The 68425-nt window shown below is 56.4% G+C and overlaps 3 protein-coding genes and 1 pseudogene across 7 annotated transcripts; 3 read left to right on the forward strand and 1 right to left on the reverse strand.

Annotated features, from left to right (window-relative positions):
- The first annotated feature begins 2984 nt into the window (after positions 1 to 2984).
- Positions 2985 to 4294, forward strand: LOC119564856 (homeobox protein unc-42-like). The gene is made up of 3 exons (XM_037888225.1): positions 2985 to 3185; positions 3423 to 3512; positions 4151 to 4294. The coding sequence occupies exons 1-3, from the start codon at positions 2985 to 2987 to the stop codon at positions 4292 to 4294; spliced, it is 435 nt and encodes a 144-aa protein (XP_037744153.1).
- Positions 4295 to 8175: 3881 nt separating this feature from the next.
- On the forward strand, positions 8176 to 14896 carry LOC102938660 (RNA-binding protein 3). 4 transcript variants are annotated; one of them, XR_006287107.1, is made up of 8 exons: positions 8480 to 8633; positions 9937 to 10055; positions 10438 to 10544; positions 10639 to 10744; positions 10833 to 10914; positions 11433 to 11497; positions 14410 to 14487; positions 14715 to 14896. XR_006287107.1 is itself a non-coding variant. In XM_037888425.2 (7 exons), the coding sequence occupies exons 2-6, from the start codon at positions 9953 to 9955 to the stop codon at positions 11494 to 11496; spliced, it is 465 nt and encodes a 154-aa protein (XP_037744353.1). In that variant the 5' UTR covers positions 8176 to 8633; positions 9937 to 9952; the 3' UTR covers position 11497; positions 11901 to 12583. The 4 variants fall into 4 exon arrangements, 2 of the variants coding, with proteins under 2 accessions (XP_037744353.1, XP_037744355.1); XR_006287106.1 differs by having other exon boundaries at positions 8481 to 8633; positions 11430 to 11497; XM_037888425.2 differs by lacking the exons at positions 14410 to 14487; positions 14715 to 14896 and adding an exon at positions 11901 to 12583 and having other exon boundaries at positions 8176 to 8633; positions 11430 to 11497.
- Positions 14897 to 18336: 3440 nt separating this feature from the next.
- Positions 18337 to 25573, forward strand: LOC102941075 (cold-inducible RNA-binding protein). Of its 2 annotated transcripts, none has more exons than XM_037888483.2 (7): positions 18337 to 18510; positions 20451 to 20565; positions 22477 to 22583; positions 23603 to 23693; positions 23780 to 23864; positions 24364 to 24428; positions 24909 to 25573. In XM_037888483.2, exons 2-6 carry the CDS (start codon positions 20463 to 20465, stop codon positions 24425 to 24427), a joined length of 450 nt encoding a protein of 149 aa, XP_037744411.1. In that variant the 5' UTR covers positions 18337 to 18510; positions 20451 to 20462; the 3' UTR covers position 24428; positions 24909 to 25573. The 2 variants fall into 2 exon arrangements, with proteins under 2 accessions (XP_037744411.1, XP_043390230.1); XM_043534295.1 differs by having other exon boundaries at positions 18357 to 18510; positions 24563 to 25573.
- Positions 25574 to 51811: 26238 nt separating this feature from the next.
- Positions 51812 to 52788, reverse strand: LOC119564857 (annotated as a pseudogene).
- Positions 52789 to 68425: the final 15637 nt, after the last annotated feature.

Consider the following 68425-nt stretch of genomic DNA (forward strand, 5'->3'; position numbering starts at 1 on the left):
GAGGGTTGGAGCCAGGACTCCTGGGTTCTCTCCCGGGCTCTGGGAGGGGAGTGGGGTCCAGTGGGTTAGAACAGGGGCGGGCTGGGAGCCAGGACTCCTGGGTTCCATGGGCAGGGCTTGTTCCAGAGATAACAGGAAACCCGTTTGCCTGGCGGCTGCTCGATGCCTCACCATGCTGAGGGCAGCCGGAAAGGGGGCAGGCTGCTCAACCTCTAACCCGCCATTATAGGCCAGCAGGGAAAGGCCGTCAAAAAAAATCCAGCAGCTGTTCACAACCTGGGCCCCCTAGGGCCAGGCGCTGGCCAGGGCTGGGCTGGCAGGGGGCTGCGGGGCGGGAGTGAGGGGCACCGGCAGGGCTGGGGGGGAGCCCTGGGCTGGGCTGGCAGGGGGCTGCGGGGCGGGAGTGAGGGGCACCGGTAGGGCTGTGGGGGAGCTCTGGGCTGGGCTGGCAGGGGGCTGCGGGTTGGGAGTGAGGGGCACCGGTAGGGCTGTGGGGGAGCTCTGGGCCGGGCTGGCAGGGGGCTGCGGGTTGGGAGTGAGGGGCACCGGTAGGGCTGTGGGGGAGCTCTGGGCCGGGCTGGCAGGGGGCTGCGGGTTGGGAGTGAGGGGCACCGGCAGGGCTGTGGGGGAGCTCTGGGCTGGGCTGGCAGGGGGCTGCGGGTTAGGAGTGAGGGGCACCGGTAGGGCTGGGGGGGAGCCCTGGGCTGGGCTGGCAGGGGGCTGCGGGGCGGGAGTGAGGGGCACCGGCAGGGCTGGGGGGGAGCCCTGGGCTGGGCTGGCAGGGGGCTGTGGGTTGGGAGTGAGAGGCACCAGCAGGGCTGGGGTGCGGGGCAGGGCTGGGGCAGAAGGGGGCTGGTTTTGTCTCCACGGCTGTTCCCAATCTCGGTGGATTTACACTCACAATGGGCAGCCCTGATTACTGGAACCTTATCCCAGGGGACGGGGGCGGGAGCTGCCACACACAGAGCCCCCCCTCCCCCTAGCCTCCCAAACTCCACGCCCCCACCATGGACCTCCCCACAATGACCCCCGATTGGGCCTCCCCAGCCTCTCTCCCACTAACTGACCTCCCCCACAGTGCAGACCACTCCAACACACAGAGCAGGGCCCACCCCCTCCAGTAGGGGGCACACACACATACACTGCTAACTACCCCCCGACAGCTACCCCCTAGCTATCTAGGGGTTGCAGCACCTGGGGCCCACACTGATCCTGCCCTGACCCGCCCCTGCCAGGACCTGCCTTGAGGGAGGATGGTCCCCACTGAGGGGGAACCGATTGGTCAATGCAGACACCCCCCAAGAGGGGAGGGGCGGACTCAGAGACGACTTAAAAGTTTGGGGTGGGGGCACGTGGGGCACAGGGCGAGAAGGAGGGAGCGCAGGAAGGGTGCGGGGTTAGGTGACGGGTACCCCAAACTGTCAGCGCCAAGGCCGGTAAGTGGGGACCTCCAGCCTTCAGGGACGAGTCCCTTCTAGGGAGGGGGCAGAGAAAGGGGAGGAAAGGGGGGGTCGGAGTTCAGGGAGAAAGAAGGGGGAACTGCTCTACAGCCAGAGGGGCTGGGAGCCAGGACTCCTGGGTTCTTTCCCTGGCTCTGGGAGGGGAGTGGGGTCTAGTGATGAGAGTGGGGGGAGGGGCTGGGAGCCAGGACTCCTGGGATCTCTCCCCAGGGAGGGGAGGGGAATCTAGTGGCTAGAGCGGGGGAGCGCGGCTGGGAGCCAGGACTCCTGGGTCCTACCTTATCCCCCAACGCTGTTAGTCCGCTCTTGCTTCCGACACCGTCCTGTCCCCCGGTGCTGAGCCCGGCCACCCAGCACTGACCCCACATCCTCTGCAGTCATGGCAGGGCTGGCGGCTTGAACCGTGAGTGGGGTCCCAGGGAGGGGGCCTGTCACTACTCCTCCCCCATGCAGAACCAGGGTGGGGGCTGGAAGCCAGGACCCTTGGGTTCTCTCCCTGGCTCGGGAGGGTGGGAGTGGGGTCTAGTGGTTACAGCAGGGAGGGAGGGCTAGGAGCTAGGACTCCTGGGTTCTCTCCCTGGCTCCGGGGTGGGGGTGGGGGGGCTAGTGGTTACAGCAGGAAGGGGAGGCTGAGAGCCAGGACTCCTGAGTTCTCTCCCTGGCTGGCGGAGGGAGGAGGCGGGGGGGTCTAGTGGTTATTACAGTGGTGGGGCTGGAAGCCAGGTCCATGGCCCCAGGTCATGTACACGTTAATGAGAAAGCTGCTTGGCACAGAGTCTCCGGGGCTCAAATTCCTTCCCTGTCCCTGTCCCCCCCACCCGTCCCAGACTAATTAGCCTCCCGGGTGCATTGTGTCCCCCGGGGCGCTGCGTTCTCACGCTCTCAGGTTCGGTGGGCCGGGTGGGGAGCGGTGATCAGGTTCCCCCCACTTAATCCCGGGGATCACAGCTGGGAATTACATGTCCCCAGCGGGACTTGGGGAGGAGGACTCTCAGAGGCTGCCACTGACCTGCCGAGAAGGGACCTTGCTGGGGTGTAGAGACGTTCCCCCATAGCCTGCAACACGCTCCCACAGTGGCGCAGACCTCCGTGCACTGAGCTGCAGGGGGAGCGCTCCCTGCGGCGGAGGTATTAGGGCTTTTACCCATGCTGGGCCACCAGGGGGCACAGCACACCGCCACGGGGGCACCGCACATTGCAGGAGAATGCGCTGACAGAGGTTAGAAATATCCCCCCGTTTAAATTATAGGGGGTGGGGGCAGGGAGCCCGGGGCTGGGCTAGCAGGGGCTGCGGGTCGGGAGTGAGGGGCACCGGCAGGGCTGTGGGGAGCCCAAGGCTAGGCTAGCAGGGGCCTGTGGGTCAGGAGTGAGGGGCACCGGCAGAGCTGGGAGGGGGCAGGGCTGGGCTAGGAGGGGACTGCTGGTCGGAAGTGAGGAGCACCAGCTGAGGTCCTGACAGCCCCCTTACCCCACACCGTCTCCCTCTCAGACATTATCAGCCCCCCCTTCAGGAAGGCCCCAGAGATGCCCGGCCTGGCGGGGGGACCCCCGGCTGCTCCCCCTTCTCTGCACTTTGCCACCCCCACACGCCGGCGCCATCGCACCAGCTTCACCCAAGAGCAGCTGGAGCAGCTGGAGGCCGCCTTCATCAAGAACCATTATCCTGACATCTACGTCCGCGAGGAGCTGGCCCGGACCACGCGGCTCAATGAGGCCAGGATCCAGGTACCGGGTGGAAGGCTGCAGGGCGGGAGGCTGGGCAGAGGGGCGCACTCCCCTGGCAGTCAGTGCTGGGCACTGGAGGGCGTTCTGTGTGGCTGTTTCCCAGCCGCCCCGCCCCAGAGGTGGCCGCACTCTGTGCCGGGTGAGGCATCACTGAAGTCCCAGCCAGGGGCACTCCTGTGTGAGGGGCTCCGTGGGGTAATGCGGCTGGGTCTGGACGGTGTCTTTCTCTCTTTCCAGGTGTGGTTCCAGAACCGCCGGGCCAAGCAGCGGAAACAGGAACGGGCCCTGCTGAAGCCCAGCCCTCCGCGGGTCCTCTCGGTCGGGCCAGTACCCGTTCCCCCACCCCGGCAGTACCAATACACCCCGACCCTGGCCCCCCACCACCACCACCTCCCCCGCTTCCCTGCCTCCTACCCCGCAGGGCTCCCGCCTCCCCCTGGCCAGTTCCCGTGCACCCACCCCCCGCCACCCCCCCGTGCCCCCGAGGACTGGTACAGCTCCCTGCGCGCTATGACCTCCCCTCCTGCCCCCCCGCCCTCCGTCATCTCCCTCAGCCTGGACCCAGCCACCCACTGGAACTGAGACCCATGGGGCGCTGGATGCAGCATGGAACAGTCATAAAGGTGTTGAAAGGCCTCTGGCTCCGTCTCCTTCATTCCAACACACGAGGATGGCTCTCCCAGCACTGAGATGCAGCCACCTCTGGGGCGGGGCAGCTGGGAAACAGCCGCACATAACGCCTCCTGGGGATGGTTCGCCTGATACTGAAATGCAGCCACTTCTAGAGCAGTGCAGCTGGGGAACAGCTGCACATACCACTGCATGGCGATGGCTCACCCGGCGCTGAGCTGCGCCACCTCCCATTATTATTATTATTCAATCATTCAATATGGGCAAACAGGATGTTCCAACCTATAACATATTTTTTTCCTCTGTGCTTTGAATGGGCTTTTTTCCTAACGCAGAGAAAAATTACGAGTGAAATAGACTGGAAGGAAAAAATTAGATTGCAAAATATGAATGCACCTGGGGAGTTTTCAAAGAAAAGTTCCTCAGATGACCAAAAAGCCACAGTTCCAGAAATCAAGAAAGTGGGTACATTTGGCTAAAAGCCCATGCTCTTCAGTGGGGGAAATGAAGGTATCAGTTAGAAATTTACAAAGCTACATATAAAAAATGGGGAAAATATGAGATAAACAGTAATCAATATAAATTAGAAGTGTAGAAAATTGATAAGGGACACTAAAGGCAAGAGAGGAACATCCATAGCTGGCTAAGGACAATAAGGAGGGTTTTTTTAAAGCATATCAGGAACAAAATACACTCTAGCATAGACAGAGATGGAAAAATTGCTAATGATGGTACAGAAAAGGCAGACAGTCATTCAACATCTGTGTCTCATATTTGGTTAGAAGAAGGATGAGGTACGCATATCAAATGAGGGCGATGGAGCATTTTCCAGGACATTAGGCCTGGACCCCCAAAGGGACTTAGGCCTTGTGATGCTGCCCTTCTAGGTCCCTTGAAAAATCGCTGTGACCTACAGAGCCCAAGTTAGGGGCCTGGACTCTCTCTACAGCGAGCAGAAAGAGATGGGCGCCCCAGCACGTGACCCACAAAAATCCTGCCCCTCTTGTGTCTTGCATCACCTAAGTCCAGCCTCCAAGCAGGCACCTAACTCTACCTAGCTGGGAATGTCTGCCCCCCACCATGTCACTCCCTTGGAGCAGCCTCCCCAAGGGGTCCTGCTTGTTCACAAGGGGAGGCCCTGGGACAGCCCCACCTCTGAGGGTTGGCCTGCTTCCCACAGACGCTCAGTCTCCCACATGTCTTGAAATGCCTTTTCCAGCTTGCCCAGCTTGGCGGGCGCATCTCACCGCTCTCCGTTGTCCTGGGCAGCTCCCAACATGGCCGGCTCCTGGATCAGATGGGAGGTTTGTTATGGGAGGGTCTCTCAGGGCGGGTTGTTACAGGAGGGTCGCTCGGCCACATGGGGGGGGTGTTATGGGAGGGTCTCTCGGCTGCATGGGGGGGGTTACGGGAGGGTCTCTCAGAGGGGGTTGTTACTGGGGGGGGGTCTCTCGGCCACATGGGGGCGTGTTATGGGAGGGTCTCTCAGGGCGGGGTGTTACGGGAGGGTCTCTCAGCCGCATGGGGGGTGTTACGGGAGGGTCTCTCGGCCACATGGGGGGGTTGTTAGGGGAGGGTCTCTCGGCTGCATGGGGGGGTGTTAGGGAAGGGTCTCTCAGGGCTGGTTTGTTACGGGAGGGTCTCTCGGTGGCATGGGGGGGTGTTATGGGAGGGTCTCTCGGGGCTGGTTGTTATGGGAAGGTCTCTCAGGGCGGGTTTGTTATTGTAGGGTCTCTCGGCCGCATGGGGGGGGTGTTGGGGAGGGTCTCTCGGCTGCATGGGGGGGTGTTACGGGAGGGTCTCTCAGGACGGGTTTGTTATTGTAGGGTCTCTCAGACGCATGGGGGGTGTTATGGGAAGGGTCTCTCAGGGCGGGTTGTTAGGGGAGGGTCTCTCGGCCGCATGGGGGGGGTGTTATTGTAGGGTCTCTCAGGGCGGGTTGTTATGGGAGAGGTCTCTCAGGGCGGGTTGTTACTGGGGGGTCTCTTGGCCGCACGGGGGGTGTTATGGGAGGGTCTCTCAGGGCAGGTTGTTATGGGAGAGGTCTCTCAGGGCGGGGTGTTATGGGAGGGTCTCTCGGCCGCATGGGGGGTGTTATGGGAGGGGTCTCTCAGAGCGGGTTTGTTATTGTAGGGTCTCTCAGACGCATGGGGGTGTTATGGGAAGGCTCTCTCAGGGCGGGTTGTTACTGGGGGGTCTCTCGGCCGCACGGGAGGGTGTTAGAGGAGGGGTCTCTCAGGGCGGGGTGTTAGGGGAGGGTCTCTCGGCCGCATGGGGTGGGTGTTATGGGAGGGTCTCTCAGGGTGGGTTGTTATGGGAGGGTCTCTCGGCCGCATGGGGGGGTGTTATGGGAGGGTCTCTCAGGGCGGGTTTGTTATTGTAGGGTCTCTCAGACGCATGGGGGGTGTTAGGGGAGGGGTCTCTCAGGGCGGGGTGTTATGGGAGGGTCTCTCAGGGCGGGTTTGTTATTGTAGGGTCTCTCAGACGCATGGGGGGTGTTATGGGAGGGTCTCTCAGGGCGGGTTGTTATGGGAGGGTCTCTCGGCCGCATGGGGGGGTGTTATGGGAGGGTCTCTCAGGGCGGGTTGTTATGGGAGGGTCTCTCGGCCGCATGGGGGGGTGTTATGGGAGGGTCTCTCAGGGCGGGTTTGTTATTGTAGGGTCTCTCAGACGCATGGGGGGTGTTAGGGGAGGGGTCTCTCAGGGCGGGGTGTTATGGGAGGGGTCTCTCAGGGCGGGTTTGTTATTGTAGGGTCTCTCAGACGCATGCGGGGTGTTATGGGAGGGTCTCTCAGGGCGGGGTGTTTCAGGAGGGTCTCGGGGGCTGGTTTGTTACGGGAGGGTCTCTCGGCCGCATGGGGGGGGTGTTATGGGAGGGTCTCTCAGGGCGGGTTTGTTATTGTAGGGTCTCTCAGACGCATGGGGGGTGTTAGGGGAGGGGTCTCTCAGGGCAGGTTGTTATGGGAGGGGTCTCTCAGGGCGGGTTTGTTACGGGAGGGTCTCTCAGACGCATGCGGGGTGTTATGGTAGGGTCTCTCAGGGCAGGTTGTTATGGGAGGGGTCTCTCAGGGCGGGTTTGTTACGGGAGGGTCTCTCAGACGCATGCGGGGTGTTATGGTAGGGTCTCTCAGGGCAGGTTGTTATGGGAGGGGTCTCTCAGGGCGGGTTTGTTATTGTAGGGTCTCTCAGACGCATGCGGGGTGTTATGGGAAGGGTCTCTCAGGGCAGGTTGTTATGGGAGGGGTCTCTCAAGGCGGGTTGTTACTGGGGGGTCTCTCGGCCGCACAGGAGGGTGTTAGAAGAGGGGTCTCTCAGGGCGGGTTGTTATGGGAGGGGTCTCTCAGGGCGGGTTTGTTATTGTAGGGTCTCTCAGACGCATGCGGGGTGTTATGGGAAGGGTCTCTCAGGGCAGGTTGTTATGGGAGGGGTCTCTCAAGGCGGGTTGTTACTGGGGGGTCTCTCGGCCGCACGGGAGGGTGTTAGAAGAGGGGTCTCTCAGGGCGGGTTGTTATGGGAGGGGTCTCTCAGGGCGGGTTTGTTACTGTAGGGTCTCTCAGACGCATGCGGGGTGTTATGGGAAGGGTCTCTCAGGGCAGGTTGTTATGGGAGGGGTCTCTCAGATGCATGGGGGTGTTATGGGAAGGGTCTCTCAGGGCGGGTTGTTACTGGGGGGTCTCTCGGCCGCACAGGAGGGTGTTAGGGGAGGGGTCTCTCAGGGCGGGTTGTTATGGGAGGGGTCTCTCAGGGCGGGTTTGTTATTGTAGGGTCTCTCAGACGCATGCGGGGTGTTATGGGAAGGGTCTCTCAGGGCAGGTTGTTATGGGAGGGGTCTCTCAGATGCATGGGGGTGTTATGGGAAGGGTCTCTCAGGGCGGGTTGTTACTGGGGGGTCTCTCGGCCGCACAGGAGGGTGTTAGGGGAGGGGTCTCTCAGGGCGGGGTGTTAGGGGAGGGTCTCTCGGCCGCATGGGGGGTGTTATGGGAGGGTCTCTCAGGGCAGGTTGTTATGGGAGGGGTCTCTCAGGGCGGGTTTGTTATTGTAGGGTCTCTCAGACGCATGCGGGGTGTTAGGGGAGGGTCTCTCGGCCGCATGGGGCGGGTGTTATGGGAGGGTCTCTCAGGGCGGGGTGTTTCGGGAGGGTCTCGGGGGCTGGGCGGAACCAGGCCGGGACCGGGCGAGGACGGTCTCAGCGCAGACCAGGCCGCGTTGTTATGGTAACCCTGGCGCGCGGGGAGGGTAGGACCCGGATGTTCGCGGGGTCACGCGCAGGGCTGGGGGAGCGCGTTCTTGCAAGGACCCGGATGTCGCCCGGGGGGGCGGGGCTCAGGGGGGTCTCCAGCAGGGGGCGGGCTCAGGCATCGAAGGCACCCGGATGTCCCCGCGAGGGTGGGGCTAGGCTATTTTAGGAGCTGGACGCGGCTGAGCAGGCAGGGCTCAGCTCGGAGTTATCGAGCAGGGGGCGGGGCTCAGGGGTGGGAAGGACCCGGATGTGCGCCAGTGGTGGGGGCAGGGCTGAGCCATGCACAGGTCCTGGGTTTTCCCCCGAGCTCGGCTTGGCGGGAAGAGGTGGGGCGCGAGGGCGGTTGGGCAGGACCCGGATGTAGGCCGCCGGCCAAGGTCCCGGATGGGCGCCGTTCGGCTGGCTCCTCCCTTCCTGCGCCCTTCCCTCGCGCGCGCGCGCTTCGGCGCCGGTCCAATGGAAGCGCCGGCTGCGCGTCACGTGGCCTGAGGCTGGTAGGCGGGGCCGCTATATAAAGCTCGGCCGGGCGGCACCTCGGCCACCTTCTCAGCAGCTCCAGCCCGGGACAGATCTGCTTGGTGAGTGGGGGCAGGCCGCGTGCTGCTCAGGGGGCGGCGCGAGCGGGGCCTTTCCCCGCTCGGCGCTGGAAGTGGCGGCGGCTTGTTGCCTTCCTGTCGGGGAGTTGTTGAGGTCGCAGCGGCGGCCCTAAAATGCGCATGCGGGGCTCGAGTGAAACGTTGGTGGCCTGGGGGCTCTCTTCGGTTTTTGTGAGGGGGGGGCGAAAGGCCTTAGTTGCGCGCATGCGCGGGGGGAGTCTCAACCGGCCTGGGGGGTTCCATGGGGGGGGTGGGACACGGCGGGCGCGCATGCGCGGGAGGCCCTTGCGTCGTCGTCGTCTTCTCTGGGGCCGTTCCCGCGCCGGGGGGCGGAGCGGAGGAGTTTCGGAACGCTGGAGTGGTCGCGTTCCGTCTGGCGCTGGCCTCGCGCTTGCGGCCACGTGACCGCCGCCGCCATCTCTTCTGCGCGGGGCACAAGATGGCGGCCCGTGGGGGGCGGGGCGCGTTTGCCTCCATGGGGGAGGGGAAGCTAGGGCCGTGCGGCCTTCATCGGGGTGTGGGCGAAGGGCATGTGCGGGGGATGTGGACCCCCTGTGGGATGGGGGTGGAGTTCTGCAAGATACTCCGTTGGGGTGGGCGGGGGTGGGTCCCTGGGGTTGCTTGGATGAGGGCTGGATCTGGAGGAGAGGGCCTGAGAACAACCCTTGTCGAGGACTGACCGCTTAAGTAGTGGGTCATCTGAGATGCATACCCTGCCCGAAGCCTGGGGTGGGAGGCTGTGGGGTCACCCTGTGAGTATAGCTCTCACTAGATTACCAGCTGGACTGTGGAGGTTGGGCGGGTGGTTACATTCCCTCCACCAGAGAGCTAGAAGCAATGGGGAGCTTTAAGGGTGTGTTGTTGGGCTCTATCTGTTGGTGGTGCTCTCTATAATGGCCCACTCAATCCTAGAATCCCTTCTTCCTCTAGGGTGGGAGCAGATAGTGATAGGGCTTTGAGGAACATGCTGAGGATTTCAGGCTCCATAAGGCCCCCAGGGAGAAGGGACTCTTCCTAGAGCAATGGTGTTCAGTTGCTCTCAAGGAGTATTAGTTACTTCCTGACCCTGGGAGGAAATGGGGTGGGGGGGGGAGAGAGAGCTCTAGGGCACCTCACCAAGGCAGGAAGGGCTGAGTTTGATACTGGAGAGAGTGCCTCTCCTGCTGCAGTGTCTACTTTTCTCCTCTCCCCCTTCTATGTGGGGACTGTCCCCAGGCTGGGTAGGGAGAAGCCCTGGTGCAGCTGTCCTCTGTTCCGTCTAACCACCTTGCATCTCCTTCCCCAGACTCCTCCTCCTCACCATGTCTTCTGAAGAAGGAAAACTCTTTGTTGGGGGCCTGAATTTTGAGACCGATGAACAAGGCCTGGAGCAGCATTTCGGCTCTTTTGGACCCATCTCTGAAGGTCAGGATCCGGTTATGCCTGTGCACCTGGTTCCTACAGCTGTGAGGAGAATTGGTTTTGCTGGAGCACTGGGGGGGGGTCATGTACCTAGGACCTCATTGCAGTGGGTGCTTAGGCCCCTGCTCCAAAAAAGCTGTTTTGTTCTAAGCCTTAATACCAGCTGCCTAGTTAAGAGTTGTGCAGGTCTTGGTGTAAGAGGCCATCTGGTGATTCCACATGGCAGGTTCAGATACCCCAGCACCTGACCACACTGCTGTATCTAGATGACCAGCATGGTTACCTGACATCCTTACTAAGTAAGGATGATCTGTAGACCCAGGCCAATTCCAATTGCATAGGCTCAAATTTTTTGGTCCTCACCCCTTATTTCTTCTCCTTCCAGTGGTTGTAATTAAAGACAAAGACACGCAGAGGTCCAGAGGCTTTGGCTTCATCACGTTTGCCAACCCGGAACATGCATCAGATGCCATGAGGGCTATGAATGGAGAGGTGAGTCTTTCCACACTGATGGGGGCTGGTGCCTAACCCGCTCCCCCTGTGCGCCTAGCTCCCCATTTCTTAAATGTGTCTTGTTCCTCTACAGTCCGTGGATGGGCGTCAGATCAGAGTTGATCATGCTGGGAAATCTTCCCGTGGATCCAGAGGTGGCTCATTTGGAGGCAGAGGACGCGGCCGCGGCTACTCCAGAGGTGAGTCTAGCAGCCATGTTGGTCTGAGCTGAAAGCCAGCTGGCCCTTGGAAGGAAGAGTGCTCACATCTTCGTCCTTTGTGCTGCAGGAGGCGGAGACAGAAGCTATGGTGGTGGCCGCTATGACAACCGAAGTGGAGGCTATGGTGGGTCCCGGGACTACGGCGGCAGGTAACTCATGCAGAGAGGTGGCTGGTACCCTGCGGGTGACCAGCTGGAGAGGGGAGGACCCAGGCAGAGCCACCAGAATGATTAGAAACTCGCATAGTAAGACTCTAGGAGCTCTGTGTAGCTGAAAAGAGAATGTTAAGGGGTGACTTGATTGAAGTCTGTAAGTACCTACATAGGGACCAACACTTCGATATTAGACGCGCTGTGCTCAATTGAAGAGGTCTAACATGATCCAAGCACTGGAAGCTGAAGCTAGACAAATTTTTAGAAATAAGGTACATGGTTTGTAAGTGAGAGGGATGTTATCTACTGGGACTGAGTGAGGGCTGTGGGGCATTCTCCATCACTGCTACATTTGAACTCAAAATTGGCTTTTTTTTAAATAAACTTAGGTTCCTGCTTAAACTAATCTTGGCTGGCCTGTTTTATATGGGTCAGATTAGATCAGTGTTCCCATTGCCCTTAGAATCGAGGGTGTCTGGAGTCAGTGTAAAACAGATGTGCTTTGCTTTCAGAAGTCAGGGAGGATATAACGACCGCTACTCCTCTGGAGGCTCTTACAGAGACAACTATGACAACTAAGGTAGGTGAAGCTCGGAGAATGAAATACAGCACTTCTCTTGCTTAGCAGGTATACTTAAAACCTTTGCAACGCACCATCTTGTGCTGAGCAGTGGCCATACTTGAGGCGTATTATCTGGGACGACTCTTTATCCGCCTTTAACAAGCCTGTCCGAGACTTACTGCCAGGCCTTGGTTCCGTGACCCTGGTCGATAGCTAACATTAAATGCATGTGGAGGCTTAGAATTCCATTTAATGCCAATGACCGCCATCGAGCGTCCAAGTGACTAGCTAACTGGGGGAGGGGGAGTCCTGGAGATTCCTAGCCTCGCTGAGCCCAAAAAAGTCTAGGAGTTGGTGAAATGCTACAAACATGTCCGTATGCTACAGTGCCTTTACGATTGTACCTACTTCTTGTCCTCAGCTCGCAACGAGTAAAAACCCTTCCTGACTCAAGATCGTCCTTCCAATGGCCGTATTTATAAAGAGTTTTGGAGCTTCGCTGAATCTTATTGTTTAGTTATCTACCTGTATCTTCCCTTTTGTAGTCTTGTCACACGCAGCCTGACAGCTTCTGCTACGAGATGGCCCATTGAGACTTTCCTCAAGAAAGCTCTGTTTATTTTTGAGTGTTTTTTAAAGCATTTTTGAAATCTGGTTTATTTTTCTCCTTTTTGATTTGTCAACAACCCAAGGTTTCTTTTAAATTGCCAAGACGGGGCCCTGAACTCACTTTAACACATTGTTCCCGCAAGCTGGATTTTCTAAGACAAGTGCAATGATACCTTGGAGTTCTGTTCCTTTAGTGTATAGCAAGGGAGGGGTGAAATGCGCGGCAGCCTTTGGTATATCTAAAGGGACACAAGTGACTCGTAAGTTCGATCTTCAGAAAAAAGGTATTTTCACTGTACAATGTAACAGCCCCCAGAACTAAGACTTGCAAAAACTTTCCATGAGAGGTTCTTGAAAATGTTTGTTTATATTGTCCTTTTTTTACTGGAAGAAATGCGCATAATTCCATTGGTATTGTATTTGAAGTGGTGAAGGAATTCCTGTATTCAGTTCTCTGGCTTTACGAAGCCTATTAAAAGACCGTTCTGAAACGAACTCTTTGCTCTCGACATTTTGACATTTCGTTGCATTGCACAAGACAGACAGAGATGGGAGTGAGGTTAGGGTAGAGGAGACTTTCTGATCCATGTACACTGACCTAAATGTCACTGTACGTGGCACCAGAAGGCAGCTTGGCCCTGATCTCCTGTCAGTGTAGCACAAACATTAAAGCCCGTTATCCCCTCTGTCTGCCTTGTTGAGCAGCTTAAAATACCAAAAGGGGTTTGCAGTCTAATTCTCCTTCTGAAGCTTTGCGGCCGCATCAAGGACAAATTCCCAACTAAACCGGCAAGCATTCTCCAATCTGGCTCCAAACTTAGCCTTAATACCAGCACCGGTTTCCATGACTCCTTGGGCGCTCCCTGCAGCGTCTTGCAATCCAAACGTTGCCGTCTGTGCTGCCGCATGAGCCACAAAGCGAAAGTGCTTGAGCCTAAGCTGGAAGCGCTAGCAATTGGATTTGGTGGTCGAGGTGATTTTTTAGGAAAGAGTCTTTGGTTTCCTTAGAAACCAAAACGATGCAGCTGGCTGTCCAGTGATGCCGGAGGATCTTGGATTGTCTAGGCTGCTCAGTTCCTAAACAGCACGAATCCCTAACTGAAGTCACTTCAGCTTCAGCCGGCACATCACATCTTCCATTAGTGCCCTCCATTCTTGGTAGCAGTGGCAGCAGAAGCTGGAAAAGAAACCGTAACTTGAACCACTGAATCTCCTGGAGCTGGCGCATATGCCAGGGGGTGTGGATGCCCCTCGCTCTGTGTTGTTGTGACACTGGCTGGGAGGGTGTATTTGCTCGCCCTTCCCATGGTGCAAGGGAAGCTAACCTGGAGTGCGTGGCCGAGATTAAATCCAGCAGCCTTGTCCATAGTTGATGAACCTGGGAGGTGTCTTCCCAGCCCACAGCAGCAGGATGGTGTGACAAATCATCCTGTTAGCATGCTGCCTCCCTCCCCACCCCCCCTCGGGGGGTGTCTTGTCCCTCCGTTCTCCTTTTAACACTTCCATCTGTTGGCCGAGCAGTCAGAGGCACTGCACTTTGGACCTGGCAGCCCGGTTAGCCCAGAGCTAGGGTCAGAGACAGCCAGCTGGTGTCAGAGGGGTAGGTGGGCCTGTTGTAGCTAGCCTTGTCCTGATCTTACCCGCTGTGAGCATTCTCTGCTAGCGTATGGAAACCAGTGTCCTTCGAGACCCCGAAGTGTGTTGTGACTCTCCTTCAGTGCGATCCGTGTGAGACGAAAGCTGCTCTCTTGCCTAGTTCATTTGTGGATATAGTCCTGTAATTCGAGGTAACTCTTTTGCTCGTGTCCGCATCTTCTCTCCTCCACAGCTCGTTCCCTAGGGCTAACGCTGGTTTTGTTTTTTTTTTGACTTGACTCTTTTTGGGGGCCTGTCTGAGCTGTGCCTAACCCCTACTGCTGTGGGAGTGGGGGGAGGCAGTCTGGACTGTACCGAACACCCAGCCTCCCCCTCGCAATCACTGCCGTTTGGTCCAAGACTTTAATCCATGCCTTGTGCAGCCCTTGGACTCGTCTGCTGGGAGGGGCTGTTCCCAGTGCAGCGGGCGGGTGGAGGGGACGCTGGTGCCTCTGGACCTGCCAGGTTAAATTGCTATGCGCTGGTGACAAATAGACACCTTTTGGGTAGGGTTCTCAAAACGTGGGGACGGTGGGAGCCTCCATAGTGACTGACTTTCCAGGGCTGGCCAATGGGTGGCATCGGCCAGCCCTGGAGTAGCCTGCTCAGACCGCCGGGTTCAATGAATGGCTTGTAATGCGCTGGGTGAGTTGAGTTGGGCTAGTAACACTGCTTTGCTTTGGCAGGTGCAAGAGGACAGGGCGCCAGCTGCACTACCCTGAAAGGAAGGGAATCGGAAATTCAAACAGACAGTTTGACCCCAGGTACGGATCCTGGCCCCATCATGGCAAATGGCATAACTCTACCATGGCTATGAAGCAAGGATGGTCCCATATACCATTGGGCTGGGATGGGAGCGGATGGAGGAGGGTGTCCAGTGACTAGCTGGAAGTGGGGTGGACAAAGTTAGCAGCTTAGCCCTGATCCTGGAAAGAAAATCACCTGCCTGGACCCTTCTGAAGCATAAACCTGTGTCCATTTCTCCTTCCAGGTGGTCAGCACACACAGGAGTTTGCCACAAAGGCACCAGCATGCCTGAGCTGGACGGGCCCGGTGGCAGCTGTGGGGAGAGTCAGGCCCTGCTGAGCCTGTTAGCCGGCAAGGGCACAAATGAGCAAATCCTTCATTGGCCAGAGTCCTTTTTAGTGTAACAATAAAGGCTGCTGGACCCATTGTCTGTGGTGAGCCTTCTTTGGGGCTGAGGAACCTTTGTGCGGGGGGGGGACGGGGGGACTCGCTTGGCTATCCCTGTGTTGGGGGGCCAGTCTGGTGCCAGCCCGGAAGAGATGCTGATGCAGGGAGTTAGCTGTGTCAGATTGCTCTTGTCCACGCTGCTCAGTGGAGTAAGGCCTAGGGAGGGGGTGACGGCCGCAGCCTGAAAAGGGAAGGCAGCTGGCAGCCCAGGGCTGCATGTTCCTGCTTTTCTCTCAGTAGCTCCAGGCTGCTGGACAGTGTGGGCTGAGCAGATGCCCAGGAATGTACCGTATTTAGCCTGCTCGGAGCTTGGCAGCTTCCTTCCTCTTAAAGCAGCCACTTTCCCCAGGGGAGGAAGCAGGCCCCTGTCAGAGGCTCAGAAGCTAAACTCCTCTAGGGGATGACAGCCAGTGCGGGCTTCCAACCTCTTCTGGCTGGCCAGCCTCAGCTGGGCTCTCTCTCCAGAGCCAGCAGGCACCTAGTCTGCCTCTGCTCTCTTCCTTCTGGGCACAACACTGCTGGGCATAGACAGGTGCAGCCCCTGCATGGGAGGGGCTCACATGACTGCTGCTTCGGTGACAAGGTTGGGGGAGCTGTGGCTGGAAGGAGGCAAGCAGCCCAAGGCCTGTGGGCACTGACGGGGAAGTGCCTAACCACCTGGCTCTTACTGCCCAGGACTTGAGGGAGCAGTGTCTCTCCACTCCCTGCCCCAGTATCTGAGTTCCTGGGTGGCTGCTGAGGGTTTTCCCAGCCAGCCTGCCCTCAGCAGCAGCCTTTGGCTGAGATTTCCAGGCTGGAAGGCACCAGCGTCCTGCCCATCAAACAGTCTCTGGCTGCTCCTCCGGAGTCCCCATGTGTGTCAATGTGGTGGGTTTATTGTTGCCAGAAGGTGTGGGGCTGGCTGGGGGGAGGAGTTAGCTTCCTGGCAGGCTTCCTCTTAAGCCTACTTCCTCATTTGTGTGTTTGTGACATTGCACCAGTTGTTCGGACTAGCCTGGCGTGTGATGCTCTCCCCCACCATGGGGTGAGACCTGGCCCTAGCAAAGCAGCCTGCTGAGCTGCCCTCTGCTTCCAAACCCCCTCTACAGGGTGAGGGCTGGGGAGAGACCCTACAATAACACAGTGGCTGGCTCTCCTGTAATGACACTGCTGCATGTTGGAAGGTATGGGCCAAACTGGGCCTGGTTTGTAAATCAAGGGGCAGCTGGGGTCTGCGGGTGATGAGTGGGTGCTCCCTGGCAAGGGAGCAGGCTCAGCCACGCACTAGAGCAAAGGGTCTGAGGGTCAGGCTTGGGGTCTTCCTTCCAACCCCTGTTGGGAAAAGCCCTTTCATCCCCCATGTCACTGGGCCTGCACTGCTATCGGTGTGTGTGTACACACCCTCCAGGGGCCCCATCTCCAGCTCTTGGCCTAGGGGCCCTGAGAGCAAGAGCTGTATGCTACACCCCTCTTCCCCCCCCCCCCCCCCCCCCCCCGTGATCATAAACCAAGCCAGCTTTGCCCCCAACTCATCAGCCTCTCCTCAGTCAGCATGGGGGGTGCCCCAAACCTCTTGGCATGGACAGGAGAGAGGCAGAGACTACTCCACCTTCGAGCTGGGTCTATCCTCGGGGCGGGCTGGCTGGCTTACTTGGGGTGGAGCTCGCACCAAAGAGAGCCCGGAGGCTGGGCTGCCAGCTGGGGGCCTGGCACAGCTCCCTGGGCTGGCTGCTACACCCTGGCTGTTAAACAGGCCCTTGGAGGAACTTGGTCAGTGAGGCAGTCCCCCAAGGGGTTGCGCTCTTCCTGCTGGGCAGGCCATGTGCCCTCCACCCCTCTGAGACGGAGCCTCTCAGCTTCCCCCCCACCCCGGTGTGGTCAGAGCCAGCCAGTGGGTAGAGGTGGTACCTGCTGCTGGGGGCTAGGAGAAGCAGGGCCATGTGCCAGCCTATCCAAATCCTGCTAGTGGTGTTAACGAGCCCCTTAAGCCAGCCACAGCCCCCCAGGTGGGGATGTAACACCCCCTCCTTGGCACCCGTCCTCCCCAGCGGATCTTGCCTTTTGCCTATAGGACAAAGTCCAGAGGGAAGCTTAGGCAGGCCAGGCATCCTACCCAACTCTGAGCACAGTTCCAGTGCGGGGGCCTGAGACTGTTGGGGGGCTGCTTCTCACCCCTAATTTCTTTTCCTCCCCCCAGCTCTCACTGCATAGAGTCTATACCCATGGGGGGGGCTGGTTCACACACCCAGCTCTCAGGGCCTGAGGCCCATGGTTGCAGAGGGGGCTGCTTCTCACCCCCTAACCCCCACCACCCAGACTCTCAGTACCTATAGCCATGGGGGGGCTTGTTCACACACAGCTCTCAGGGTCTAGGGCCTATGGGTATGAGGGGGCTGGTTCTCCCCTCTGTGCCCCCCCAGCTCTCAGAGCCTGGGGCCCACAGTTATGGGGGGGTTGGATCTCACCCCCCTCTGCCCTCAGGGCCTGGGGCCCATGGTTAGAGGGGGGCTCAGTCTCACCCCTAACCCATCCCCCAGCTCTCAGGGCCTGGGGCCCATGGTTATGGGGGGCTGGATTGCACCCCCACCCCCCCAGCTCTCAGGGCCTGGGGCCCACAGTTATGGGGGGGCTGGATTGCACCCCTAACTCCCCCCCAGCTCTCAGGGCCTGGGGCTCATGGTTATGGGGGGCTGGACTGTACACCCTCTGCCCTCAGGGCCTGGGGCCCATGGTTATGGGGGGGCTCAATCTCACCCCAACCCCTCCCCCAGCTCTCAGGGCCTGGGGCCCACAGTTATGGGGGGCTGGATTGCACCCCTAACTCCCCCCCAGCTCTCACCCCTATCCCCCTCCCCCCAAGCTCTCAGGGCCTGGGGCCCATGGTTATGGGGGGCTGGATTGCACCCCTACCCCCCCAGCTCTCAGGGCCTGGGGGCCATGCCATGGGCAGGGAGATTTGAAGTGGGCGTGGCTTTAGCCCCGCCCCCTCCGCCCAGTCCGGAGTCCTGTCTTGTGTTCTGGCCCCGGCCTCGTTCACCGTCGACCAATCAGGATTCTAGATGGGGGAGGGGCGAGGCCTTGGTGCCGTCTGTCAATTTGTGCCAGCCAATCAGCGTTACTGTCACGTAAGGGGCGTGGTCTTAGCCTGTTCCCGGCGCTGGCCATCTCAGCCAATCAGCGCTCCCGGCAGTAAGGCGGCTTCTCCATAAGCCAGTCAGGGCTTCAGGCGCTGAGAGGTCGTGGCCCTGCCGCTGTCTGTCTCTGTACCAGCCAATTAGGCGGTCAGGAGGCGTGGACTTATTGTTTCCCTGGCTGTTTCTTACTCAGCCAATCAACGGTCCCTGCGTTGTGCGGGGGCGACCCCGCTAGCCAATCAAGGCCCCAGCCCGGGACGGGGCGTGGCCCCTGTTTCGCTGACCAATGGGCGGCGCGCTCATAGGACGTGACCGTTGAGGGGGGCGGGCACTTCGCCCCCCTCCGCTTCCGGCCGCCAATCAGCGCTCGGTGGCGGGAAGGGGTGTGGCCTGCGTAGCCTCGCTCTCATTCTCGCTTCTCCCGCCGACGTCGAGGCAGCAGCAGCTCCGCCGCGCTCCGCTCCGCTCCGACCCATCCCGGTGAGCGCCGCCGCCCCCCGCCTGGTCGCGGGGCCGGGAGCGGGGAGAGGCCGAGGAGGAGGAGGGGGGCGGCGTGGCTGAGGAAAGCGGAGCGGGAACGGGGGGTCAAAATGGCGCCGCTCGCCGCCGCCTCGGCTGGACCTTGGCGGCGGCGGGGGGAGGGGGAAGAAGCGCTGCGCAGCGCGCGCCGAGGTCGCGCCGCGCATGCGCGGTCCTGCGGGGCCCCCTCGCCTCGAGGCGCGGTGGGTGGGCGGTGGAAGGCCCGCCGTCGCCGCGCATGCGCCTGGGTGGGCGCGCGCGCGCGCGGCCCTGAGGAAGCTTACGGTGGTCGCCACGTGCGGCGACCGGGCCCCACGTGCTCGCTGCCATCTTAATAGGGGGAGGGGGGAATCGCTCCCCCCCCCCCGCTCGGGATTGTGGGGCAACGCCGCCCCCCCAGCGTGGTGGGAGCCCCTCCTTCTCCACCATAACGGAGGGGGCGCTGCCCTCCCCCCCCAGCCTGGGGGGAGCTTCCCCCCCCGCATTGCGGAGTCTTGATCCCTCAGGGAGGGGTCCTGGGGGCTACAGGTGACCCCCTCAGCATCGCTTCCAGCTCCCCCTTTGGGAGCCCTGGGGGCTGTTGCCCGGCTGCCGCTGTCTGAGCTGAGGGTGATCTCCCATCTCGCTGCATCCGGCCCCCCGCGGGAGGAGCAGCCGGCCGAACCCCTGGGCTTGGAAGAACTCAGTTGGTTTTGGCGGGTATCTGTGTGTCCTAAAGCGTTTGTTTCTTTCTTTCTTTCTTTCTTCCTTCCTTTCAAGTTTTCACAGTTGTGGGGCATCAGAGCTAACCTGTTCGAACCTTAATCGTCACCCCACATGTGCAAAGATACAGCCAATGGTCTTTAAATCTAACTCCAATCCTTTCTCAAGCAGCACCCATTTTGTCTGTAAATTTCTGTTGGTAGTGGTATTTTTTCCACTGGTTTGTGTGTGTGGCTCTGTACAAATGTAGAACAAAAAGATAATCCTTGCCTCAAGGATCTCACCATCTAAGTATTAGAGGAGCGACAACAGATGGAGACAGGCAGATGGGGGAGTACAAGGAAACAATGAGGCAGTATTGATTGGCAGTGGTTTCAGCACACCAGCGGCCAGACTTTTGGGGGGTTGGGGGTCGGTTTTTTTGTAGGTATCGTGGCAAAGGAGGGATTTGACAATAGATAATGGGGTAGTTCTGCAGATGTTTACAGGGAGGACTCCCAAGTGTGAGGGGAGGCATGAGAGACAGCATGACAGGGCTTTTTTGAAAATGTAACAGTAGGAGATGCAGGCTAGCGCCGTGGGCCAAGCGGAAATGTGCGTCGATACCAAATGAGGGCAGATGGGCCATGAAAGGGCCTCAAAAATGAACACAAGTTGCTCATGTATGATGCATAGAGAAAGGAGACGGTGGAATGGGACACAGAATAACTTGGTGTGTAGTGGCTCTGAAGTCTCATACACGCAAAAAAATTCCCCCTTGTCTCATTTATGATGTCACTTGCACTGAGTTTCTGGCTCTCTGAAGAGCTTGAATAGTGCCTGCCACTGGAGATGATATGCCAGGCAAACCAGGACCACCAGTCTGATCTACCACTGGGTGTTCCGGCAGGGCAACTGGCCAGGGTGGGACAACTGGTCTAATGTGGGGCAGCAAGGATGGGGTGTGGGAAGAGTACTTGCCTGGGTGGGACAGCTGGTGGGGGGTACCGGGCAGGAATACTGGGCTAAATATACCATTTTGTTGATCTGACACAGGCACCACATGTGCCGCCAGGGCTATTAAACTGCAATTTTTCTGCTTAAGCCACGAGTTAATTTCAGAGCCTCTTTGCTAAAGAACCGTTGCTGCAGCCCCAGGCCTTTCCCCGGCCGCCTGCCAGGCCCTGTCCTGATTGACCACATGTTTGCTTTGCCTGCAGGTGACTTCAGTCATGGCATCTGACGAAGGCAAGCTCTTCATCGGAGGGCTCAGCTTCGACACCAATGAGCAGAACCTGGAGCAGCTTTTCTCCCCGTATGGTGACATCGCAGAAGGTAAGTACCTGTCTGCCAGTCCCACCGCAGGAAACCTCCCTCCCCTCGCTAGGAGCCTGGTGATATCTATGTCTCGGCCTTGCCACGGACATGGTAAACCATGCAGCCTGCTTGTTAGCATGGGAGCTGCTTCGGCATAAATGGAGGCAGGTGTGTGAGTGAAGTGCTGGGAGAGGAGAAGTTAGCATGGCTTAAATATTTCTGGGGTTCTGTTTTAACAATGGGTCCAGACGGGAAACTGGATCTCTTCATGGAAAGTGCCTTTTTCCTGCAGGGAAGGCATCAATATTTTGGCTGAAAAGTATAGGAAGTTTTCAGGTTTGGGCCAAAAACAGGGCTTGCTTGGGCTCATTCAACCAGCCCTAGGTAACAAGAATAGAGACTTGTGGGAATCCGCTTTGCATCTTCCGACCATAACCTGGGCTCGGACCAGCCAGGTAATCCTGTGGCAGGCGAAGATTGTGTCTGAAAGTAGCTCAAGCGAGAGCCATTTAATTATTACAAAGACTACACCACGATTTAACCCCAGCTCACTTTCAAGCAGTAGCATCCTGGTGCTGGCAGTGTAGTGTTAGTCACGGTGGTCCCAGGATGGGAGAGAGACAAGGTGGCCGAGGTAATATCTTTTAACGGATAGTCTTTTGTCGGGCACAGCTGTCCGGTGTAGCTGGAAAGCTTCTCTCTCTCTGCCAGATATTACTTCCCACCTACCTTGTCACTCTCATATCTTGGGACCAACCTGGTTACAGCTACACTGCAAACATTTTTAAGCTGTTAGTTACTATTGAGTCTAAGGGCCAACCAAGAACAGGTCCCCGCTGTGTCTGTCCAGCGCAGGAGAGCAGAAAGTCCTAGCCCAGAGGAGCAGGGTGAGAGAAAGGGTTGAACCCGCCAGGAGAGAGATCAATCAGTGGGATGACAGCAAACAATATGGTTTTCTTTGGAGGGGATCAGTGAAATGTAAATTAAAGGGAAGTGAAAGGGGACATTGAATTGAAGGGGCAGGGCAGAGGGGAATGAAGCAGCAGAGGTGAGAGATAGGAGAGGAAGGGTTGCAGCAAACAGCAGAGAGCTCTTGTTCCTCTCTGTAGTCCATCCCCTGCCCACACAGGCTGCAGCTGGGGTTCTCCTGCACTGGTCTAAGTTTGGGACAATGCAGGGTGGGAGTGGTGGCCCCAGCTGGGTCCCATTTTACCCCCGTGCCCTCCAGCACTGTTTCTGCCCTTGCCGGCTGGAGTCTGGTGTCTCCAGCGTGTCGCAGTGACTCGTAAAGCACTGTGCAGAGCAGGAGTCTCATCCCCCTCTTAAAGTGAGTGCCCCCCCCAGGCAAGCGTAGAACCCAGGAGTCCTGGCTGCCAGTCACTGGACTCCTTCCCCAGGTTGTCTCCCTCTGCATCTTGGATCACTGGCGCTACAGAATGAGTGAGATGGCTCCAGGATGCCCTTGCGGGTGGGTTTGAACAGACGCTGTTAGGAGGATTATCTCACTGGGGGGGGAGGAGTGCAGGCACCCCACTATGACCCTGGCCCCCATCTGTGTGCACAGAAACCAGTGGCTTATAAGGGCTCGGAATTAATTCAGACCAAGGCAGGGTGTGAATGTGAAACCCAGCCACTGTTCCTGACTCTTTCTGTGTGGATGGGCCCTAAAGCCCGCCCTTCTGATGGGCGTGGCCAGGGGGTGCTGTCAGCATGGTCTCTAGGGCATGTCTTCGCTGCAGCTAGCCTGGGGGCAGCACCCATGCTGCAAAGCTGGGTCCATATGCTGGGATCTCTGGCGGGGTGTCCTGTGGCTCCAAGCAAGGCGGTGCCTGGCTGGGTGAGGAGGCTCCATGGCCTGATGGGAGGTGGGCATGGAGTTTGTCCTGGGGCCCTCTGGGGGTGCTGACGCTCTGCCCCTCGCTCTTCCAGTGGTGGTAGTGAAGGACCGGGACACCCAGAGATCCAGAGGTTTCGGCTTCATCACCTATCGCCGTCCAGAGGATGCCAAGGATGCCATGAGAGCTATGAATGGGGAGGTGAGTGGGAGCCAGTCCTTTGGGGAGATGATCGCACTTCCTGTCATCCATTCCCCCCCCCCCCACCCCCCAATCACAGTCATCGGTGCCAGAGCACCCGTGGTCTGCCATCTGTCGCTGTGTGACTGGGGGCTGCCTCTGCCCCGTCTCCCCAAAGCTAGCTGCTCTCGTACCAAACAAACTCCTGGCAGCCCTGTAAGTGGGGGACCCCATGGGCAGCAGCTCAAATGCAGTAAAGGGGGCTGGGAACTAGGCAAGCCAGCCAACCCTGTGTCTGGGTTAAAAGCTTTTCCAAGCCCACTCTGTGCCCCCCAGACACCCTCACTGGACCATGGCTCTGGAGGTAGCCAGTCATGGACAGCAGAGCGGCTGCGGGTCAGTAGCCCACCAGGCAGCAGACATGGTTGCCTGCAGCTTAGAAGATCTAGGCTGATCTCCTGTATAGCCCCAGCCATTAGGTTGCTCCCAGCTGCCTGAGACTTTAGTTAGACCAAAGCACTTCAGCCCGCGGGAGGCAGAGAAACCAAGGTGCCACCAAGGGAAGGGATTTGGCAAGATGAGATTCTCTGACTGTCCCAGCAGGTGACCTGTGCTGCAGAGGAAGGTGAAAACCCTCAGGGTCCCTGCTGGTCCACCCTAGGTGGGAAATTCCTTTCTGACCCCAAATCTGAGCATGACACGGTTGCCAAGCCCCTGAGAGGGGGATTGCCCCCTCAGTGTACCGGCCCCAGCTGTGATTGGACCCCCTCATGCTTCAGAGAAAAGCAGGTGGTGGGCAGGCCACATCAAATCCATCTGGCCTGACTCAGCAGCCAGCCTGCTGCAGCCCTGAAGTGTGAGGACATCTTACAGTCATTGTCTCGACGCAGAGTTGCCAGCGCGTGGCCAAAAGGACGTGCCTCGGGGGTTAGGCACTCTTTGCTGTGGGCTCTCCCCTCCCCCCGCCGGCGCTGTCACAGCCCCCCCTTCCCTGCCAGGTGTGTAAAGCTGCCTCTAACCACATCCTTTCTTCTCCCCAGTCTGTGGACGGGCGCCAGATCCGAGTTGACCAGGCTGGGAAATCATCCCGTGGCTCTTCAGGGGGCAGAGGCCGTGGTGGCTTCTCAAGAGGTGAGTGTCCCCCCCTGACCGCGCCTATCGGTGCCAATGGCCAGGTGCAGCCAGTGCCAAATGCCCCCCTCCTTTCTCCTCTGCAGGAGGCGGGGACAGAGGCTATGGCGGCGGCCGTTATGACAGCCGAAGTGGAGGCTACGGCGGGTCCAGGGATTACTACGGCAGCAGGTGAGCGGGCATGGGGGGCTGCGGTGGGGGGGGGGGGGGGTTGCTGTGATCGGTTTTTGATAGTAGCTAGAGGGTGATCTGGGGTGGGGGGGGTTATTCCAGGTGGTCTGTTTGTAACTAGTGACCAGCTGAGATTGGAGCCCTGTTTGCTCTTCTGCCATGTGGCGTGGGCTGCCGCGTGCCCTTCAGCCAGCTCGTGGTGTGGCATGTTGGGGAGAGAATCCGGCTGACCCCCTCCCCAGCTTCCTGTGGCCTTCGCAGGCCACCTCCGGCAGTGGGGCTGTGACCCTGGCACTGCCCGCGTGTCTGAAATTGGCACAGAAGCAATGCTGGAACAGCAAGATGCGGGCGAAGAGCAGGGGTGACTCTATTGCCTGGCTTCCCGGAACCAGAAACCCAGCCCTCCGCCATCTGATCTAACTAGATCCCTTGCAACCTCCCCGCTGCAACTGAGATCCCCTGGCTGGGGTCCCGGTTTCACGTCTTGCTCTCCCCACAGGAATCAGGGAGGCTATGGGGACCGCTACTCTGGAGGCTCCTATAGAGACAGCTATGACAACTAGGGTAAGTCTGTGCCGAAGGAACTGGCCTGGCTGGGCTGCCCAGTCTCTGTCCGTCCCGCCCGCCGTCTAGCCTAAATGCATGTGGAGACTCTAACCCACCAGGGACTTTTAATCCATCCAACTTCTCTCTTAAAGGGGTGCTGTTGGGCCGTCTTATAAAACCCCAGAGCTGCCTTTTAACGCGACTGGGGGAAAACACCCGCCAAACTGTAAGTTTGTAGGGGGATTTAACTCCCCGCCTTCACGTAGGACCTACTCCAAATCAGTGGGGACTACAGACAATGCCCAAATGAGGAAATAAGTGCCTTCTCTCGAGCGCCATTAGCTACCAGGGTCCTTTTAAGAACAGCAACCTCCTAGGCGTGCGCCTCTCCCCCGCCCCCCCTCCCAAATGCCAGGGAAGGAGGCAGGGGTGCGAAATGCCGCCGGCATATCTGTGTGCGGCAGTGCCTTTACCATTCTACCTGCTTCTTATCCTCAGCCCGGCAATGAACAACAGCCCTTCCCGAACTGAGATCGTCCTTCCAATGGCCGTATTTATAAAGATTTTTGGAGCTTCGCTGAATCTTACTGTTACATCCGCCTGTACTTTCCCTTTTGTAGCCTGGTCACATGCAGCCCCGAGAGGAGAGGCCCGTTCCAGGGGCCCCCCTCCCTTCCACCTCCCTTCCCCTGCAAAGCAAAGATCAGGCTGGTTTCAGGAGTTAAGCATTTGGGGATCTGTTTATCTGTTCGTTTCCAATTCGGCTTTTTAATTGGCCAAAATGGGAGGTGGGGCCTGACTGACCTGTAGAGCGTGAGCTGTGGAGGGGTTTTCACTTTTTTTTTTATAACACCTTTGTAGTTTTTGTAAATTTCCTTTAGCCTGTAGGAAGGGGAGAGGCAAATCTCTCAGGTAGAACAAAGGGAGACTCACGACTCGTATGCAAAAGGTATTTTTCCTGCGAGATGTAACCGAGCCCGAGCTTAGATTTGCAAAAGCTTTCCGCGAGAGGTTCTCGAAAATGTTTGTTTATATCGTCCCTTTTTTTTACTGGAAGAAGCGCTCATAATTCCATTGATACTGTGTTTTTTGAAGTGGCGAAGGAATTCCTGTATTCAGTTCTTCGGCTTTACGGAGCCTATTAAAGACAGTCCGAAACAAAACTCTGCTCTTGACGTTTTGCCTGTAGTGAAGACAGCCAAAGTCGGACGGGTGTGTGGATGTTAGAGAAGATGGGACGGAGTGGGTGGGACGACGGGAATTCGATCGCAGGATGACTGAGCTATTGAGGCGGCTGTGAAAAAGGCATCCATAAAAACAGCCATCTAGCCCTGTGTCCTGTCTCAAGGGAACGTACAGATCAGGGCAATTATGGAGTAATTCACCCCCATCTGCCTCCCCTGGCTTCTGGAAGTCAGAGGTCTAGAGTTGCCCCAAGCATGGGGTTGCGTCCCTGATGGTATGCCAGCCGGGCCTGGACTCGAGGAAGGGCTCATCTCGGCCTTGTTGGGCAGGGCTGAATTTGGGCTGTGTGTAGCTAGCTCTGTCCGGTCATGGGCCACCTGCAGAATTCTCTGCTAGTGTGTGAGACCCAGACCAAGGCCAGCCCACGTGGGATTTGAGAGAACTCCTGTTTCCACATTCCTCCTCCAGGGTGCGTTCTACAGCTAACACAAGCTATGGCCCTTCTTTAGGGGGCAGGTCTGACATTTCCCTAGGGGGCAGCCTGACCTCCAAGGCTCAATTCCAGATCCTTTTGCCGTCCGTTTCAAAGCAGCTGTGCCAAAGTGGGTAAGGGAGGGCAGGGAAATACTAGAGTGTCAGGAGAGGGCTGGTCTTGTGCCCCCTCAGCCTGCCAGTGCATTGTCTCTTTATAAGGCGTGTCTGTCCGTCCACTCGGCAGCCACTTTGCACACTGACAATTTCCAAGGGTGGAAGGGAGGAGCACAGAGACAGGAGCTGGTAGCACAGGCCTGGGAACAGCCCTGAGAGAGCTTTTGGGCAGAGGGCTGGCTGAAAGAGGCTAGGAGCAAGGAACCTGTTCAGGGGCTCTGGAAATAGAAACGGGGTGGCCAACTGACTCCAGCACCAGTTTCTCCTGCAGAACCCTGAGTTTGGCTAGCTGCTCAGGTAAAAAGGGATAATATGGGCGCATCAGAACAGCTGAGCTGCATCAGGCCAGTGGCCCATATAGCCCAGTATCCTGTCTGACAGCAGCTAGTGCCAGGTGCTTCAGAGGGAATGAGCAGAAGGGCAATTATCAAGTGATCCATCCCTTGTCTACAGCTTTTGGCACTTGGGAGATTTAAGGACACTTGGAACATGGGATTGCCTCCCTAACAATCTTGGTTAATAGCCACTGAGGTATCTATCCTCCAGGAGCTTTTTTCTTGAGCCCAGTTCTACTTTTGTTCTTCACAACATTCCCCAGTGAGGAGTTCCACATGTGGACTGCATTGGGTGAAGATCCTTCCTTTTGTCTGTTTTAAACCTGCCTGTTCATTTCACGGGTGCCCCCTGGTTTGTGTGTCATGTGAAGGGGTAAAGAACACTTAGTGTTTCTCTACCCACTATCTCCACCCCACGCATGGTTTTATAGACCTTGGTTGGTCATATTCCCCCCTCCCCCCACCCTGAGTCGAACAGTCCTCGTCTCTTTAATCTCTCCTCATACAGAAGCTGTTCTATGCCCCTGATTGTTTTGGTTGCCCGTGTCTGCACCTCTTCCAATTCTGATACAGCTTGGCTTTTCCGGGCTGGTTCTGCAGGTGGCAGAGGGCCCTTTGCCCTTGGGTGGGGTTTATTCCGCCTTGCGAGCCCGGCCGCATCCTACTGGGGAAAGGGCGGGGATCCGGTGTATCAGCATAGGTGTTACAGCTGTGGCCTGCATGGTGATGCTCATCCTGGGCTGGGCTAAAGGCAGTGGGCGAGGGATCTCGCGGCTAGTACAAACCCTTTCCTCCCCTGCTGGGGTAGAAGGGAACAAGGCCAAAGCTGGGGATGGGGTCTGTGCTTGGCTGCCTTTGGGGGCCGGAACCATCCCAGCAGCCCCCTGGCTTCCAGCTGTTGAGTGATTGTCACTCTGCGGCTGGGTCTCCTGGGAGGTTGAGGCACCAGAGGGGAGTTGATTGTGGGGAAGCTCACATAGGGATGGATTAGCAGAGCTGGGAGCTGATCTTGGGGATGGGGGAAAGTCAGAGCAGGAGGGGGGCTGGGAGCCAGGACTCCTGGGTCATGGCTGTAGCTCTGGGAGGTGAGTGGGGTCTTGGGGGCAGATCCAAGACTCAGTTCTATCCCTGGTTCTGGGGAGTAGGGTCTAGAAGGGTGTCACCGTCTTATAGTAGCTGTCCAGGGCTGGGAGCCTCTCAGAGCATTAGAGGATCGATGGCTGGCCTAATGCAGATCTCAACCCATCAATGGTTTCCCTTCCCGGGAAGGGTGTTTTTCACTGTCCCACCATTTGTGATGGGGCAGCGAGCTGCACACTTGAGGACGCTAAGGGACTGGACGATGCAGAAGGGTACTTAGAAGGGCTGTGAGAATGGTGGCTATTAATATTTGTTTCAAGGATCTCTCTCCTGGGACAATCTTGGTATCAGACAGGAGAAATTCACCTGGGTTCCTGTTATTGGGCACCGAAGTGGCTGAAGTCTTCAAGTCTCAATTTGCCAAACATGGAAGAGATCCTAGGACTGGAAGGGACCTCAGTCCAGTCTCCTGCCCTCAGGGCAGGACTAAATATTATCTAGACCACGGGTGGGGAACCCGCGGGCTGCATCCGCTGTTGCTTAATTTCCTCTGGCCCTCGGCAAGTCTCTGTGATGCCCCCCGTGGGGCTGGAACCACGAGTGCCAGCTCACCCCACTGCTGGTGGGAAGCTCTGAGCCGGTGGTCTACCCACCACAGGGCTGGATCCCCAAGCGCCAGCTCGCCCTGCCACGGGGGGAAGCTCTGAGCTTCCCCAGGTGGGTGAGTTGAACATTTTATATTTCTCTCAAGTAAAAAGTAACTTAGTTTTTCTGTGTGTGGCCTGCAGTTGTTTTTGTTTTTTTTTTTTCCTGTGGGCCAATGGCCTGTGATAGAAAAAAGGTTCCCTACACCTGATCTAGACCACCTTCCCTTGAGGTCAGTCACCCTTATAAATGGGGGGCTTGTTCCCAGCTCAAATGTGCCTGGATTTAACTTCAAGGGAGGTGGGTTTCCCTGCTAGGTTAAAGAGCTCTTTATTTGAACAGCCTGGCATCTTGCAGGGCAGGGACGGGAAGATGTAGCATTAGATACCTTCCATCTCCGAGAAAAAAACAGGGCACACCTCTAGGCTGTTAGGACCAAGGTTCAAAGCCCCCCTGTGCTCGACCTGCTGCAATCAGACCCTGCAGGTAGGTGAGGGGTGCAGTGTTTGAGAATCAGGTGGGGTGGTGTCAGAATGCACTCTGCATTTCTGATTTGTTGCACCTCAACCTGAGGGTCAGGGTCTTCCCTCACCCTACCCCTGTTCATCAACACCGCAGGGGTTAGCAGAGTGTTTTAAACACGGGTACTTTATATTGCTACCGGAAATACAGAAACTACGCTCCATTGCAGTAATGCCTGGAAACCGGCCTGGTGCGTAAACACCAAATATTAGAGAAGAGGCCATTACGTCCAGCCCCTTTGCACTGAAGCAGGACCAAGTAAACCTACTCAGGTTTTACAACAGACCCCAGTGTCCCCTAGGCTATCTTGCTACCTAGGCAAAGTTCCCTGTGGTAGATGGTCCCTTACACCCAAAATCACAATAGTGTGGTTACTCCAGTCCCAAAGAACTCCCCAGGTCAGTTGCGCTTTAGATGCGACACCAAAGCCAACACTTGCAGCCAACCCTATCATTAACTGGAGATTTATTAAAGGAAAAGGTTAAAGGTAAAGCAGCTGAGACACCCTTAGACTACCTCATTTGTGTGTGTGTCTACACAGCAAAATTAAGCCAACTTAAATCTAAATCCACATCCAGCCTCCTCAGTGTCGGACGTGCAGGTCTACGCGGTGGCGAGCATCCTTGCTAATGTTGATGCAGAGTGGTGCACCATTGGTAGCTATCCCACAGTGCAACTAGCTGCCTGGGTTTGGGGTAAGGCTTGCAATGGCAAGGGGGAATGGGAACGTGGCTTTGACCTCCCGTGGTGCAGTTTCCTTCCTCCCACTACGAACCCCAAACCACCCCATGTTTGTGTTTTCAAAAGCCTGGCTTAGCTGCGCATGGACCTTTCTCAGCTGTGCAGTCTTCTTGTGAAGGGAGACACATTTCCGCAGGGATGGGACAGGGAACCAGATAGGCTGGCAGCGAATTTTCAGCAGCCTGATACCAGGGCAGTAAGGCTCCAGGAGACTTTGAAAAACCCATGTGCACTGCTTATCTGCATTCCAATGCCTTTCCTGCTGTTGTCAGTCTCCCTGCATCTCCCCTTCCTCCTCCAATAGCCCCCCACAATAGCGTGTTTCATTTTTGAAAACCTTGACTGTTGCCAAATCATAAAGAAAAGGAGTACTTGTGGCACCTGAGAGAGTAACCAATTTATTTGAGCATATTACAGCTCACTTCATTGGATGCACCCGATGAAGTGAGCTGTAGCTCACGAAAGCTTATGCTCAAATAAATTGGTTAGTCTCTAAGGTGCCACAAGTCCTCCTTTTCTTTTTGTGAATACAGACTAACACGGCTGCTTACTCTGAAACCAAATCATGTAACCTTGGGTAAACGGTGATAAACTGGGAGGGGAGAAACCAAGCCAGCCAATCTGGGATAGCGCATCGAAGGTCTTCAAAAACCTGCCTTTTGCTCGTTGCAGGAGGTGAGGTAAGGTGCTAAGTTTAGGGGAGGGAAATGGGGAACTGGGCCATGTTTGCAGGCCCTTGTGCAGAGGGCGTTTAGCCTCAAGCTGTTTTTTCTTGAAGCTCAACCAGATGCCTCAAGATGTCTGACTGGTCCTTCAGAAGGCGCAGCATCTCATGCTGCATGGCCACCTCACACTCCTGGGAGTGTCTCCACTCCAGTATTGAGACCGTGAGATCTTCCAGGCTCTGAGCTGAAGGCCTGGTCCACCCTACAAAGTAGTTAGGAGTCCCTTCTGCTGACCTAAGTGGCCTATAAAAGTCTACTTCTGTTCCTCTGCCTCCCTGAGAGGCATAGCAGTTGAAGATTCGACAGCAGTGTAACCGCTGCATTGTGCAATTTGAATGAATTGGCCTCCAGGGGTCCCATAGAGCTCTGCTGTCACGGCGCTGGAGATTACTTTCAGCTTCACTGCAGGTCAGCCAGGTACACAGGAAACAGCCGCGCCCCCGCCTTAAATCTGATCATGGAGACTCAAGGCCACAAACACACTCCAGTATGGAGTAGACAGGGGGTGGCTCTTATTGTTGGGAGGAGTGGGGGGAAGAGTCTGCAGGTAGAACTCCAAGCCAGAACACTAACATCTATGCCAAAATTGCCCAAAGTATGGGGGGGAAAGGGCTACACAAGAGACACGCAGCACTGCTTCGGCAAGCGTACCAGGAGACAAGGGAGGCGAACAGTCGTCCTGATTCCGCTCCCCAGCTGTGCCACTTTTATGAGCTGAAGATTTGTGGTGGCAACCCCACCCCTACCCCAAAAAAGCTCCGTGGATACCTCCCAGGAGGCCCCAGCGACCTCCAACAACACGAAGGGGAGGAGAATGGGGGGCAGGCAAGCGGAGGTTTCCATTCTCCCTTGGCAGGCAAGAACTGCTTTTAACCCAGGAGCCCATCACGGGGCCAGTTGGCAGCCAATCAAACTGTAGGGGTTACATGCCATTTAATCTGAACAAAAATGTGAAATGGGTATCAGTGGGCACTCCAGCTATGCAGAGGGAGCTATGCAGAGGGTGCTTATGTGCACTGGAACGGCCTGGGAATAATCCTCTAGGAACCTTTCACGGAGGTACTCTGCAATCCTTTGCAGGTTTCTGGAAGGGCTGCCTTATTTTCTCTGCCACAGGACGGCACTTTCCCACCCCACTCCAGTATTAACTCTGCTGGCATCATTGCGGATTGCAGCATAAGGACCAGGTCTGTACCCAGATGCTAGCAGCATCCGTTTCCCTCAGGAGAATCACCTAGGGAAAATGGTGGAAGTTCTCAATGCTAGCCCTCAACCGCAAACAATTCAACTGATGAATTTTTTAACACACAAAAATACAATGGCGATTAATATTAATCAGTTTTAATCACTGTTAAGCAATAAATAGAATACCAATTGTAATTCATTAAATATTTTGGATGTTTTCCTAGGTTTTCAAATATATTGTACTGTGTTGTAATTCAAATCAAAGTGTATTTTTATTGCAATATTTGCACTGTAAAAATGATAAATATTTCAGTTCACCTCATACAAGTACTGCAGTGCAATCTGCCGTCAAAGTGCAACTTGCAAATGTAGCTGTTACATGGCTGCACTCAAAAACAAAACAATGTAAAACTTCAGAGCCTACAAGTCCACTCCAGTCCTACGTCTTGTTCAGCCGAACCACTAAGGCCTGGTCTACACTACGAGTTTGTCGAATTTTGCAGCATTAAATCGAATTGAACCCTGCACCCGTCCACATAACGAAGCCATTTTTTTCGACATAAAGGGCTCTTAAAACCGATTTCTGTACCCCTCCCCGACGAGGGGATTAGTGCTGAAATCGACATCACAGTTTCGAATTAGGGTTAGTGTGGACGCAATTGACGGTAATTGGCCTCCGGGAGCTATCCCACAGTCCACCATTGTGGCCTACTGTGGACAGCACTCTGAACTTAGATGCACTAGCCAGGTAGACAGGAAAAGCCCGAGGAACGTTTGAATCTCTTTTCCTGTTTGCCGGCAATCTCATCAGCAGAGGTGACCATGCAGAGCTCATCAGCACAGGTAACCATGCAGTCCCAGAATCGAAAAAGAGCTCCAGCATGGACCTAACGGGAGGTACTGGATCTGATCGCTGTATGGGGAGACAAATTCATGCTAGTCAGAACTACATTCCAAAAGACGAAATGGCCAAAACATTCAAACAATCCTCCGAGGCCATGAGGGACAGAGGCTACAGCAGGAATGCAATACGGTGCTGCGTGAAACTTAAGGAGCTCAGACAAGTGTACCAGAAAACCAAAGAATCAAACGAACGCTCCGGGACAGAGCCCAGACATGCCGCTTCTACGCTGAGCTGCATGCAATTCTGGGGGACCACCACCACTACCCCACCCCCTGTCCGTGGCTCCGATGATGGGGTACTCTCCGCCATGCCTGAGGATTTGTGGATGGGGAAGATGAGGACGAGAGCTTGAGAGCACACAGTTCTCCCGCAGCCAGGATCTTTTTATCACCCTGACTGAAATACCCTCCCAACCCAACAAAGCTGGAGAAGGGACCTTTGGTGAGTGTAACTTTTAAATATAAGAAAAGGAGTACTTGTGCACCTTAGAGACTAAGAAATTTATTTGAGCATAAGCTTTTGTGATGCATTCAGCTCCTTTTCTTATCTCTGTGTTTATCCTTATCAGTACTCCTTTTCTTATCTGTGTTATCCTCAGGAGAGTGATATCATTCATGGTAACCTGGTTGAAATACAGGAATTTAAGGGACATTCAGAGAAGGCCAGTTCCTACTGGGCTGTTTGCCTGTGGCTGAAAAGAAATCCTCCCCAGTTAGCCATGCGGCCTGGGGGGGGGGGGGGGTTATTTGGCACTGAACTGTTCGCGTTTGGCTAGCAGGGATCTTCCCTGATACCAGCCACGTGGTGGGGGGAGGGGTAAAGTGATCATCCCCAGAAACTTGGATGGGGTGGGGAGGTTAGTTTTGGTTTCTGCTGCTGCACATTAACACGAAAACCGCAGCACTAAATGGCCAACTCAACAGGCTTTGCTTGGTATGGGAAAGGAGGGGTGCTGCGGTTATGAAGGTTGCAGAAGCCGAAAGACTATGGCTTACCATGGCCGCCTGCAAGCCGAATTCTGTTGCCCGGCACTGCATGTGTGATCTCTAACACGAAAGCCGCTCACTATAAGATGCAAAATACGATCCTTGTACCAAAATCACATGTGCTATGTAAAGTGAACAGTGTTGTTCACTGTGAAAGAGTATAATCATTGTTCTGTAATATGTATCTTTTTAAATATTTCTCTCCCTTTTTTCCCCTCCAGCAGCTGCAAAATGTTTCAAGCCTCCCTCCTCCGTCCCAGAGACTTTCTCAGATAAGGCGGTGAAAAAGACGCACGCGCAGTGAAATGTTCTGAGCTCATGCAGTCGTCCGGCACTGACAGAGCTCAGCAGAATCTGTGGAGGGACACAGTAGCACAGTACAGCAAAGCGGCCAATGAAAGTGAGGACAGGAGGGATGATCAAGATGAGAAGTGGCAGCAGGAAGATCAGAGGCAGGAGGCAACGCTGGGGCTACTGCGGGATCAAACGGACATGCTGTGGCGTCTGGTGGAGGTTCAGGAATGGCAGCAGGATCACAGACTGCCGCTGAAGCCCGTTTAACCACCCTCCCTCCTCCCCAAGTTCCATACGCACCTCACCCAGAGGCCGAAGAACACAGGCAGGGGGAGGCTCCAGGCACCCAACCTGTCCACCCCAGTGGACAGCCCAAGCAACAGAAGGCTGTCATTCAACAAGTTCTGAAGTGGCCTTTTCCTTCCCTCCTACCCTCCTCCCACACCCCACCCAGGCTACCTTGTGAGTTATCTCCCTATTTTTATCAAATAAAGAATGCATGGTTTTTAAACGATAGTGACTTTATTGCTGTGATCGAAGGGGGGGAGGGCGGGTGGCTTACAGGGAATTAGGGGGGCAGGTTTACATCAAGGAGAAACAAACAGAAATGTCACACAGTACCCTGGACAGTAGTCATGAAACTGGTTTTCAAAGCTTCTCTGATGCATACCGCACCCTCCTGTGCTCTTCTAACCGCCCTGGTGTCTGGCTGTGCGTAACCAGCAGCCAGACAATTTGCCTCAACCTCCCACCCCGCCATAAACGTCTCCCCTTACTCAGAGATTGTGGAGTACACAGCAAGCAGCAATAACAATGGGAATATTGGTTTCGCTGTGGTCTGAGCGAGTCAGTAAACTGCGCCAGCGACCCTTTAAACGTCCAAATGCATGCTCTACCACCATTCTGCACTTGCTCAGCCTATAGTTGAACAGCTCCTTACTACTGTCCAGGGTGCCTGTGTACAGCTTCATGAGCCATGGCATTAAGGGGTAGGCTGGGTCCCCAAGGATAACTATAGGCATTTCAACATCCCCAACAGTTATTTTCTGGTCTGGGAAGTAAATCCCTTCCTGTAGCTGTTTAAACAGACCAGAGTTCCTGAAGACACGAGCGTCATGAACTTTTCCCGGCCACCCCACATTGATGTTAGTGAAACGTCCCTTGTGATCCACTAGGGCTTGCAGCACCATTGAAAAGTACCCCTTGCTGTTTAGGTACTTGCTGCCTTGGTGCTCTGGTGCCAAGATAGGGATATGGGTTCCGTCTATCGCCCCCACCACAGTTAGGGAATCCCATTGCAGCAAGCCATCTAGTATGACCTGCACATTTCCCAGAGTCACTACCTTTGATAGCAGCAGCTCAATGATTGCGTTGGCTACTTGCATCACAGCAACCCCACAGTAGATTTGCCCACTCCAAATTGATTAACCAACTGTCTGGCGTTGCAAGCTTCCACAGGGCTATTGCCACTCGCTTCTCAACTGTGAGGGCTGCTCTCATCTTGGCAGGGGAAAGCAAGTCACAAAGTTCCATGAAAGTGCCCTTACGCATGCGAAAGTTTCGGAGCCACTGGGAATCATCCCAAACCTGCAGCACTATGTGGTCCCTCCATTCTGTGCTTGTTTCCCGGGCCCAGAATCGGCGTTCCGTGCCATGAACCTGCCCCATTAGCACCATGATGTGCATGCTGCAAGGGCCCATACTTTGGGAGATGTCCATGTCCTCATCACTCTCGTCACCGTGCTGCAGTCGCCTCGCCTGGTTTGGCAATTAAAATCAACAAAGGGGGGGGGGGGCTTTGCGTCAAGGAGAAACAGAATGGCCCCCTCAAGGATAGAACTCAAAACCCTGGGTTTAGCAGGCCGTTGATTTCACGGAGCGAGGGAGTGGGGAGAAAATGAATACAAAACAAATCTGGTCTAATTTCTTGTTTTGAAACTTAAAAGGGAAATGACCTGGCTGACGTCACTCCCATGTTTGCCCAGGCGCCCCTGACCGACCTCACTGAGGTTGGCTAAAAGAGCCCTGGAGTACGGCGACGACAGCTACCAGTCATACTGCACTGTCTGCTGCCACAAGGCAATGAGCTGCCGCTGTGTAGCAATGCAGTCCCGCGTCTGCCAGCACCCAGGAGACGTAAGGTGACGGTGAGCTGAGCGGGCTCCGTGCTTGCCGTGGTATGGCGTCTGCATGGGTAACCCAGAAAAAAAGGCGCGAAACGATTGTCTGCCGTTGCTTTCATGGAAGGAGGGGAGGGAAGGGCAATGTTTTTGCCCCATCAGGCATTGGGATTTCTACCCAGAATTCCAATGGGCTCCGGAGACTGTGGATAGCTACCCACAGGGCAACGCTCTGAAGTCGACCGTTGCCTCGGTACTGTGGACGCATTCCGACTTAATGCGACACATGGACTGTATAAAAACGCTTTCTAAAAACTGGCTTCCATAATTCGACCTAATTTCCTAGTGTAGACATACCCTTAACTTGTGTAGGCACGGCCTCAGCGCTCAGCTGTCCCAGAGGCATTCATTACACCTTCGTGGCTCTCTCTAACCTGCTGTCACCTCAGAGGTTCACTGGAGCTTTCCACTATAAAGGCACGCAAAGCAGAAGGCAACCAACCTGTCAGTTCTGGTACAAGGTTTCTAGTGAAAAGTCACTCCCCTTTACACTCAAGTGCAAGCCAGAACATGAGACTCCCCAATTGCAGTGTTTGTTCAAGGCATCTCCAAAGGGGGCATTGTGGAAAGCCGACCCCTCCACCCACTTCCCTTAACACCGCAGTGGGCTTGATCCCTGCTGTCCAAACCACCCGCCAGTGCTTGTCGCCAATCCTACGATTAACTAGGGCTTTATTAACAAAGCAAAAGAAATGAGGTATTTACAAGGTTAAAGCAGGTGACAAGGACACACAAATCAGGAATGCTTCTATAAGCACTGTGGATCTTACAATTTCTTGTCGGGGGGGGTTTGATTCCCTTCCCCCAGAGCTCAGAGTCCACCTTCATGTGTCCTCTACCCGGGTGGGGAGAGCGATCGACCAAGACTTTGTTCTTTGGTGCATCCCAATGGCCCCTTTTTTCTTTCCTGTGTGTCACCTCGTAACACGGGCGGCAGGTGTTCCAAGTGAGATTTGCCACCGGCATTTCATAGAGCTGAACACCAAACCCGTTCTTCTCAATGTCATTATCTGGAGGATGTTCATAGATGGTGGGGACCCAAGCTGGTTTCCAGGTACCTATGTAACCTCTGAGGATAGAACAAGAAGAAAGGGGCTTAAATTGCAGCAAGTGGGCAGTTAGGTTGGACCTGTCAGGGTGGTTAAGCACTAGAATAAATTTCTTAGGGGGGTTGTGGAATCTCCATCACTGGAGATCTTTTAGACAAACCCCTGTCAGGGATGGTCTAATACTTAATCCTGCGGTGAGGGCAGGGGACTGGACTTGAGGTCCCTTCCAGTCCTATAATTCAATGATTCTATGTCAGGGTCTGTGGGCCTTGGTGTGTGGCTCACACCAACAGGGATCCCTTGGGAGCCTTATCCAGAGCTGAACTCCCCTGAGTATGTCTCTCCTAATCTCTAACCTCCCATTGGCCTGGCTGCAGATCCAGGCCCTTGCTGCTCACCCAGCCTTCAGAGCAGCTGAGCCCTGGTTTTAGACACACACATCCTGCAGGTGTCATCCCCTCCAACGGGGGCAGCAGGCAACCCCCCCCCCGTAAGGTTGGCTCATCCTGTCCGGCAGGGATACACACACAGCAGAACTCATCCCCTCCAGCAGGGGGCAGTGGGGACAGAGTGCAGAGCCTGCACCCTCCAGCAGAGGGCAGCAGGGACACCTGCACTGCACGCGCAGAACTAATCCCCTCCAGCAGGGGGCAGCAGGACACACTGAGCCAGCTCTTATGGGGCAGGCTGCAGCAGAGGGTCGGATGGGACTAGGGGGCTGGGGTGGGAGGGGACAGGTTTCAAGTCCAGCCTGGCCGCTCTCCCCCTCATCCCTGCCCCTGCCCACATTCCGCCCCTGCTCGCAACAGATCCCCCCCACCTCGATGGCTAGCCCAGCCAGCCCCTACCCAAACAATGCAGCACTTTCCCAGCGGGGAGAGCAGGACAGTGCCAATGTTTGGGCCGGGACCAGCCAGGGAGGGTCTGGGCGTCCGGTCCCGGTCCCTGCAGAGAGTCTGTCCCGAACCTCACCCAAACGATAGAGCACTTTCCTAGAGAGCAGAGCAAAGAAAGTGCTATTGTCTGGGCCAGGGGCGGGCAGTGACCTCCTGCTCCTACCCCTAGGGGAGCGCCCTCTTCCACCCGCACCCCATAGAGCAGCCCATCCTCGCAGCAAATCCCAGCTTGAGGGGGGCTGGGGGCACCCCGCACTCACCCCTGCTGCACAGCCTGGCCCCTGCCCCACACAAACAATATAGCACTTAGTTGAAGCTGAGGTCACAAAGAAGTGCCAGTGTCTGTGTGGGGCGTGGACGGCCACTGGGGGGGGCGTGGACGTGGGGCGTGGATGGCCACTTTGGCGCCCCCCCAAAACCCTACTGCGCATACATCCCCAGACAAGCACAGAGTGCTGACATGGTCCAGCATTTCGAATCACTTCACACCAGCAGCCAGTAGCGTTCTCTCTTTTAACAGGGAAACTGAGGCACCGCGCAGGGGAAATGACTTGTGCCAGGTAACCCAGCAGGTCAGCAGCGTTAGTGGAACCCAGGAGTTCTGAGACTTAGGCCAGCTGGGCTGCACAAGCTGCACTGGGTGGTGTGTAGGTGTGTCCATAGTCACAAAGACTCACAACTAGCGTGCAGTTCTCTAGTGACTAAAACGCCATTTTTCCAGGCCAAGATAAAGTCAAAATGAGGCGTGTTTTAGTTAATACTCTCAACAAGCCAGATTGTTCATCTACACAGGGAGATGATCTGAATTAACATTGAAATGTCTTGGTTCGTCCGAATTAATCCTGATTGATTTAGCCACCCATGTGGTTGCTCCTTCAGAATGAAAGTGACCTCAGTCTGGTTCAGCAGAGTTCACTTTGGCAGCAAATTCCTCTGAACCAAACGGAGCCCACTTCTAGTCTGAATTTGCTCCCCACAGCAAAGAATTCCAAAATGGAGAGGAACAGCATGGCAGGTAAATCTGAGGACGTGCATTTGGAGAACTTCAAATGGATGAAAGACACACACACACACACACCCTGGGAATCAGCATACAGGGTTATCATACATTTTAGATCACAGAATACATGTAGAATTGGATGCGTGTCTGTGTTTCATATTGTGGCTGCATATAATGCAAGCTTTATTACACACAATTTTCTATACACATTCTTTTACCCAATTAAACATGGATTCCATACATCCATTTTCCAATTATAATCCAATTTCTATTTAAATGGCGTTTCTTTCCATTTTATAATCCAATTTGGCACACACTTTATTATAATCAAACTTGCATTCAGCATGCAGTTCCCGTCCATCCCCTTTTGTAACCAAATTTGATTATATGGAGATACAATTTCTAGACTAGCATTCTCTGGGCATGCAAGTCTTATGCGATAATCAAATTTGAAGAACATTTGATGCCCACATTTGCACAACTTTCCTCTATAATAAAACTCGATTTAAATTTAGACATACAATTGCTATGCAATCAATCTGCTAATCAAAGCTGGACATGCACACAATTATTTCACAGTATCTATATAGTGTATGCATCATTCATACACACTACATGTTAAACAAGTGTTTACATACAGTCCCCGTACCCTAAATCAACTTTCTGAGTCATGATATGCACATTCTTATTTCTATGTGTGTAATGTGAAATGATATCTATGGCAATCGATATAATTGCAAATTGTAACATGCCCAAAAATTTCATACACGATCGCATGTGTGCGTATAATTCATCTCTATTACACATAACATGTGTACATGCCCAATTCCTGTCTGTATGCCCTATTTTATAATCAAATTTTACACGTATACATATATTCATATACACCATGTAAGTTACATTATGTGCATGCATGCTGTGGATAGTATAAAGACATCGTATACGTATACAGCCGTGTTAGTCTGTATTCGCAAAAAGAAAAGGAGGACTTGTGGCACCTTAGAGACTAACCAATTTATTTGAGCATAAGCTTTCGCGAGGATATAAGTATACCTAAGCAAAATAAACGAAATCATATGTAACTAGATATAGTTTGTATATATAAAACAAATTATTCTATACACACATATACACTGACGTATAGACTATATATAAAAACTATACAAATTAAATGAGAAATATATGTATATAGAGTTGATCTATATATAAAACAAATACTAGATACACACACACTATATATATAAAAAACAGGGTATAAGCCCAAACTAAAAATATAACTATACACACAAATTATACTGTGTACACACTGCGATAAACACTATTTATACAGGGTTCAGAGCAGCAGCCGTGTTAGTGTTAGTCTGTATTGTTAGTGTTAGTCTGTATTCGCAAAAAGAACAGGAGGACTTGTGGGAGACTGACCCATTTATTTGAGCAGAAGCTTTCGGGGGGCATGTGTCTCTGTAGCTGTAAGGTATTGACCATCCTGATTTCAGAGGTGATTCTTTTTACTGTTTGTTACTTTTCAAGAACCGAATGTTGTTTTCATTGTTCTAAGATCCTGGGGTTTGGGTCTCTGGTCACCTATGCAAACTGGGGAGGATTTTTATCAAAGCTTCCCCAGGAAGTGGGGTGCAAGGGTTGGGAGGATTTGGGGGGGCGGGGGGAAGAGGTTTCCAAACAACAGCTTTCCCAATAAACCCAGAGAAACGTTTGGTGGTGGCAGTGGAAGTCCAGGGGCAAAAGGGTAAAATAGTTTGTACCTTGGGGAAGTTTTAACCTAAGCTGGTAGAAATAAGTTTCAGGGGTTTTCATGCAGGTCCCCACATCTGTACCCCAGAGTTCAGAGTGGGGAAGGAGCCTTGACAGGCTCAGGAAAGCTTCTGCTCACATGAATTGGTTAGTCTCTCGGGCGCCACAAGTCCCCCTCTTCTTTTTACTATGGATATACACCACCAGTATTCCTGTAGCATATAAAGACACGTGACATCTACACTCATTTTACACATGACAACCTGCACAAAGCTATAAGCTATATATATTCTACACACACACACACACCTGTGTACATATTATACACACACCCACCCCACTGACTATAGGCCATGTACACTGTACACACCCTGGCACGTAGGAAGCCTGGGCAAGTTACAATTCAAACGCGACCCCCCCCCCCCCGCAGAAGCCCAGGAATGTTGTAGCTGGTTGTGTTACTCTGGGCGGGGGGGGGGGGGGGGGGGGAGTGGGCCCAGGGCTGAGGGGTGGGGCCGGGGCAGAGGGCTGGGGCCGGGGCAGAGGGGATCTTGAGAGACAGGATCTAACCCTGGCAATCTGGAGCCGGGGAGACCGTTCCCACATTCCGTGGGGCAGGGCCGACCCCCCCGGGCAGGGGTGGATGTGGGTCTGTCTGGGGGATGTGGAACTTGCAGCTGTTGCGACCAGTTGCTGGGGTGGCCCGAAGCCTCCTTACACACGTGGCAAAGACACAACACGGCACTGCCCCCCGCAATGAGGGGGTCCCTGGGGAGCCCCCCTCCCCGGCTGCCCCGCTGGCGAGGCGGCCGGCCAGAAGCTGCCAATACAATGAAGCACTTTCTCCAGGCTGGGGCACAAGACAGGGCCACCGTATTGGCGGCCTCCGGCCGGCGGGGTCACACTGGCCCCCCAATGCAGAGCCCCCCCCTCCCCCCACCGAGCCCCACGCCGGTCCCTAGGGATCCCCAGCCCCACAGCTCGCCGCCAGGCGCGGCTAAGCCGCCATCAGACCCGAATGACCCCAGCCCCCCTTGCCCCGAGACCCCTTTGACACTCCCCCCCCCGACCCCATTAGCCCCTCACCCAGCCCCCACTGCCCCGAGACCTCACCCACCCAGCCCCACGCTAGCCCCACGGGATGCCCGGCCCCACACATCACCCCCAGACGCTGCTAACTCCCATACACAGATCCTACTGCCCCCCCAGACTCCCACAAACCCAGCCCCACAGCTCACGTCCAAGCCCACACTGACCCCCACCCCGAGCCCACTCAACTCTCCGTTCGGCCCCACACTACTCCCTAGGGAGCCCCAGCCCCTCACCCCAGGACCCATTAACACCCCTCCACACACACACACCCAGCCCCACACTCACCCCAGGACCCATTAACCCCCCTCCACACACGCACCCCCAGCCCCACCCCTCACCCCAGGACCCATTAACCCCCCTCCACACACGCACCCCCAGCCCCACCCCTCACCCCAGGACCCATTAACCCCCCTCCACACACGCCCCCCCAGCCCCACCCCTCACCCCCGGACCCATTAACCCCCCTCCACACACGCACCCCCAGCCCCACCCCAGGACCCATTAACCCCCCTCCACACACGCACCCCCAGCCCCACCCCAGGACCCATTAACCCCCCTCCACACACGCACCCCCAGCCCCACACTCACCCCAGGACCCATTAACCCCCCTCCACACACGCACCCCCAGCCCCACCCCTCACCCCAGGACCCATTAACCCCCCTCCACACACGCACCCCCAGCCCCACCACTCACCCCAGGACCCATTAACCCACCCGCCGAACTGGCCTATAGGGACCCCGGCCTCACACCTCACCCCTGGGCCCATTAACCCCCCCGCACACACACACACACCCAGCCCCACATTGTTCTATAGGGACCCCAGCCCCACACCTCACCCCTGGGCCCATTAACCCCCCCGCACACACACATACACCCAGCCCCAAATTGTTCTATAGGGACCCCAGCCCCACACCTCACCCCAGGACCCATTAACCCCCACACACACAAACCCAGCCCCACAGGTCACTCCAAGACCCATTAACCCCTCCACCGCCCCAGCCCCACACTGGTCTACAGGGATCCCCGGACCCACAAGTCACTCCCGGACCGCAATCCCACCCCTTCCCGGGACCCCACTAACCTCATCACCTAGCCCCCAACACCACCCCCTGAGACTTCCCAGCCCCCCAGCTCACCCCGTCCCCTACACCCAGCCCCTCACCAGGGATTCTCAGCCCCGGGAGACCCCACTACCTCCCCCCCCCCAGCTCCACACCCCCCAGGGATATCCAGACCCAGTTCAGCCCCCAATACATACACCATATGGGTCTAAGGAGCCCCACAACTCACCCGAAGACCCCACTACCTCCCACACAGCTCAACCCCGAGGACCAACTAAACCCCCCAAACCCAGCCCCACATCTCACCCCCGAGACCCCACTAACCTCCCCCTAGCAACATCTGTAGTTACAGGTCACCCCGACATCGTCACAGGTAACCCCGCACCCCACACTCCTAGGCACCCCCCATTCAACCCACTGGTCCTAGCGCAAAGCCCCCTCCCGACCACTCAAAGCCCCCCATCTCCTATCGACCCCGCTACACCTCAACCCACCCCTCACCCAGAAAGGTGAGTCTTCCTGGGACCCCCAACCCCAGCCCCTAGACCTCCCCCATCCTATAGGTCATCCCCCTTCACCCCACTATCCCCCCCCCCCAACATACCTACCATCTGCTGGGCCTGACCCCTCCTGAGATCTGTGGGTCCTGTCCTGCCCCCCAGCTACTCAGGACCTTATAAAGGTCGCACCCCGCGGGCTGGCCCCTCGTGCCATTGGCCCCCGGCCTCCCTCCACTCCCAGACTTTCCTCCAATCAAGTTCAAGGCCCCCCCCCTCACCCCCCCAACTCTTGGAGAACAAAGACCCACCCAGCCCCTCCCTGGGTGATTCAGATCAGGAGTGGGTGAGGGGTGGGGGGCTGGATGGGCCATTGACCCCTCGTCAGCCAGAGACAATGGGCCTGGAGTGGCGGGGGGGGGGGGGCTCTGCATACCACATGGCCAGAGGTGGGGGGTGGGGTCCACGGGGGAGCAGGCTGCTGGGGCAGGAGGCCTGAAGTCCTGAATGGGGGGGAGAGTTGGGGTGCCCAGATCAGAGCCATGTATCCCCCCGCTCCCCCACCCCATCAGATCATGGGGCCCATCTACCCTGCTATCAGGCCTCTGGACAGTGGCTCCACCTGGCTGTCACAGAAGGGAATGGGGGAGCCCGGCCCTGCCCAGCCCCCTCAAAGTTGGCTCAGACCCTGGCCTGACAGGGCCAGCAGGAGCCTCTCCCTACATGGAAACAAGATGCTAGCACCCCATGGCTCCTACCCCTACGGGTTGGGAGGGGTGAACCCTGGTGTCCTGGCCAAATCCTACCCCAAGTGAGTCCAGCTGCTCTGCCCCAGAGGTGGCCGCATCTCAAGCCATGCTCATGTGACGACGTGTGTGGCTGTTCCCCACCTGCCCCGCCGCAGAGCTGGCTGCATCTCAGCGCCGGGCGAGCCGTCCCCATGCGGCGTTATATGCAGCCTGCCCCGCCCCAGAGCTGGCTGCATCTCAGCACCGGGCGAGCTGTTCTGGTTCAGTGGGCACAAAATGCTTCGGGGCCCTTTCACAGCGTGGGGAAATCTTCAGTCCCAGCATGACACCCCCAGGGTCAAATGAACCTCCCCAAACTCCCTCCAGCTGGGCTGGCCAGAATTGCCCAGAGAGGGGGTGTGTGCAGGCCCGGGGGCAGCTCTGGAGCTGGGCCCTGATGAGGGGCATCTCCCCCTTTTTGGACTGGGGGGCCAGGATGGGGGCTATTTGGATTTCCACCAAGCAGAGGAGTGCGGATATTTGCATTTCAACGACCACTCTTTGTCGGGGGGGGGGGGTCCATGAACCCCAGAAGCTGCTCCAGGGAATCTCCCCAGCCTCTGGCAACAAACCCCCTTCTACATCTGCTCCCCTCCCTCCCCCCGGGCAGGGGATCCCCCAGCCCACAGACCCCCCCAGCCCTTCTCCTGGGGAGGGGATCCCCCAGCTCACAGACCCCCCCAAGCCCCAGCCCTTCTCCCGGGGAGAGGATCAGCCCCAGAGATCAGCCCCATTAACCCAAGTAGAGCTACAGGGCACATTGATCTTAGTTGGGGATCTGGCCTTTCTGCCCCCCCACCATTGACCCGCCTACCCCACTGATTGACCCCTGGGGGTCCAGCCCAGACTCTCTAGGAGTCGTTCATTAAGTTGTTGACCAAGGTCTGGGCTGAATGTTCCCCCTGGAGAGGGTGAATCACCCGCCCCACCCTGATTCAATCAGCTGGGGCGGGGTGGAGGGGATGTCAGGGGATCCTCCTGGGGGGAAATCCTGCTAGTCCCAAGGGAAGGGCCAAGCTGCCTTCTCTGGCACGGCTGGGGAGCCAACAGGCCCCCCAAAGGGAGCTCCCCTAGAGAAATGAAACCAGGCCCAGCAAGGTGGGGGAAGATATATGAAGGCCATATGGCCAGGGATTGAACCCAGGAGTCCTGGCTCCCAGGCCCCCCTGCTCTAACCCACCAGCCCCCACTCCCTCCTGGAGCCGGGGAGAGAACCCAGGAGTCCTAGCTCCCCCCTCCCCCCCCCCCCCCCGCAACCACTTGCCGCCACTTCCCTCCCGAAGGAGAAGAGCCTTTCTCCGCTGTGTCCCTCCCCCGATAGAGCCCCCCAAACTCAGCGCTGGGCACTGTGGGATAGCTACCAGAATGCACCTGGCTCACGCTAACCCCGGCTAAGGGCCAACAAATCCCCATCATACCCGAATCCCTGACTTGGCCCCAGTGCTGGGCTGGGGGGCTGACTGGAGGGGGGGGGGGCAGATCCAGTGATGGGTGGGGTCAGATGGGCTGGGGTGCAGGGAGGCTCTGTGATGGGGGGCAGACGGGCTGGGCTGGGGGCAGACAGTCTGTGACGGGGGGGATCTCTGTGATGGGGCAGATAGTCTGTGATGGGGGATCTCTGTGATGGCGGGGGGCAGACAGGCTGTGATGGGGGATCTCTGTGATGGGGGGGCAGACAGGCTGTGCTGGGGGGATCTCTGTGATGGGGCAGACAGGCTGTGTTGGGGGGGTCTCTGTGATGGGGGCAGACAGGCTGAGTTTGGGGGATCTCTGTGATGGCAGGGGGGAGGGGGCAGACAGGCTGTGATGGGGGATCTCTGTGATGGGGGCAGACAGGCTGTGATGGGGGATCTCTGTGATGGCAGGGGGGAGGGGGCAGACAGGCTGTGATGGGGGATCTCTGTGATGGGGGCAGACAGGCTGAGTTTGGGGGGATCTCTGTGATGGCAGGGGGGAGGGGGCAGACAGGCTGTGATGGGGGATCTCTGTGATGGGGGCAGACAGGCTGAGTTTGGGGGATCTCTGTGATGGTGGGGGGCAGACAGGCTGTGATGGGGGATCTCTGTGATGGGGGCAGACAGGCTGAGTTTGGGGGGATCTCTGTGATGGCAGGGGGGAGGGGGCAGACAGGCTGTGTTTGGGGGATCTCTGTGATGGCAGGGGGCAGACAGGCTGTGATGGGGGGATCTCTGTGATGGGGGCAGACAGGCTGAGTTTGGGGGGATCTCTGTGATGGCGGGGGGCAGACAGGCTGTGATGGGGGATCTCTGTGATGGCAGGGGGCAGACAGGCTGTGATGGGGGATCTCTGTTATGGGGGCAGACAGGCTGTGATGGGGGGATCTCTGTGATGACGGGGGGCAGACAGGCTGTGATGGGGGATCTCTGTAATGGGGGGCAGACAGGCTGAGTTTGGGGGGATCTCTGTGATGGGGGCAGACAGGCTGTGATGGGGGGATCTCTGTGATGGGGGCAGACAGGCTGAGTTTGGGGGGATCTCTGTGATGGCGGGGGGCAGACAGGCTGTGATGGGGGATCTCTGTGATGGCAGGGGGCAGACAGGCTGTGATGGGGGATCTCTGTAATGGGGGCAGACAGGCTGTGATGGGGGGATCTCTGTGATGACGGGGGGCAGACAGGCTGTGATGGGGGATCTCTGTAATGGGGGGCAGACAGGCTGAGTTTGGGGGGATCTCTGTGATGGGGGCAGACAGGCTGTGATGGGGGATCTCTGTAATGGGGGGCAGACAGGCTGAGTTTGGGGGGATCTCTGTGATGGCGGGGGGCAGACAGCCTGTGATTGGGGGATCACCGTGATGGGGCAGACAGTCTGTGATGGGGGGGATCTCTGTGATGGGCAGGGGGGAGGGGGCAGACAGGCTGGGGTGTGGAGTGGCTCCAGCGAGGGGGTGGGGGGGCCGATCTCTATTGTTCTCCCTGGGCCTTTGTCTCTATTTGCCTTCCTCCCCCCATCCCCCCAGCTCATTTGCAAACTAATCCAGCTCAGCCCTGGGCCCAGATTCCTGCATATCAGTGGGGCTCGAGGGGGGTGGGCAGGGCCCAGCAGGGAAGGGGAAATCTGCCCTAGAGAGAGTCTAAAAACAGCTAAAAGCCCAGTTTGTTGCGGGGGAGGGGGAGCTGGTAGCCTGGACCAGGACGCCTGGGTTCTCTCCCCCGCTCTGGGAGGGGAGTGGGGTCCAGTGGGTTAGAGCTGGGGGTGCTGGGAGCCTGGACTCCTGGGTTCTCTCCCTGGCTCTGGGAGGGGAGTGGGGTCCAGTGGGTTAGAGCTGGGGGTGCTGGGAGCCCGGACTCCTGGGTTCTCTCCCTGGCTCTGGGAGGGGAGTGGGGTCCAGTGGGTTAGAGCTGGGGGTGCTGGGAGCCTGGACTCCTGGGTTCTCTCCCTGGCTCTGGGAGGGGAGTGGGGTCCAGTGGGTTAGAGCTGGGGGTGCTGGGAGCCCGGACTCCTGGGTTCTCTCCCTGGCTCTGGGAGGGGAGTGGGGTCCAGTGGGTTAGAGCTGGGCGTGCTGGGAGCCTGGACTCCTGGGTTCTCTCCCTGGCTCTGGGAGGGGAGTGGGGTCCAGTGGGTTAGAGCTGGGGGTGCTGGGAGCCCGGACTCCTGGGTTCTCTCCCAAGCTGTGAGAGGGGGGGGTGGGGTCTGGTGGGTTAGAGCAGTTTACATTTGGGGGTGGCGGTTTCAGAGACTCCCTTGGGGTGAATATGGGGGGAGCTGGGTAAAGGGGGTGGCTCTCCATGGGGCAAAGGTCTGGGGGTTCAGTCTGAGCACCAGGAAAAAAGAGGCCCCGGTTGGAGTTCAGGGTGAATGTGGAGATTGGAGTGGGTGACAATTTGGGGCCTTGAGTGTAAGTTTGGGGTGAAGGTGAAATGGGGGGGTTCTCAGAAACGGAGGTTAAAATTAGGGCAGGGGGCTCAGTCTGAGTCTGGGGGCACAGGAGGGGACAAGTTTGGGGGGGCTGGGACCTGAGTTTGCGAGTCTAGCATAGGGCTGGGAGCTGAGTTGGGGGGACAGGGGCTGAATTTGAGGGGGGCTGGGATGGAGGGATTTGGGGGGAAGAGACAAGATGAGTTTGGGGGGATGGGAGCTGATGGATGGGCGCTGAATTTGAGGGGGCTGGGATGGGAGTTATTTTGGGGGGGTGGGAGCTCATGGGATGGGGCTGAATTTGAGGGGGGCTGGGATGGGAGTTATTTTGAGGGGAAGGGAGCTGAGTTTGGGGGAGTGGGAGCTCATGGGATGGGGCTGAATTTGAGGGGGGCTGGAATGGGAGTTATTTTGGGGGGATGGGAGCTGAGTTTGCGGGGGTGGGAGCTCATGGGATGGGGCTGAATTTGAGGGGGGCTGGAATGGGAGTTATTTTGGGGGGATGGGAGCTGAGTTTGCGGGGGTGGGAGCTGATGGGATGGGGCTGAATTTGAGGGTGACTGGGAAGGGGGTTATGTTGGGGGGACAGGACAGGAACTGAGTTGGGAGGACAGGGGATGAATTTGAAGGGGGCTGGGATGGGGGTTATTTTTGGGAGAATGGGGGATGAATTTGAGGGGGCTCAGATGGGGTTATGTTGGGGGGCAGGGCTTAATTTGATGGGTTATGTTGGGGCACAGGACAGGAGCTGAGTTGGAGGGACAGGGGCTGAATTTGAGGGGGCTGGGATGGGGGGACGGGAGCTCAGTTGGGATAATGGGGAGGGAAGATAGTTTGTTTGGGGGGACTGAGTTTCGGGGGGCGGCAGGGGCTGAGTGTGGGGAGAAGACGCAGGAGGGGGGATGGGATCTGAGTTTGGGGGCCCAGGGCTTTGCTTGGGGTGATTTCTGAGGGTCCGGGGCTGGGCACAGGGGCAGGCAGGGAGGGGGTCAGGCCTGGGGGGTCCCGCCCTAGCTGACTCCGGCTCCTGCTGGCCCCCGGCAGCTCTTTGCATGCCAATAGACGCCTGGAGCCAGGGGGCCCAGCCCTACACAATGGGCCATCTCCTGCCCTTTGATATGCGCAGCTTGGGGAGGGGGGACCCAGCCTCATGGCTGGGCGGGGTGGGGCTGTTAGACCTTTGGCCCAGAGATCTCGTCCTCTGTCCTCAGCCCCCACCCACCCCCTGACTGAGCCCCCAAACCTGCCCCCCCCCCCGAACTCACAGACTGCCACACCTGATACAGGGAGCCAGGACTCTCCCCGGGCTCTGGGAGGGGGGTGGGGGCTAGTGGGTGAGAGCAGGGGGGTTGGGAGCCAGGACCCCTGGGTTCTCTCCCCAGCTCTGGGAGGGGAGTGGGGGTCTAGTGGTTAGAGCAGTGGGGGTTGGGAGCCAGGACTCCTGGGTTTTCTCCCCGACTCTGGGAGGGGGGTGGGGTCTGGTGGGTTAGAGCTGGGGGACTGGGAGCCAGGATGCCTGGGTTCTGTCCTGGCTCTGGGAGGGGAACAGTGGTTAGAGCAGGGGGAGCTGGGAGCCAGGACTCCTGGGTTCTCTCCCCAGCTCGGGGAGAGGCTGGAGAGAAGCGAGAGGCTTGTTCCGCTTCCCCCCAGACCTTGGCCGGACGAGGTTCGATGCAAGGGTGCCGGGGGGGGGGGGGGGGGTACCTCCCTGGGGGCACTGCCGGCCTCAGCCCACTCGTGAGGTGCCCGTTCAGCCTGAACCGCCCAGGCCGCGACTCAGGCTACAGACGGCGCCAAAGCCCTTGAAGGCGCTTTCATTACAAACCGATATGCTATGCATCCGATGAAGTGAGCTGTAGCTCACGAAAGCGCATGCTCAGATAAACTGGTTAGTCTCTAAGGTGCCACAAGTCCTCCTTTTCTTTTTACGAATACAGACTAACACAGCTGTTACTCTGAAACCGATTTCAGTTCATCTGGAGAGACGCTCTTGTGTAGACACGGCCTTGTTCCTAGCCTGGCAGGTTAGAAAGGGCCGGGCGTGTGCCGGGACCCAGCTGGCTCCCCACAACTAGAGACAGCAGCGTGAGCCAGCCAGGCTCTGCCCTCCTGGGGTGCCTCAGAACTGGCCCCCCCAGAGGGGAAAGGCACCATGTCCTGTTCCCCACCCCCCGAGCCAGCCAGTCACCCTAAACCCACCCCTACTGGTCCTCCCGACCCTCCCTGAGCCAGGGAGAGAACCCAGGCATCCTGGCTCCCAGCGCCCCCTGCTCTCATCCACTAGCCCCCGCTCCCCTCCCAGAGCTGGGGAGAGAACCCAGGCGTCCTGGCTCCCAGCGCCCCCTGCTCTCATCCACTAGCCCCCACCCCCCTCCCAGAGCTGGGGAGAGTCCAGGCTCCCTGTATCAGGTGTGGCAGTCTGTGAGTTCAGGGGGCAGGTTTGGGGGCTCAGTCAGGGGGTGGGTGGGGGCTGAGGACAGAGGACGAGATCGCTAACCCTGCTCTAACCACTAGACCCCGCTCCCCTCCCAGAGCTAGGGAGAGAACCCAGGCGTCCTGGCTCCCAGCCCTCTCTGCTCTAACCACTAGACTCTGCTCCCCTCCCAGAGCCAGGGAGAGAACCCAGGCGTCCTGGCTCCCAGCCCTCTCTGCTCTAACCACTAGACTCTGCTCCCCTCCCAGAGCCAGGGAGAGAACCCAGGCGTCCTGGCTCCCAGCCCTCTCTGCTCTAACCACTAGACCCTGCTCCCCTCCCAGAGCCAGGGAGAGAACCCAGGTGTCCTGGCTCCCAGCCCTCTCTGCTCTAACCACTAGACCCTGCCCCCCTCCCACTGAATCGTTTTCAGAGTCCCAGCTTCCCGGGAGAGAGTCCTCCCCGTCGTGTTCTTGTCAACCTCGTGAATGTTGCCTGGGAGCCGGTGCCGTGTCTTGGCAGACAAGCTCACTGGGGTGACGCGAGCAGTCCCAGCCCAGCACTGGCTGCCTAGACAAGCCCTGACTAGGGCCAGAATAAACTCTCAGCAAGGGCTGAGGAAAAGCAGAGTAACGGCCGAGTAAGGACAGAGCAAAGTCTGAGTAAGGGACGAGCAAAGTCGGATCAAGTCGAGTGAAGACCGGTGAAGCTCTGAGGAAGCGCAGAGTAAACCTGGAGTGAATTCTCAGCGCCCTCTGAGGAAGGATTGAGTCACGCCAGAGTAAGCTGGGAGGATGTAGCCCACCTCAGTGGTCGTCGAAGGCCACTGGACGTGTCAGAGCGCAACATCCGTGAACCCGTCATATACATTGAATTGAACGTACTATGATCCAGCGGAGAGCAGAGATTTCGGTCGGTTGGGCAGCTCTTGTAATGACAACCGAGGGGGCGACCGAAGACTCGGTGCACGGACCGGAGATCCGTGGGCCTCCGAGAAACCAACCTGCGCGACAGTTTACGATCAGGAGTTTTGGCCAAGAGGCGGGGACGGCGCCGGCCCTGACTTCGGGAAGTGGCAAGAAAGAGGCGGAGAGATTTAATGTCGTGCCAAAGCTGAAAAGAAAAGGGATCGACACGCTCATGGCGAACCGCGACTCGGCAAGCTCCCGGAATTGAACTGGGGACGTGTCCTCTCCAGAGACCCGCCCTCTACCCACAGGGACTCACTCCCTCCAGAGACATGCCCCTTCACCCCACAGGGACGTGGCCCCCCCCATTTACACCCCCTCAAGGGCTTCATCCCCGCAGGGACACGCCCCCTCATTCCCCAAAGGGACACGCCCACTCAAGGAACACGCCCCTACCCTCAAAGGGACACACCCACTGAAGGGACACACCCCTCAACCCCAAAGGGACATGCCCCCTCATTCCCCAAAAGGACACACCCCCACATCACCCCACAGGCCATGTCCCTTTATCCCCCCACATGCATCACCCCCCAAAAGGACATGTCCCTCAGCCCCACAGAGACCCACCTCCTCCCCTATCCCAGCCCTAGCCCTCCCCCATTACCCTTTGGCCCTACTTCTCCTGACCCCCTGCCCCAGCCCCACCACGCCCCCCTTAGCCTGTCTAGGCCCTGCCGCAGGGCGGCCTTTATGTCCTGGTTGCGCAGACGGTAGATGAAGGGGTTGAGCGTGGGGGTGACTACGGTGTACGTGACTGAGGCCAGCTTGTCCCTGTCCCCAGAGTAGCTGGAGAGGGGCAGGAAGTAGACGCCGATGGCGGTGCCATAGAAGAGCCCCACCACAGCCAGGTGGGCACCGCAGGCCTTGCCACGCCTCTCGGGCACCCGGAGGATGCGGGCGTAGGAGAGGACGAGGAGGAGGAAGGGCCTGAGGAGGAGGACGCCCCCCCCCCCCCTCCAAGAAGCTGAGTGGCTCGTTGAGCCGCTTCTGGGAGCAGGCCAAGGCCAGCAAGGGCTGGAAGTCGCAGAGGAAATGCAGGCGGCGGGGGGCGGGCGCAAGCGGAGAGCCGGGGCATCAGCAGGGAGTGGAGGTGGGCCGGCAGCCAGGCAGTGCCCACCAGCGCCTGGCGCCGCAGAGGGCTCAGGAGGACGGCGTAGCGCAAGGGCCGGCAGAGGGCCAGGTAGCGGTCCCAGGCCATGACTGCCAGCAGGAAGTTCTGGGGGATGGCAAAGGCCACGAAGAGCTACATCTGCACCAGGCACCAGGTGTACGGGATGCCCTGGGGCCGGGCGCGCAGGCTGGCCAGCAGCTTGGGCATGGTGGTGGAGGTGAAGCAGACGTCCACCAACGAGAGGTGGCTGAGGAAGAAATACATGGGGGAGCCGTGCCGGCGGGGGTCGGAGCGGGTCAGCAGCAGGATCTGTAGGTTGACCAGCAGGTTGAGGAGGTACAGGCAGAGGAAGAGGGAGAAGAGCAGGTGCTCCTGGCCGGGGCGGCTGGAAAGCCCCAGCAGGAGGAAGTCAGGGTGGACACTGCTGTTGGTGCTGTCCATGGGCCTGATCAGGGAAAGTAATGGGGATACGGCTGAGAGTGTGGGTGATGGATGAAAGGAGATCCATCCATTTGTCTAGCCAGCTGCCCATCTGTTCATCCATCCATCCACTAATCTACACACAAATCCCTCCATCCCTCCATCCATCTGTCCACTAATCACCCCATCCATCCATCCTTCCAACCCCCCCCACACCCCCATCCATCCATCCACTCTTCACCCTACCCATCCATCCATCCATCTGTTCACCCATCCACTCTTCACTCTATCCATCCATCCACCCCCCCATCCATCCTTCCAACCCCCCCACACCCCCATCCATCCATCCACTCTTCATCCTACCCATCCATCCATCCATCTGTTCACCCATCCACTCTTCACTCTATCCATCCATCCATCCATCCATCTATTCACTAATCACCTCATCGATTCATCCATCCATGGATCACCCTGTCCGTCCATCAATCTATCTATTCACCCATCTACTGTTCACACTACCAATCTGTCCGTCCATCTATTCACCCATCCACTCTTCACTCTATCCATCCATCCATCCATCTATTCACTAATCACCTCATCGATTCATCCATCCATGGATCACCCTGTCCGTCCATCAATCTATCTATTCACCCATCTACTGTTCACACTACCAATCTGTCCGTCCATCTATTCACCCATCCACTCTTCGCACTACCCATCCATCCATCCATCCATCCATTAATCATCCCATCCAGCCATCCATTAAATGTAGACATTTCTAAATCAGCAGGTCCAGATAACTTCCATCCAAGAGTTTTAAAAGAGCCAGCCGAGGAGTTCCCTGGACTGTTCATGCTGATTTTTAATAAGTCTTGGAATGTTTGGGAAATTCCAGAAGACTGGAAGAAAGCCAATGTTGTGCCAACTGGTAAAAAAGGCAAATGGGACTACCCGGGTAATTGTAGGCCTGTAAGTTGGACATCGATCCGGGGCAGGATAGTTGAGCAACTGACACAGGACTCAATTAATAAAGAATTAAAGGAGGGTAATGTAATTCATGCCAGTCATCATGGGTTTCTGAATAATACAGCTTGTCAGACGAACTCATGATCTTTTTTTGACGAGATTACAAGTTTGGTTCCTAACGGTAATAGCGTGAAATCATCGCTTGAGATCTCTGTACGGTGTTTGACCTGGTACCGCGTGACGTTTAGATTAAAAAACTAGAAGGATATAAAATTAACTTACGCGGCGTGTAACTGGCTAACTGATAGATCTGAGCGTGTATCTGTGAACAGAGAATCCTCATCGAGCGAGTGGGTTTCCAGTGGGATCCTGCAGGGTCTGTGGCTTGTCCCTACGCCAGGTACCATCTTTATCAGCGAGCTGGAGGAAAGCAGAACCCTCCTGGATGAAGTCTGGAGATGACACAACGTTGGGGGAGGAGTAAATTAGAAGGAGGCCAGGTCGCTGGTACAGAGCTGTCTGGATCACTTGGTAAACTGGGTGCGTGCAAAGAATAGGTGTTTTAATATAGCTAAATGTAATTGGGTCCATTTAGGAACAAGGGCAGCTGTCTCTCTTCTGGGAAGCAGCAGAATCCAGGGTGGGGGATAATCAACTGAACACACAAGCTCCCAGTGTGACTCTGGGGTCAAAAAAGCTAATGCAATCCTGGGAGGTATAACCGGGCTTAGCGCCTACTGGCAGCCAGTTCCCCCTCCCCACCGGCGCCTACCACCATCAGCTGTTTCGCGGCATGCAGGAGGCTCTGGGAGGGAGGGGGAGGAGTGGGGAGGGGGTACCCTGGGGGAAAGGGGTGGAACTGGGTGGGAAGAGGTGGGGCAGGGGCAGGAAGAGAGGGCAGGGGTGGGGGCTTGAGGGAAGGGATGGGGTGGGGGCAGGGTCTGGGTTGGAGCAGGAGTTTGAGCACCCCCCCCAGAAGAAGCTGGTGCCTATGTAAACAAGGGAATTTCGAGTCGGTGCAGAGAGGTGATTTGACCTCTTGATTTGGCCCTGGTGCGACCGCTGCTGCGGATCCTGCATCCGGTTCTGATGCCCACAGTTCAGGAAGGATCTTGGTAAATTGGAGAGGGCTCAGAGAAGAGCCACAAAAACGGTGAAGTGATCAGTGACCCTGCCTTCGAGTGAGAAACGCCAGCAGTTCGGTCTATTTAGTGCAGCAAAGAAGGTGAAGGGGTGACTTGATCCCCGGCTAGAAGTACCAACGTGTGGGAGCAAATATTTACTAATGGGCCCGTCAGTCCAGCAGAGGAATGCGGATCCCCGTCCTATGGCTGGAAGTGGAAGCTGGACAAACTGAGACTGGAAATAAATCATGAATTTTGAACAGTGAGGAACAATTTCCCAAGGGTCGCGGTTGCTTCACCATCACTGGCCATTTGGAAATCAAGGTGGGATTTTTTTCTGAAAGCTCTGCCCTGGGAATTACGGTGGGGACGGGCTGTGGCCTGGGCTATACAGGGGGGCAGACTAGGTGACCACAACAGTCCCTTCTGGCCGTGGAATCTAGGAATTTACGAATCCACCCCCTCCAGCCATCCGCTAATCTACAAACAAACCATCCATCCCTCCATCCATCTAAATACTCCATCCCTCCATCCACCCAGCTATCTAGCCATCTAAATACTCCATCCATCCCTCCATTCATCCATCTAAATACTCCATCCATCCCTCCATTCATCCATCTAAATACTCCGTCCATCCACACACCCATCCATCCCTCCATCCATCTAGCCATCTAAATACTCCATCCCTCCGTCCACCCAGTTATCTAGCCGTCTAAATACTCCATCCATCCCTCCATTCATCCATCTAAATACTCCATCCATCCCTCCATTCATCCATCTAAATACTCCATCCATCCACACACCCATCCACCCCTCCATCCATCTAGCCATCTAAATACTCCATCCACCCCTTCCGTGAGTGATAGAAACTGAGATCAGGGCCCCGTCATGCCAGGCGCTGCCCAGACCCCAACCGAGATCAGGGCGCCATCGCACCGGGCACTGCCCAGACCCACAGGAGAAGACAGTCCCTCCTTCCAAGCACAGACAATCCCATTCGATATTGGGTGGGAGGGGGAAACGAGGCACAAAGAGCAGAAGTGGGTTCACTTAGGTTCACGCAGCAGGTCAGTGACAGACCTGGGGAGAAAACCCAGGAGTCCTGACTCCCAGCCCTGCCCCCTTCCCCCGGCACTCTAACCACTAGACCTCACTCCCCTCCCGGAGCAGAGGAGAGAACCCAGGAGTCCTGGCTCCCAGCCCTGCCCCCTTCCCCCGGCACTCTAACCACTAGACCTCACTCCCCTCCCGGAGCAGAGGAGAGAACCCAGGAGTCCTGGCTCCCAGCCCTGCCCCCTTCCCCCGGCACTCTAACCACTAGACCTCACTCCCCTCCCGGAGCAGAGGAGAGAACCCAGGAGTCCTGGCTCCCAGCCCTCCCCCCACTAGATCCCACTCTCCATGATGAGTGGAAGACCCTGAACCTTTTTGCTTTGCCCCATTGAGTATTTCTGCCCCCTCCATCCCATCCCCCCACTACTGGATTCCCGTCCCCACCCCTCGCCCCTGGGGCTGCACTTCGGGGGACGGCCACTGGGTGGCAGCACAAGCCTAACAACGTGACCAAGCCAGGCCTGTGTGCGGTGGGGTCACATCTCTGATGACCCAGTGTCCAGAGCTGGGGGCTGGGTCCAGGCTCCCCAAGCCTGGGGGGGGCTGGCATGGGGTTGGCTCAGCCAGTTGGAGCCGTGGGGAACTGACGGTTGGCCCCAGGCTGGGTTTACGGAGGAGAGACCCTGTCGCACTAACTTGGAATCGTCTGCAGATGAGATTCCAAGTCCAGTTACTCAAGGGGACGGCTCTGATGATGTCCGAGACTTAGACGTCTGTGAGGCCTTTGACTTGGTCCCGCAATTAAAAAAACCTAGAAGGATATGAAATAAACACACACCCCGCCCCGCCCCATTCAATGGGTTTAAAAACTGGCTAACTGATAGATCTCAAAATGTGACTGTCAACAGGAATCGTCGTCGTGTGGGCGTGTTTCCAGCTGTGGGTCTCAGCCCAGGGATGCTGGAAAACATTTGAGGGTCGTGGGCGGGACAATCAGCCGAATGGGAGATCACAGTGCAACGCTGGGACCAGACGAGCTAATGCCATCCTGGGATGTATAACCAGGGGAATTGCGAGTCGGAGCAGAGCGGGGATTTGACCTCTGGATTTGGCCCTGGTGCGGCTGCTGCTGGGATCCTGCCTCCGTTTCCGATGGCCACCTTTCAAGAAGGACGTTGATCAGTCGGGGAGCGGTCAGAGAAGAGCCCCGAGAATGATTTAAAGGGCTGGAAACCCTGCCTGAGAGCGAGAGACACCAGGAGCTCCGCTATTGAGCTGAACAAAGAGAAGGTGAAGAGGTGATTGGATCCCGTCTGTACGTACTGACGTGGGGAACAACGATTTAATAGTGATGGCTGAGCCCGATCCAAAGGGCTGGAAGTTGAATCTGGACAAGTTCAGACGGGAAGTAAGGCATCCGTTGTTAGCAGCGAGCGGCATGAGCCCTGGGGATAATTTCCCCCGGGACGCGGTGGGTTCTCCATCACTGGCCTTTTTTCAATCGAGCTGGGCCGTTTTTCTCGGGGTGACTGTGCGGGACACTCTCTGGCCTGTGTGAACCCTGAAATCTGCTAAAGGGGACTCTCTCTCTCTCTCCCAGGGGTCTGTACTGGGCCCAGGCCTATTCACCGTATTCATCGATGATCTGGAAAAAGGGGTGAACAGCGAGGTGGCAAAGTTGGCAGATGATACAAAACTACTCCGGGTAGTTAAGTCCCAGGCAGACGGCGAAGAGCTATAAAGGGATCCCTCAACACTGGGTGACGGGGCAACAACATGGCAGATGAAATTCAGTGTTGATGAATGCCAAGTGATGCCCATCGGAAAACAGAATCCCGACCATACGTACACAATGATGGGGTCTGAATTAGCTGTTCCCACTCAAAGATCTTGGGGTCGTCGTGGAGAGCTCTCTGCAAACATCCACTCAGTGTGCCGCGGCGTCAAAAAAGCGACCAGAGTGGTGGGAGTCATTAGGAAAGGGATCGATAATAAGACAGAAAATATCCTGTTGCCTCTATGTAAATCAGGGGGAGGGATAGCTCAGTGGTTTGAGCCTTGGCCTGCTAAACCCAGGGTTGAGAGTTCAATCCTTGAGGGGGCCATTTAGGGATCTGGGGCAAAAATTGGGGGTCGGTCCTGCTTTGAGCAGGGGGTTGGACTAGATACCTCCTGAGGTCCCTTCCAACCCTGATCTTCTATGATTCTATGTAAATCCGTGGTCTGCCCCCAGCTTGAACAAGATATATAGGAGTTGGGAAAGGTTCAGAAAAGAGCGATAAAAATGATGAGGGGTATGGAACAGCTTCTGTATGAGGAGAGATTAATAAGAGTGGGGCTTTTCAGTGGGGTCTCCGCTCAGGCTGAGGGAGGGGTTCGAACCACCTCCCGGGGCGGTCCCCTCACCCACGGGCTGTCTACAGAGTTGTGACGTGGTGGGGCCAGTCTATAATAGCATTGGGATGCCGCCTCAGTTTCCCTCTGGGTGTTGCGTTGCTGGCGAAGGGGAGGAGGGGTTAAGTCTGCCCCTGGGTTGGCGCGGGAGCCAGGAATGGGGGCTGCCACCTGGCTGTCTGGGGCCCAACCAGCGGGTTGTTGAGGAAGTCCGGGGACGGGACCGGGATGAAGGGCTGGGCTAGGCTGGACGATGAGGACCGAGAGACACGGGGCCACCAGCGCGCGGCTGGGAGATGCTCTGGCATGGCTGGCCGAGGCTTTAACCTTCTTGCCTCTCTCTGAGCCACGCTACCCCCGAGGCTGCATGCCAGGGGCCAGCAAACCCGGCTCTGGTTGGAAAAGGCGGAGGGGGCGGGGGGGGGGGTTGCAGCAAATCCTGGGGTGCCTGTGTCCCTGAAGGGGGGTAACCAGCTCTGCCAGGGGTCGGTCTCAGCTGGACATGCCGGGCAGAGCCGCCGGAGTGGAGCAGGAGGCCCGGAGCCCGGGGGCTCAGTCTCAGAGGCGGGGAGGCCGCGGGGCCGACCCTGAAGGTGGAGTGGGCCCCATTTTGGGGGGCTGGCACATTGCTGGGGTTCTGCCGAGAGGCTGTGGAGTCAGGGCATCCGGCCTGGGGACAGGGGGCTCGGGCTGGCCATGGTGTGGGGCTGCCAATGGGAGTCAGGTCAGCAGCGGAGCCGAGGTTTGGAAAATGCCAGGAGCAACTCGGTGTTGGACTCTGGCAACCTGTCTTGGGGTGGTGGGGAGCAAGTGGGGTCTTGTGGTCAGAGCAGGGGGGGGCCAGGAGCCAGGACGCCTGGGTTCTCTGCCCAGCTCTGGGAGGGGAGGGGGGTCTGGTGGTTAGAGCAGCGGGGAACGCCGGGCGGGAGTCAATGTCATAGTGGAGTGACCCACAACTGATGCCAGGAGATGGACCCTCCATGCTGATCCGAAGCCCCCTACCCCCGACCCTCTGCTTACCTAATTTCAGATTCTCCGCTGCGTGGGGAGGCTTGGCCAGTATTCTCGGGGCAGGGGGAGTGGCGGTGGGGGGGAGTCACTGGGGCCCGGATCTCTCACCCTGAAGAGGAGCAAAGAGCCAGGCTGGGTGGCCAGTGGGGGTATTTCACACCTTTCCAGCCCCTCCCAAAACCAGGCAGACAAGTCCTGATTGGTGCCTTGGGAGCTCCTTGTTTCCCCGAGCTGGGAAGGCGGTAATGAGGTCTCAGGAGGGGCTGGAGTCGTCTCCCGCCCACTTCCCAGCAGCCCTGGACCCCGGCACTGCCAGCCTGCCCACCTCTGCCCCAGGATGTTCCCCCAGTGCGCTCCCACCGTCAACTCAGAAGCCCTCAAACCTCTGAGGTAGGCAGAAGATGGCAGGAGCTTTAGTTTCTGAATCCTCATTCATGTCAGGGTCCATTCTGGGCTTTAGGCTCCAAGCCTTGGAGGGCAGCCCCATGTACAGGTCCCAGTGCTCCTTCCTCCTCCAGGTAAGTCTACATTTTGAGCTGGAGAGACACACCCACTCCAGCCCTCCTCGAACTGGCACTCACAGCGCCAGCTCCAAGTGTGGTTCCCCTCCTCAGTCATCGTGCATTTCCTGACCGGTCCTCAGCTCCAGAGCTCACGGTTCTAGGTCCCTCAAACCCCATGTTCTAGATCCCCAATGCTGGATTACTTTCCATTGAATAAACGGGCCCAGAGATGTGACCCTGTTAAAATTCCTTTTAAACTTTTATGGAAGATACAGGTTCTAGGTCCCTGACAAGGTTCTAGGTCACTCAAGCCCCAAGTTCTAGATCCCCAATGCTGGAGTAATTTCCATGGAATAAACGGGCCCAGAGATGTGACCCTGTCACTGTCCCACATTAAACAGTGTTAAACACAGTTCGGGGTTTGGTAACAGAGCCATCAGCCTGCCTAACCCCCCTGGCAAACACCCCATTAAAAATCCTGTTCATCTTTTATGGAGAGAAGGCAAAGCAGTTAAGCACTGGAAATGTAAGACAAATGCACATGAAATGTGGAAGGAAACCAGCAACGAAAGACAACTCCACTTCTGTCTCTGCTGCTGATTATTTATTTGCAACCTCACCGCTCGAGAACCGCGGGCCTGGCACGTGTTTTCAGGCATCGTGGCCAGTTCTCTGAAAACATCCGCTTGATGCGGTGAGATTAAACAGAGGAGGACTGTTCTGCTTGGAAAAAAGATGATTAAGAGGGGGATATGATAGAGGTCTAGAAAATCATGAATGGGGAGGAGAAAGTCAATCAGGAAGTGTTATTTACCCCTTCTCTTTACACAAAAACTGGGGTCACCCAATGAAATTAACAGGCAGCAGGTTTTAAACAAACAGAAGGAAGTATTTCTTCACACAACGCACTGTCAACCTGTGGAACTCCTTGCCAGTGGATGTTGTGAAGGCCAAAAGTAGAACTGGGTTCCAAAAAGAATGAGATATGTTCCTGGAGGGTAGGTCTATCAGTGGCAATTAGCCAAGATGGTCAGGGATGTAACCTCATGCTCTGGGTGTCCCTAAACATCCAATGGCTGGAAGCTGGGAGTGGACAACAGGGGATGGATCTTGCAACAATTACCCTGTTCTGTTCATTCCCCTGAAGCATCTGCCCTGGCCACTGTCGGAAGTCAGGACAGTGGGCTGGATGGACCATTGGTGTGACCCAGTTTGGCCGTTCTTATACGGCTACTCTGAGACCTGGCCAACTTGTACCAGCATCGGGCTGTTTCGGGCATCGCTTGTCTCTCTGGTTACGGGCTGATGGCCGTGTTACAAAATATATGTCTTGTCTGGCTAAGTGTGACTCTTCGGTTATGTCTACTCCGGAGCTGGGTCTCCCAGACCAGCAAGAGGTGGAAACCCCCCCCCCCCCCCCCAATATAAGCAGTTAAACCAATGGATTGAATCCAATGTGATTGTACTGTCAAAATATACCAAGCGAGGTCTTTTATGAAAGTTTGCAAAGCTCAGACCTCAGCAGTGGAACAGGGCTGTGTCCAGTTCTGGGCGTCACGCTATCAGGAAGACATGGACAAATTGGAGAGAGCAGCAAAATGATCCAAGGTTGAGCAAACGTGGCCTAGGCAGAAAGGTTTAAAAAAATGGAACATCTTTAATCTGGAGAAAAGACAGAGGGGGGACCTGGTAACAGTCTGCCAATCTGCTAAGGGCTGTTCTAAAGAAGCCAGGGATCAAGTGTTCTCCGTGTCTGCTGAATTTTGGACAAGAAGCAAAGGGCTTTATCTGCAGCAAGGGAGATAGAGGTTAGATCTTCGGTCTGGTCTACACTACGGAGATAGGTCGACGCAAGGCAGCTGACGTTGACCTAACCATGGACGTGTCTACACTTCAATTTTGCTCCTGCCGACGTAACGGCTCCACCACGCTGACTTAACAACTCCTCCCCCGCGAGCGGCGTAGAGTCAGGGAGGGGACGTTAGGTCGGCGTAGGGTTGGTGGCGATGCGGCATCCAGGAGCGGTCCCACAACACACTGCACTGACAAGGTAATCGATGTAAGCGCTCTGGCTGACACCAGAAACCCCGCGTGGACTCGTACGAGCAATGGAATTACTGTGGCAGCTGGATGCCACCATGAGTTAGGGCGAATTAATTTGGTAGTGTAGACAAGGCCTTAGGAAAAACTTTCTAACTCTAGATCTAGGTCAGCTCCGGAACCGGCTCCCAAGGGGGGCTGTGGGATCGCTGTCACTGGAGGTTTTCAAGAGCAGGTTGGCTGCATTAGCGGGAGCGTTGCCAGCAGATCGAGGGACATGATCGTTCCCCTCTAGTCGGCACTGGTGAGGCCACGTCTGGAGTCCTGTGTCCAGTTTTGGGTCCCCCACTACTAGAAGGATGTGGACAAATCAGAAAGAGTCAAGTGGAGAGCAACAAAAATGATGAGGGGGCTGGAGCACATGACTTATGAGGAGAGGCTGAGGGAACTGGGATTGTTTAGTCTGCAGAAGAGAAGAATGAGGGGGGATTTGATAGCTGCTTTCAACTACCTGAAAGGGGGGCTCCAAAGAGGATGGAGCTCGGCTGTTGTCAGTGGTAGCAGATGACAGAACGAGGAGTAATGGTCTCAAGTTGCAGTGGGGGAGGTCTAGGTTGGATGTTAGGAAACACTATTTCACGAGGAGGGTGGTGAAGCACTGGAACGGGTTCCCTAGGGAGGTGGGGGAATCTCCTTCCTTAGAGGTTTTTAAGCCCTGGCTGGAAGGATTTAGTTGGGGCTGGTCCTGCTTTGAGCAGGGGTTGGACTAGATACCTCCTGAGGTCCCTTCCAACCCTGATCTTCTATGAGTCTATGACCCTCCGTTCAGAAGACAAGCACAGCAGTGTCTTCTGAACTGGGTGTCTCTCTGCGTTCTCCTGATGTACCAGACTAATTCGTTCACCTGAGCCATAACATCACGCAGCTCTCCGTCCGACCGACTTGGGGATCGCTTGTCGGCGTTGCAATCTCGGGTCGCTGCTGGCAGCGCTGGATGCAGATAGACTCACGTTTTAGGACACATGCAATACACCATTCCGGTCAAGATAGTGGATTGAAAGTGGATTAGATAAGCCGCATTATATCCCCTCTGTGGACCCTCCCATACAGAATGAAAGTGGCCTTAATTTAGTTGAGAAGAGGCATTTTAATTCAGATTTAATGTGGTTTAGTTTAATTCCATTAATTAACTGAATTACATTAAACAGAATTAAGGCCACTTTAGTTCCAAACCAGGGGCTCTCTATAGAGGAGATTAATCTGGTTTAAATAATTCAATTACAAGGATTTTGTATACTATTTCCTGAGTGTACCCATGTAGACAAACACTAAGACGACTACCCAGGGGTGTAGCAGGGTACCTAGATCCATGGCCTCCCGGGTGATATGGGGCGGAGGTATCTGGATCCACAGCCCACTGCATGATATGGGGGGGGGTATCTGGATCCACGGGCCCCCTGGGTGATATGGGGCAGGGGTATCTGGATCCATGGCCCATTGGGTGATATGGGGTGGGGGTATCTGGATTCCTGGCCCCCCAAATGACATGGGGCAGGGGTGCCGGGAGCTGTACATCTGTCAAACTCTTTCCACTCACAGCAACTTCTGGACTTTTTCACTCCTCCCCTGAGTCCCAAATTTTCTCATTTGCTCCTTGGTTGTGGCTCTGGCTAATTAATCATGGGAGGGTCGGGGTGAGGCTCGGGCACCAAGGGGACCTAGCACTAATTGGGTTCGTTAGCGCGGGTCCCGTGGGGTTCGTTAGCGCTATTCGCCCCCGGGACGAGCGTCCGCAGTCTCGGTGCAGCTAATTCTGCTTTTAGTTAGGGGGCGAGTTTTGAGGGGCAGCAGGAGCTGGGGGCTCTCTGAAGGGCTGGGAATAGGAGTTGGGGTGCTTACCCCCAGCCTCTTCCTTTGTCCCCTGCACACTGAATTGGCCAGGTCAGAGCCAGTGCCCCCTAGAGGGGAAAGACCCCATATCCCACTCCCTGTCCCCCCTGAGCCAGCCAGTCCCCCCCATCCTGGGGCCAGATCGGCGCTCCCAAGAGGGGAAAGAACCCACATCCTGTTCCCTGTCCCCAGCTGTACCAACAATCAGGGCTGAGTTCAACAACCATGTGGACAAGGGGGATCCAGTGGATATGGTGTCCTTGGACTTTCAGAAAGCCTTTGACAAGGTCCCTCACCAAAGGCTCGTAAGCAAAGTGAGCTGTCACGGGGTAAGAGGGAAGGTCCCCTCATGGATCAGTAACTGGTTAAGAGATAGGAAACAAAGGGTAGGAATCAATGGTCAGTTTTCAGACTGGAGAGCGGTAAATAGCGGCGTCCCCCAGGGGTCTGTACTGGGCCCAGGCCTATTCACCGTATTCATCAATGATCTGGAAAAAGGGGTGAACAGCGAGGTGGCAAAGTTGGCAGATGATACAAAACTACTCCGGATAGTTAAGTCCCAGGCAGACGGCGAAGAGCTATAAAGGGATCCCTCAACACTGGGTGACGGGGCAACAACATGGCAGATGAAATTCAGTGTTGATAAATGCCAAGTGATGCCCATCGGAAAACAAAATCCCGACCATACGTACACAATGATGGGGCCTGAATTAGCTGTTCCCACTCGAGAAAGATCTTGGAGCCCTTGTGGAGAGTTCTCTGCAAACATCCACTCAGTGTGCCGCGGCATCAAAAAAGTGACCAGAGTGGTGGGAATCATTAGAAAAGGGACAGATAATGAGACAGAAAATATCACATTGCCTCGATATAAATCCATGGGATGCCCCCACCTTGAACACTGCGTGCAGATGTGGTCGCCCCCATCTCAAAAAAGATAGATTGGAATTGGAAAAGGTTCAGAAAAGGGCAACAAAAATGATGAGGGGTCTGGAACGGCTGCCGTATGAGAAGAGATTAATGAGACTGGGACTTTTCAGCTTGGAAAAGAGACGACTAAGGGGGAGATGATCAAGGCCTATAAAATCATGACTGGGGTGGGGAAGGTAAATAAGGAAGTGTTATTTACTCCTGCCCATAACACAAAAACTGGGGTGACCCAATGGAATTAATAGACAGCAGGTTTAAAACGGACAGAAGGAAGGACTTCTTCACCCAGCACCCAGTCAACCTGTGGAAATCCTTGCCCGGGGATGTTGGGAAGGCCAAAAGTAGAACGGGGTTCATAAAAAGAATGAGAGAAGTTCCTGAAGGGTAGGTCCATCGATGGCGATTAGCCAAGATGGGCAGGGATGCAACCCCATGCTCTGTGTGTCCCTAAATATCCAATGGCCAGGAGCTGGGACTGGCAGACACAGGGGATGGGTCACTCAATATTTGCCCCATTCTGTTCATTCCCTCTGAATCACCTGGCACCGGCCACTGTCTGAGACAGGCTCCTGAGCTGGACGGACCACTAGGCTGACCCCATACGGCCGGTCTTATGTTCTGATTATTTTCTGAGCACAACGTTCTGCCCCTCACCCAGCCGGCGAATGCCGGGGGCGCCCCGTTGCTTATGCACCTTCCAATGGGCGCCCCACCTCAGAAACCCCCAAGCCTGGGTACTGCTGTATTGTGTGGGGTTCCCCTTCCTCCTCCATTGGGATCCCGAGTCCCCGATTCAAGGGGGAACAGAGAGTACAACCGGGGCCGGGGGGGTCTGTAGGAAACTCACCCTTTTCCCTAATCTCTCATCTCAACCTCCCATGCCGAGCGTTCAGCCCGTCCCGGCTTCTCCTGCCTTCGGCGGGCAAGGAGAGCGAGTGATCTCCGGCCTATTCGGAGCAGCCTGGGACAGATTTCTCTGGTCCCCCGTCAGGCTTTTTCCCAGGCCAAGCAGGCCAGTTTCTGAACCTTTCCCCACCAGGCAGGTGAACGAGCCTCCTTTGATCCCCCCCAGGAAGAGATTTGCTTGTTCCGCAGCTTCACCCCACTGCCGGCTCGGATCCAATTTGTCCCCTGCAGGAACCTCCCGCCCCCCGTCGGCAATGCGGCCAGCAGCTGTGCGTTTGATTTTTCCTTTCTCGCGGAAGCGTACGTTGGGCTTGGTCCTTGTCCCATGTGCCCTGCTCAATTTCAGAGCCATTCTCCGATTTGTCCAAGTCGTTTTCAACCCTAACCCCGGCCTCAAAAGTGCCGGCCACCCCTCCCTGCAGACAGTCACCTGCAGGGATTAGGAGCCGGCTCTCCGCTCCGTTAGCCAAGTCATTCATGAAAATACCGGAGTGCACCGGACCCGGGACGGACACCACTAGATTTGCCCTCCCAGTTTGACAGCAAACCGTTGATAACGACTCATAGAATCACAGAATCAGGACTGGAAGGGACCTCAGGAGATCGTCTAGTCCAGTCCCCTGCTCTCATGGCAGGACTAAGGATTATCTAGACCGTCCCTGACGGGGTTTGTCCAACCCGCTCTTAAAAATCCCCAATGACGGAGATTTCACCACCGCCCTGGGCAATTTATTCCAGTGCTTCACCAGCCTGACAGGACGTTTTTCCTAATGTCCAACCTAAACCGCCCTGGCTGCAATTTAAACCCATGGCTTCTTGTCCTGTCCTCGGACGTTAAAGAGAACAATTTTTCTCCTTCTCCTTGTAATCACGTTTTACGTACTTGCAAACTGTTCTCACGTGCCCCCCTCAGTCTTCTCTTCTCCAGACTAAACAAACCCCGTTTTTCCAATCTTCCCCCAGAGCTCATGGTTTCTAGACCTTTCATCGGTTTTGTTGCTCTTCTCTGGACTTTCTCCAATTTGTCCACATCCTTCCTGAAATGCGGCGCCCAGAACTGGACCCGATACTCCAGCTGAGACCAGATCAGCACGGAGCAGAGCGGACGAATCACTCCTCGTCTCTGGCTGGCCACACTCCTGCTGCTGCAGCCCAGAAGGAGGTTCGCTTTTTTTGCAGCTGTGTCACTCTTTTCCCTCATATTTTAGCTTATGATCCGCTCTGACCCCCGGATCCCTTTCGCAGTGCTCCTTCCTAGGCGGTCCTTGCCCATTGGTCCTTCCTAAGTGGAGAACTTTGCATTGGTCCTGATTGCATTTCATCCGATTTACTTCAGACCATTTCTCCAGTTTGTCCAGATCATTTTGAATTTTAATCCTGTTCTCCAAAGCAGTTGCAGCCCCTCATAAGAACATAAGAGCGGCCAGACGGGGTCAGACCAAAGGTCCATCTAGCCCAGGGTCCTGTCTGCCAACAGTGGCCAGTGCCAGGTGCCCCAGAGGGAAAGACCAGAGCAGGGAATCATCAAGCGATCAACTCATGTTGAGTTGTTTCCTCTAGCTCCTTCCCAGAGCCCTGCTTTCCGGGCCCCAGCCCCCACTGTGTAGGTCTGGCCTGGCCTCCTAGTTCCTAGACGGCAAACCCTGCATTCAGATGGATTAAAATGCACCTAGCTCTGGGGAGTGTCCCATTAGCAGCTCGAGAGCCCTGCTGGGACGTTCACCATGATCTGGGTCTTACAAGACAGTCGCAGCAGCCCTGTGTATCTGCGGCTGGCATTGTGCCTGGGGGCTGATTAGGAAAGATCTTTGCACCATGGGGTGGGCTAGGAGTTTGGCAGGAGAGCGGCCAGGGGGAAAACAAGCCCGTTTTGAGAGTGGGGATAGCACTGGGGAGGAAATTTTAACCAACATTAACCCACAAATTGTTTTGGTTCATCAATGTTCACAGGGAAAACAAATGTTTTTCCTGTGGAGGACAATGCAAAATCAAGCTGCTTGGCCAGATGAAGGACAGCCGCAAGTAACGCCACTCAGGGATGGCTGGCCCGGTGCTGAGTTGCAGCCACCTCTAGGGCGCAGTAGCTGGGGAACAGCTGCACGTAACACTGCACGGAGGCGGATCACCCGGCAGTGAGATGCAGCCACCTCTGGGGCAGGGCAGCCGGTGAATAGCTACATAGAACGCTGCATGGGGACGGCTCGCCCGGCGGTGAGATGCAGCCACCTCTGGGGCAGGGCAGCCGGTGAATAGCTACATAGAATGCTGCATGGGGACGGCTCGCCCGGCGGTGAGATGCAGCCACCTCTGGGGCAGGGCAGCCGGTGAATAGCTACATAGAACGCTGCATGGGGACGGCTCACCCGGCGGTGAGATGCAGCCACTTCTGGGGTAGGGCAGCTGCGAACAGCCGCACATAACGCCCCACTCCCCGCTGCACAGCATCTCCCACCGCCTGGCCCTGACTGCCAGCAGAGAGCACCCCCTGCTGGACACTCCACTCAGCCACTGACCCCCACACTGTTGACATGGGGCAGGAGAAATATAGCTGCGTTTTCCACCCTGCCTAGGACGGGGGAGGTGGCCACCCGGGCTCCTCTGCTCCCCTAATTACCACCATGCGTTAATTGCTTCTCCTGTGCATCATTAACCTCCCGGCAGCCTGAGAAGGGGTGGGCCACGCCCCCACAATGCCAGGGGGCCCAGCTGTCCACACCCCTTCACCTGCCTCCCCCATCTATATCCCTCTGCGAGGTGCCAGAACGGGACCTGCCTCCCTTCGCCTCGGCTGCTGGAGCCGCCCCACCGGAGCCAGCCGGGGAGGCGTTCAAATCCCCATGTCCG

This window comes from Chelonia mydas, chromosome 23 (genome assembly GCF_015237465.2).
Source record: "Chelonia mydas isolate rCheMyd1 chromosome 23, rCheMyd1.pri.v2, whole genome shotgun sequence".
Lineage (NCBI taxonomy): Eukaryota > Metazoa > Chordata > Testudines > Cheloniidae > Chelonia > Chelonia mydas.

Excerpts from the sequence above, each read along its gene's own strand:
- LOC119564856 (XM_037888225.1), top strand. The coding sequence starts at position 2,985 with ATGCCCGGCCTGGCGGGGGGACCCCCGGCTGCTCCCCCTTCTCTGCAC. Across the intron at positions 3,186-3,422 it reads TCAATGAGGCCAGGATCCAG|GTGTGGTTCCAGAACCGCCG; the intron begins GTACCGGGTGGA and ends CTCTCTTTCCAG. Across the intron at positions 3,513-4,150 it reads GGGTCCTCTCGGTCGGGCCA|AGAAAAATTACGAGTGAAAT; the intron begins GTACCCGTTCCC and ends TTCCTAACGCAG.
- LOC102938660 (XM_037888425.2), top strand. The coding sequence starts at position 9,953 with ATGTCTTCTGAAGAAGGAAAACTCTTTGTTGGGGGCCTGAATTTTGAG. Across the intron at positions 10,545-10,638 it reads TGAGGGCTATGAATGGAGAG|TCCGTGGATGGGCGTCAGAT; the intron begins GTGAGTCTTTCC and ends GTTCCTCTACAG. Across the intron at positions 10,745-10,832 it reads CGGCCGCGGCTACTCCAGAG|GAGGCGGAGACAGAAGCTAT; the intron begins GTGAGTCTAGCA and ends TTTGTGCTGCAG.
- LOC102941075 (XM_037888483.2), top strand. The coding sequence starts at position 20,463 with ATGGCATCTGACGAAGGCAAGCTCTTCATCGGAGGGCTCAGCTTCGAC. Across the intron at positions 20,566-22,476 it reads GTATGGTGACATCGCAGAAG|TGGTGGTAGTGAAGGACCGG; the intron begins GTAAGTACCTGT and ends TCGCTCTTCCAG. Across the intron at positions 23,694-23,779 it reads CCGTGGTGGCTTCTCAAGAG|GAGGCGGGGACAGAGGCTAT; the intron begins GTGAGTGTCCCC and ends TCTCCTCTGCAG.